The following is a 72089-nucleotide window of genomic DNA, read 5'->3' as shown; positions in this document are numbered from 1 at the left end:
GTTCAGCTGTGAACAATAGACCCACTGCCTCAACAGTAGATCCCTCCCAGCAACAATAAAGCCCAGAGCAACAATTACCCCAGTAACAATAGATCCACTTCAGCAACAATAGACCCCCCTGCAACAAAATATCCCTTCCACCCCAGTAACAATAGATCCACTCCAGCAACAATAGATGCCTTCAGCTGCAATAGACCCTGAGCAACAAAATATCCCCCCAACACAGCTAGCAACAATAGACCCCTGCCTCAACAGTAGATCTCTCCCAGCAACATAAGACCCCCAAGCAACAATAAATCTCCCCACCTACCCCTTACCATTACATATATTCAGTGCTAGAGGTGCCAGACCTGAATCCCCCCCCTCCCCCGTTCCTGCTGAACAAAGCCCCGCCTACAATGAATGTCCCGGAGACCGGGGGCCCCTTCTTTCCTACCCGAGTCTTCTAGTAAAATGTCCAGCATGCTGGAGAATGATTGGCCCATGCAGGATTATTCTGACCAATGAAGGTGTCCTTGTTTAGGGAACTTCATTCTGATTGGTTCTCCTCCCCATCTCTCTGATTATAAAGTATAATGTGGATACAATTTGTGAGCGTTTTCTTCCTTTGCCCACCACCAGCCGCTCCTCCGAATTCCCAGAAGTCTCTTCCCGACATGAAGCAGCGGCCCCTCTCCTGTGTCCCCGGCGGGGCTCAGATATTGCCGAGATATTTCATGTCTGACATCGGGTCTCCATGGAGGCCACAAGCACTTTCCATCAGATCTTCTCCCTGCTGAGCTATTCACATCCCCAAATGAGAAAAGGGGGGGGCGGGGAGTCTGGCAATCTCCGGAGGGGAAAAAGGTGGGGTGGGGGGGTCTGGGAATTTCCGGAGGGGAAAAGGTGGGGTGGGGCGGTCTGGGAATCTCCGGAGGGGAAAAAGGTGGGGTGGGGGGGTCTGGGAATCTCCGGAGGGGAAAAAGGTGGGATGGGGCGGTCTGGGATACTCCGGAAGGAAAAAGGTGGGGTGGGGTCTGTGAATCTCCGGAGGGGAAAAAGGTGGGGTGGGGTCTGGGAATCTCCGGAGGGGAAAAAGGTGGGGTGGGGGGTCTGGGAATCTCTGGAGGGGAAAAAGGTGGGGTGGGGGGGTCTGGAAATTTCCGGAGGGGAAAAGGTGGGGTGGGGGGGTCTGGGATACTCCGGAAGGAAAAAGGTGGGGTGGGGTCTGGGAATCTCCGGAGGGGAAAAAGGTGGGGTGGGGTCTGGGAATCTCCGGAGGGGAAAAAGGTGGGGTGGGGGGTCTGGGAATCTCTGGAGGGGAAAAAGGTGGGGTGGGGGGGTCTGGTAATCTCCGGAGGGGAAAAAGGTGGGGTGGGGGGGTCTGCGTCAAAAAAGGTGGGGGGGTCTGGGAATCTCCGGAGGGGAAAAGGTGGGGTGGGGGGTCTGGGAATCTCCGGAGGGGAAAAAGGTGGGGTGGGGGGGTCTGGTAATCTCCGGAGGGGAAAAAGGTGGGGTGGGGGGGTCTGCGTCAAAAAAGGTGGGGGGGTCTGGGAATCTCCGGAGGGGAAAAGGTGGGGTGGGGGTCTGGGAATCTCCGGAGGGGAAAAAGGTGGGGTGGGGGGTCTGGGAATCTCCGGAGGGGGAAAAAGGTGGGGTGGGGGGGTCTGGGAATCTCCGGAGGGGAAAAAGGTGGGGTGGGGGGTCTGGGAATCTCCGGAGGGGGAAAAAGGTGGGGTGGGGGGGTCTGGGAATCTCCGGAGGGGGAAAAAGGTGGGATGGGGGGGTCTGGGAATCTCCGGAGGGGAAAAAGGTGGGGTGGGGGGGTCTGAGAATCTCCGGAGGGGGAAAAGGTGGGGTGGGGGGGGTCTGGGAATCTCCGGAGGGGGAAAAAGGTGGGATGGGGGGGTCTGGGAATCTCCGGAGGGGAAAAAGGTGGGGTGGGGGGGTCTGAGAATCTCCGGAGGGGGAAAAGGTGGGGTGGGGGGGTCTGGGAATCTCCGGAGGGAAAAAGGTGAGGTGGGGGGTCTGCGCCAAAAAAGGTCCAAATTGTATATTTTGAAATTTTTCTGATAGAATTCATCAAATTCCACTCCGGGGCACAGTTTATAAAACCACATTTCGGCGGCGGATATGAAGTCATTCACCAGAATCTGACTTATTGGATGGATTCGGCCAAATTCTGAAAAAAAAATTACACAAATTTTGAAGATTATTTAGAATTGGGCCTAAAATCGGCTATTTTCTATTCCGTGGTTGCGCCATTATTTTTCTTGGACGTTTTTGCTGCACCATTATTCTTTTTAGACGATTTTGTTGCCCCATTGTTCTTTTTAGACGTTTTTGTTGTGCCATTGTTCTTTTTAGACGATTTTTCTGCCCCATTATTCTTTTAAGACGTTTTTGTTGCGCCATTGTTCCTTTGAGACATTTTTGTTGTGCCATTATTCTTTTTAGAAGTTTTTGTTGCGCCATTATTCTTTTTAGACGTTTTTGTTGCGCCATTGTTCTTTTTGGACGTTTTTGCTGCCCCATTAATCTTTTTAGACGTTTTTGCAGCCCTATTATTCTTCTTAGAAGTTTTTGTTGCGCCATTATTCTTTTTAGACGTTTTTGTTGCGCCATTGTTCTTTTTGGACGTTTTTGCTGCCCCATTAATCTTTTTAGAAGTTTTTGTTGCCCCATTATTCTTTTTAGAAGTTTTTGTTGCGCCATTATTCTTTTTAGAAGTTTTTGTTGCGCCATTATTCTTTTTAGAAGTTTTTGTTGCCCCATTATTCTTTTTAGAAGTTTTTGTTGCGCCATTATTCTTTTTAGAAGTTTTTGTTGCGCCATTATTCTTTTTAGAAGTTTTTGTTGCGCCATTGTTCTTTTTAGACGTTTTTGTTGCGCCATTTGGTGCCGTCCGCCATCTTTGCACTTTGGATTGCACTCGGAGCTCCTGAGTTTTACCAACTTTGGGAAATCCCCAGAAGAAAGGAAAAAACGCCGATCCAACCAAGAAGAGCGACGCCGATCCTCAGCCAGGAGAGACCTGCTGTAGAAGAACGGAAGGAGAACTCTCTGTGTCTCTTTACAGCAGCCAATCAGGTTGAACTTTGGTTGGTTTTGGCGAGAAGTTCTCCAGAATTTGGTGGTCGTTGTCTGATGATGGTCCTCTGGAGGATTGATAGATCGATGATCAATTAATAATGTATGATCTATCGGCACCCCGTATTCCTGTTGGGGGGGGGGGTTATAATGTCTCAGTATTATTGCCCCCCCCCCCTGTCTTTTCATCTCCAGGCCTCTCTCCGCTACTCATTGTCTAGAATTTCCTCCGGCCACTAACAGATAAAAGGATTAATCACTTCAAAGAGACGCGTGACGACCCCCCCTCCCCCCCCCCCCCCCCCCCCCATAGGACTGGACACCAGGTAATTGGCAGCAATCACTTAGTACAGGTTCTCTTTCAAACAAAACTTTCCACACAGCTTTTTATTTTAAAGGACTAAATCCGAAAATCTCCCGAACTTCAAAGGAGGAGAAAACAGGACTTTCCAAGGTGAATTTCCTCGCGGTCATACCCCCCCTCCCCCCCCCAGCTGTATCACCCGCATCCGGGCGCAATTCATCCGTTTTCTAGCAAAGCTCGTCTATTTCACAATTTCACAATTTTTGGTTTGCCAACATTCTCGCGCCGATTGTACGGAAGCCCAGATTTCCGAATCGTGTGATATCCTGCAGAGCGGACGATCTACACACGGAGATCGGCGCCAAAGAGGAATAAGCCGGCCATTTCTGCTCAATACATCAATGGGGGTGGGGGGGGGGTGACGACGGTCCTCGTTAGCTGGTGCGATGGCATTCATTCTCTCTTCTGATGTAACTAAACCAATTATAATAGCACATCAATTGCGTTCACGTTGCGCACCCAATCTTAGCAGAGCTCCTCACAGTGACTGCACAGAGCAGTGATGATAGTTTGTTATATATAATGATGATGGTTTTTATCTTGCAGAAAGTGAAAGGCGGTGCTCATCCCAGGGGGGGAACTCTTCCTAAATTGGCATTTGTCCCTGGAGGAACTGTTCCTGAGCAAGGTGCTTGTCCCGGGGAAAACCCCTCCCTGAGACAAGCTCATTCCGGGGGGAACTCTTCCTAAGGTGGTGCTCGTCCCGGGGGAACTCTTCCTAAGGTGGTGCTCGTCCCGGGGGAACTCTTCCTAAGGTGGTGCTCATTCCGGGGGGAACTCTTCCTAAGGTGGTGCTCGTCCCAGGGGGAACGCTTCCTAAGGTGTTGCTCGTCCCAGGGGGAACGCTTCCTAAGGTGGTGCTCATCCCAGGGGGAACGCTTCCTAAGGTGGTGCTCGTCCCCGGGGGAACACTTCCTAAGGTGGTGCTCGTCCCCGGGGGAACGCTTCCTAAGGTGGTGCTCATCCCAGGGGGAACGCTTCCTAAGGTGGTGCTCGTCCCCGGGGGAACACTTCCTAAGGTGGTGCTCGTCCCCGGGGGAACACTTCCTAAGGTGGTGCTCGTCCCAGGGGGAACTCTTCCTAAGGTGGTGCTCATCCCACGGGGAACTTTTCCTAAGTTGGTGCTCATCCCACGGGGAACTTTTCCTAAGTTGGTGCTCATCCCACGGGGAACTTTTTCTAAAGTGGTGCTTGTCCAGGGTGTTCTCTTCCTAAGGTGGTGCTCGTCCCACGGGGGAACTCTTCCTAAGTTGGTGCTCGTCCTGGGGGGAACTCTTCCTAAGGTGGTGCTCGTCCCAGGGGGAACGCTTCCTAAGGTGCTGCTTGTCCAGGGGAAAACTTCCTAAGGTGGTGCTCATCCCGAGGGGAACGCTTCCTAAGGTGGTGCTCGTCCCAGGGAGAACTCTTCCTAAGGTGGTGCTCGTCCCAGGGGGAACTCTTCCTAAGTTGGTGCTCGTCCCAGGGGGAACTCTTCCTAAGTTGGTGCTCGTCCAAGGGAGAACTCTTCCTAAGGTGGTGCTCGTCCCACGGGGGAACTCTTCCTAAGGTGGTGCTCGTCCCAGGGGGAACGCTTCCTAAGGTGCTGCTTGTCCAGGGGAAAACTTCCTAAGGTGGTGCTCATCCCAGGGGGAACTCTTCCTAAGTTGGTGCTCGTCCCAGGGGGAACGCTTCCTAAGGTGGTGCTCGTCCCCGGGGGAACACTTCCTAAGGTGGTGCTCGTCCCCGGGGGAACACTTCCTAAGGTGGTGCTCGTCCCAGGGGGAACTCTTCCTAAGGTGGTGCTCATCCCACGGGGAACTTTTCCTAAGTTGGTGCTCATCCCACGGGGAACTTTTCCTAAGTTGGTGCTCATCCCACGGGGAACTTTTTCTAAGGTGGTGCTTGTCCAGGGTGTTCTCTTCCTAAGGTGGTGCTCGTCCCACGGGGGAACTCTTCCTAAGTTGGTGCTCGTCCTGGGGGGAACTCTTCCTAAGGTGGTGCTCGTCCCAGGGGGAACGCTTCCTAAGGTGCTGCTTGTCCAGGGGAAAACTTCCTAAGGTGGTGCTCATCCCCAGGGGAACGCTTCCTAAGGTGGTGCTCGTCCCAGGGAGAACTCTTCCTAAGGTGGTGCTCGTCCCAGGGGGAACTCTTCCTAAGTTGGTGCTCGTCCCAGGGGGAACTCTTCCTAAGTTGGTGCTCATCCAAGGGAGAACTCTTCCTAAGGTGGTGCTCGTCCCAGGGGGAACGCTTCCTAAGGTGGTGCTCGTCCCAGGGGGAACTCTTCCTAAGGTGGTGCTCGTCCCAGGGGGAACGCTTCCTAAGGTGGTGCTCGTCCCAGGGGGAACTCTTCCTAAGTTGGTGCTCATCCAAGGGGGAACTCTTCCTAAGGTGGTGCTCGTCCCAGGGGGAACTCTTCCTAAGGTGGTGCTCGTCCCAGGGGGAACTCTTCCTAAGTTGGTGCTCATCCAAGGGGGAACTCTTCCTAAGGTGGTGCTCGTCCCAGGGGGAACTCTTCCTAAGGTGGTGCTTGTCCCAGGGGGAACTCTTCCTAAGTTGGTGCTCGTCCCAGGGGGAACTCTTCCTAAGTTGGTGCTCATCCAAGGGGGAACTCTTCCTAAGTTGGTGCTCGTCCCAGGGGGAACTCTTCCTAAGTTGGTGCTCGTCCCAGGGGGAACTCTTCCTAAGTTGGTGCTTGTCCCAGGGGGAACTCTTCCTAAGGTGGTGCTCGTCCCAGGGGGAACGCTTCCTAAGGTGGTGCTCTTCCCAGGGGGAACTCTTCCTAAGTGGGTGCTCGTCCCGGGGGAACTCTTCCTAAGTTGGTACTTGTCTTGGGGGAACTCTTCCTAAGGTGATGCTCGTCCCGGGGGAACTCTTCCTAATCCTAAGTTGGTGCTCGTCCCAGGGGAACTCTTCCTAAGTTGGTGCTCGTCCCGGGGGAACTCTTCCTAAGTTGGTGCTCGTCCCGGGGGTACTCTTCCTAATGTGATGCTCGTCCCGGGGGAACTCTTCCTAAGGTGGTACTCGTCTCTGAAGGAACTCTTCCTGAGCCAGGTGCTCATCCTCAGAGAACTCTTGCTCAGATGCTACTTGTCCAGGAGGAACTCTTCCTGAACGAGGCGCTCTCTTCCCTACAGGACAGGGACAGGAAGTGAAATCTCCGTAATGGAGGGGGTTGTCATCGAAGATAAGGGATGGGATGTACAATGTTTTGGGGACACCTGTTCTAGTGACAACTTTTGAAGCTTTTCTTTTACTTCCTGTTGTGTCCCCAGGACAGGAAGTGAAGGTAACAATTCCCTGCTCCATCCAGAGGAAAGAAGAAGAGTTTGTCTTCCCCTACCCAGGAGATTGGTAGCAGACAGGCTGTCCTCTGTATGGAATTACTCCTGGTTGGTTATGATTGGTTGTGGGGGGTGACGCGTTGCCCAGCCATTGTCGGTTTTGGCGGTACTTTGAAGCACAAATATCAGAAGACACGATTTAGGATCCTCCTCGGCGCACATTCCTCTACAAATGTTTGCGGACATGAAAGGGCCGACAAGCCTTGTGTGTGTTTGAGGCGGTTCATGTTTTGCTTTCGCTGCGCCAAGTCTTACAAAATACGAAAGACAAACAGGAGACGTCTCAGTGTGAGGGGAGGGAGGAGCCTCTTCTATGGCTGTCCGGTGAGGTCACATGACCCGCGCCATTCCTTGCCTGGGATGGATGGATAGCGGGGCCCATAGAGGACGGGTCAGTACCGGCCAGGAGGACCAATCACTCGCCAACAGAGTCTCCGATTTCTGTGTCCCCAGCAGAGGGAAATTCCCTGAACTTCAGTGGTGTCCCTGGGACAGGAAGTGAGGGGAAATCTCAGCTGGTGACACAGGAAAGAGTTCTGCCCTCTTTCCTCTGTAATGAACCCATAGATTTCATGGCCCCGGACCCCATGAGGACCAGGATCTGAACAAAATGTACAAGGTGGTGCAAACTCCATGTGTCCCGTATGAGGGAGGGTGAGGACCTCATGTGTCCGGTATGAGGGAGGGTGAGGACCCCATGTGTCCGGTATGAGGGAGGGTGAGGACCCCATGTGTCCGGTATGAGGGAGGGTGAGGACCCCATGTGTCCGGTATGAGGGAGGGTGAGGACCCCATGTGTCCGGTATGAGGGAGGGTGAGGACCCCATGTGTCCGGTATGGGTGGGGGTGAGGACCCCATGTGTCCGGTATGAGGGAGGGTGAGGACCCCATGTGTCCGGTATGGGTGGGGGTGGACTCCAAGTGTTGGGTATGGGTGGGTAGATGGACTCCATGTGTCCAGGTGAGATGGGGGGGGGGGATGACTGACTCCATGTGTCATATGGGGGGGATGGGTGAAATGGACTCTGTGTGTCCACGTTGGGGGGGGGGGGGATGACTGACTCCATGGGTCTGCTATATTGGGGGGATGGGTGAAGTGGACTCCATGCGTCCAGGTGAGATGAGAGGGGGGGGAACTGACTCCTTGTGTCTTATATGAGGGGGGGGAAGTGGACTCCATGCGTCCAGGTGAGATGTGTCGCACTGTGTGAGATCCTACTGGATCCTGGAATCCTCTTCATTCATTGGTGGAGTCCCGGCTCCGCCCCCTGCAGCTCCCCTCATCTCATACAAGTCTGCCAGATAGCAGTTGAGTCCCTAAGGACCTGAAACCCCCACAATGCACCTGGTAGTCTCAGACCATGTGATCTCTGCCTGGGCTTTAAGTCACATGACGAGGCAGCGTTTTTTCTTTCCTGGGATCCAGACTGACGCGTTTTGATATTTACTCCGCCTTAAACCTGCAGCATTCTGTTATTTTCAGTGAGTGAGAGCAGATTTCTGACCTGATTGGTACATCGGTCTGCTCTTTCAGCGTCTTCTTACCGCCCTCTAGTGTCCATCACCCTCAGTAGGAAATCCAGACAGAGACCTTAGGCAGAAGCCACTATCTGGTGGCCATATGACAAATCAGTGTTGGCCTTGAAGAGTGGACACATATATATATATATATACATACTGTATATATGGCTACTAGGGGAGGAGTCAAAGCTCTGGGTCTGCTGACATCACATCCGAGATGGCGTCAGACGTTTGGCGGTCTGTACATGGGAAGGTCGTTGGTGTAAGGGGATGCTCTGGTGACGGGGTCTCTTTAAGGGTGTAAACATCCTACGATCTGATTGTCGGCTCTGGGGGGCGCTCTCTATTGTCAGCTCTGGGGGGCGCCCTCTGTTGTCAGCTCTGGGGGCTCTCTCTATTGTCAGCTCTGGGGGGCGCCCTCTGTTGTCAGCTCTGAGGGGCGCTCTCTATTGTCAGCTCTGGGGGGCGCTCTCTATTGTCAGCTCTTGGGGGCGCTCTCTATTGTCAGCTCTGAGGGGCGCCCTCTGTTGTCAGCTCTGGGGGGTGAGGGGTACGAGGACAGCTGTCATTATTAGATTGTCAGCTCTGGGGGTGCTCTCTATTGTCGGCTCTGGGGGGTGAAGGGTACGAGGACAGCTGTAATTACCCCTGTGGGTCATTATTAGATTGTCAGCTCTGGGGGCGCTCTCTATTGTCGGCTCTGGGGGGTGAGGGGTAGGAGGACAGCTGTCATTATTAGATTGTCAGCTCTGGGGGGTGCTCTCTATTGTCGGCTCTGGGGGGTGAGGGGTACGAGGACAGCTGTCATTATTAGATTGTCAGCTCTGGGGGCGCTCTCTATTGTCGGCTCTGGGGGGTGAGGGGTAGGAGGACAGCTGTAATTACCCCTGTGGGTCATTGTTAGATTGTCAGCTCCTGGAACAAGGATGATATTTTTGCAGTAGATTGTCAGCTCTGTGCGGTGTCTTGGCGGTGTAATGGTTAAGTGTGAGCTGAAGGGGGGGGGGGACTCTGTGCAGCAGATCAGTCGCTGTGTGATGTGCAGAGCCTGGGGGGGGGGGGGGTCTCCTGTGCACACTCCACCTGTCATTGTGTTTTATCACCATCCCCTCATATAAAGAAGAGGGGGAGGGGGACAGGGGTGCAGGAGGTGAAGAGGGGGAGCAATTATGCAATGGGGAAAAAGTGTGCAGTAATACAGTGGGGGAGGAGGGGGTGCAGGCATGCAATGGGGGAGGAAGGGGTGCAGATATGCAGTGGGGGTGTAGACATGCAATAGGGGGAGGAGGAGGTGCAGTCATGCAGTGTGGGGGGATTATGGGTGCAGTCATGTACTAGGGGGTGCAGTCATGCAGTGGGAGGTGTAGGGGGTGCAGTCATGCAGTGGGGGGGGGGTGCAGTCATGCAGTGGGGGAGTGCAGTCATGCAGTGGGGGGTGTAGGGGGTGCAGTAATGCAGTGGGGGTGCAGTCATGCAGTGGGGGGTGCAGTCATGCAGTGGGGGGCGGGTGTAGGGGGTGCAGCCATGCAGTGGGGGGTGCAGTCATGCAGTGGGGGTGTGTAGGGGGTGCAGTCATGCAGTGGGGGGGTGCAGCCATGCAGTGGGGGTGGTGCAGTCATGCAGTGGGGGGGTGTGTAGGGGGTGCAGTCATGCAGTGGGGGGGTGCAGTCATGCAGCGGGGGGGGTGCAGTCATGCAGGGGGGGATGCAGGGGGTGCAGTCTCTCTTTGATGTGGAGTTGTATGGGAGTGACAGTTATATTGGTGCTGGGGGGGGTGCAGTCATGCAGTGGGGGGTGTAGGTGGTGCAGTCATGCAGTGGGGGGTGTAGGCGGTGCAGCGGTAGGCCAGTCTGGTGAGTGACAGTCTCCCTTTGATGTGGAGTTGTATCGGAGTGACAGTTATATTGGTGCTGGGGGGGGGGGTGCAGTCATGCAGTGGAGGGGGGGTGTAGGGGGGGGGGTGCAGTCATGCAGTGGGGGGTGTAGGTGGTGCAGTCATGCAGTGGGGGGTGTAGGCGGTGCAGTCATGCAGTGGGGGGTGTAGGCGGTGCAGCGGTAGGCCAGTCTGGTGAGTGACAGCCTCCCTTTGATGTGGAGTTGTATCGGAGTGACAGTTATATTGGTGCTGGGGGGGGGGGGGTGCAGTCATGCAGTGGAGGGGGGGTGTAGGGGGGGGGGTGCAGTCATGCAGTGGGGGGGGGTGTGTAGGGGGTGCAGTGGGGGGGGTGTAGGGGTGCAGCCATGCAGCGGTAGTGACAGTCTCTCTTTGATGTGGAGTTGTATCGGAGTGACAGTTATATTGGTGCTGGGGGGGGTGCAGTCATGCAGTGGGGGGGGTGCAGTCATGCAGTGGGGGGGGGTGTAGGCGGTGCAGCCATGCAGTGGGGGGGGGGTGTAGGCGGTGCAGCGGGAGTGACAGTCTCTCTTTGATGTGGAGTTGTATCGGGGGGACAGTTATATTGGTGCTGGGGGGGAGGTGGGGTGCAGTCATGCAGTGGGGGGGGGTGTAGGGGGTGCAGTGGGGGGGGGGTGTAGGGGGTGCAGTGGGGGGGGGTGCAGTCATGCAGTGGGGGGGGGGGTGTGTGGGGGGTGCAGTCATGCAGTGGGGGGGGGGGGTAGGCGGTGCAGCGGTAGTGACAGTCTCTCTTTGATGTGGAGTTGTATCGGAGTGACAGTTATATTGGTGCTGGGGGGGAGGTGGGGTGCAGTCATGCAGTGGGGGGGGGTGTAGGGGGTGCAGTGGGGGGGGGGGGTAGGGGGTGCAGTGGGGGGGGGTGCAGTCATGCAGTGGGGGGGGGGTGTGTGGGGGGTGCAGTCATGCAGTGGGGGGGGGGTGTAGGCGGTGCAGCGGTAGTGACAGTCTCTCTTTGATGTGGAGTTGTATCGGAGTGACAGTTATATTGGTGCTGGGGGGGAGGTGGGGTGCAGTCATGCAGTGGGGGGGGGTGTAGGGGGTGCAGTGGGGGGGGGTGTAGGGGGTGCAGTGGGGGGGGGGTGCAGTCATGCAGTGGGGGGGGGGTGTGTGGGGGGTGCAGTCATGCAGTGGGGGGGGGGTGTAGGCGGTGCAGCGGTAGTGACAGTCTCTCTTTGATGTGGAGTTGTATCGGAGTGACAGTTATATTGGTGCTGGGGGGGAGGTGGGGTGCAGTCATGCAGTGGGGGGGGGGTGTAGGGGGTGCAGTGGGGGGGGGTGTAGGGGGTGCAGTGGGGGGGGGTGCAGTCATGCAGTGGGGGGGGGGTGTGTGGGGGGGGGAGTCATGCAGTGGGGGGGGGGTGTAGGCGGTGCAGCGGTAGTGACAGTCTCTCTTTGATGTGGAGTTGTATCGGAGTGACAGTTATATTGGTGCTGGGGGGGGGGAGGTGGGAGGAGGAGAAGGAGGGGGCTGGATGGATTCTCAGCTTTCTACACATCATTCTGAGCTGCTGCTGTGGCTGAACACTGAGCTGTGAGCTGTGAGCTGAGAGAGGAGAGAGGAGCCTGGGGGGCACAGCACCATCTCCGGGCACCCTGGCACCCCTGCAGGCATGGTAAGCCTCTCCTTTGATGTGGCCGCTCTTTGAAGTGTCTGCTGTGTGATACAATGTAGCAAGGTGGGCTACAGTGTGACCAATGTGTGTGTGAGAGACCCCCCCCCTTCCTGAGCCTCCTCCTCCTCCCCCCTCCCTCTAATCTCTAAGAAGCTGTGCATGCCTGGCCAGGGGTCATTCTACACTGAGGAGGGCAGCAATGGGGGCTCATCCCACCAGGTAACCACGGCACAGGATCTGACAGTAGAGGGGCCCCTGACACTGGATATGGGGGTCTCTGAGCTTTGTGTATGGGGGTCTCTGAATTGGCCCCTGGCTCTGTGTATGGGGGTCTCTGAGCCGGCCCCTGGCGGTGTGTATGGGGGTCTCTAATCTGGCCTCCGTGCCCTGGGTTGGTCAGGATTGATGTGGATAGAAGTTGGGATGAAGACGGTTTTATTTCCCTTCTCATGTCTGCGCTGAGCGATGAATTCCTCCTCTACATTCGGGGACAATATTTCTACATGAGGTCGTCGTTTGGTGTTTCTGGTGTTGTGTTGGTCTGGTGTTGTGTTGGTTTGGTGTTTGTGGTGTTGTGTTGGTTTGGTGTTTGTGGTGTTGTGTTGGTTTGGTGTTTGTGGTGTTGTGTTGGTTTGGTGTTTGTGGTGTTGTGTTGGTTTGGTGTTTCTGGTGTTGTGTTGGTTTGGTGTTTCTGGTGTTGTGTTGGTTTGGTGTTTCTGGTGTTGTGTTGGTTTGGTGTTTCTGGTGTTGTGTTGGTTTGGTGTTTCTGGTGTTGTGTTGGTTTGGTGTTTCTGGTTTTATGTTGGTTTGGTGTTTCTGGTGTTGTGTTGGTTTGGTGTTTCTGGTGTTGTGTTGGTTTGGTGTTTCTGGTTTTATGTTGGTTTGGTGTTTCTGGTGTTGTGTTGGTTTGGTGTTTCTGGTGTTGTGTTGGTTTGGTGTTTCTGGTGTTGTGTTGGTCTGGTGTTGTGTTGGTTTGGTGTTTCTGGTGTTGTGTTGGTTTGGTGTTTCTGGTGTTGTGTTGGTTTGGTGTTTCTGGTGTTGTGTTGGTTTGGTGTTTCTGGTGTTGTGTTGGTTTGGTGTTTCTGGTGTTGTGTTGGTTTGGTGTTTCTGGTGTTGTGTTGGTTTGGTGTTTCTGGTTTTATGTTGGTTTGGTGTTTCTGGTGTTGTGTTGGTTTGGTGTTTCTGGTGTTGTGTTGGTTTGGTGTTTCTGGTGTTGTGTTGGTTTGGTGTTTCTGGTGTTGTGTTGGTTTGGTGTTTCTGGTGTTGTGTTGGTTTGGTGTTTCTGGTGTTGTGTTGGTTTGGTGTTTGTGGTGTTGGAGTCTTCCTCTGCCGGGGACAGTCTGTGAATTTCCGTGGGCCGTATTTCCAATGAAGTGGCAGCGCGGTCCGGTGCACAGAGTGCCCCCAGATGTGGCCGGGCTCCCTGGTAAACAGGCGGATGGAGAGCCGAGAGCTGGGGAGGGAGGGTTGGCTGATGTGCTGGGTGGGTTTCCTCTGATATTAATCTGGGAATGGGAAACAGATGAGAGACGAGGCGACGCAACACGCCGGGGAGGAGAGCGCTCTCAAATCCTTTTCACCTGCACATTGTCAGTGCCAGACCCTGCACCCCTCAACCAGTACCCTCCACCCCTCCACCCTGCACCCTTACATCATATAGCCTGCAACTCACAACCCGTACCCTCCACCCCTCCACCTGTACCCTCCACCCCTCCACCCTGCACCCTTACATCATATAGCCTGCAACTCACAACCCATACCCTGCACCCCTCCACCCTGCACCCCTCCACCTGTACCCTGCACCCCTCCACCCTGCACCCTTATGCCCTATACCCTGCATCCCTCAGCCCATTCTCTGCACCTCTATACCCTGCAACCATCAACCCATATCTTGCACCCCTACCCTCTATACCCTGCAAGCCTAAACCTCATACTTTGCAATCCCACATCCTGCCCCTATCACCCCATACCTTGCACTCCAACACCCTTTACCCCATACCTTTTAAGCCTACACCCCATACCCTGCATCCCTTACCCCATACCTTGTAACCCTCAATCAATACCCAGCAGTCCTAAACCCCCATACACTGCAACTCTAAAACTTGTTCTCTGCACCCCTCAACCTGTACCCTGCACCCCTACATTCTATACCCTGCACCCCTCAACCTGTGCCCTGCACCCCTACATTCTATACCCTGCAGCCCTCAACCCGTACCCTGCACCCCTCAACCTGTACCCTTACATTCTATACTTTGCACCCCTCAACCTGTACCCTGCACCCCTACATTCTATACCCTGCACCCCTCAACCTGTACCCTGCCCTTTTACACTTTTTGCCCTGCACCCCTCACCCCATGCCTTTCTAGCCCAACAACTTTCCCCCCTCATAGATTTAAAGCCTACATCAAATACCCTGCACCCCTCAATCCATACCCTACAACATACCACACACCCCTCAATCCACACTGTCCATCCCCTATGCTGTCCACCTGGCATCCCATACCCTGCGCTATGCACTCCATCCATATCCAGTACCCCAAACCCTGCACCAGCCTTCCTGCTACACAGGGCAACACCGGGCAACCCTACACTGGCCTGGGAACCAAAACCCCAAAAAAAAGTAATTTTCCAGTGGTAACATCAATAGAATTGCTTTATAGTTTATCTATCTATCTATCTATCTATCTATCTATCTATCTATCTATCTATCTATGTATCTCTCTCTATCTATCTGTGTATCTATCTATCTATCTATCTATCTATCTATCTATCTATCTATCTATCTATCTATCTATCTATGTATCTCTCTCTATCTATCTATATATCTCTCTATCTATGTATCTCTCTCTATCTCTATCTATCTATCTATGTATCTATGTATCTCTCTCTATCTATCTATATATCTCTCTATCTATGTATCCCTCTCTATCTCTATCTATCTATCTGTGTATCTATCTATCTATCTATCTATCTATCTATCTATCTATCTATCTATCTATCTATCTATGTATCTCTCTCTATCTATCTATATATCTCTCTATCTATGTATCTCTCTCTATCTCTATCTATCTATCTATGTATCTATGTATCTCTCTCTATCTATCTATATATCTCTCTATCTATGTATCCCTCTCTATCTCTATCTATCTATCTGTGTATCTATCTATCTATCTATCTATCTATGTATCTATCTATCTATCTATCTATCTATCTATCTGTGTATCTATCTATCTATCTATGTATCTCTATCTATCTGTGTATCTATCTATCTATCTATCTATCTATCTGTGTATCTATCTATCTATCTATCTATCTATCTATCTATCTATGTATCTCTCTCTATCTCTATCTATCTATCTATCTATCTATCTATCTATCTATCTATCTATCTATCTATCTATCTATCTATCTGTGTATCTATCTATCTATCTATGTATCTCTCTCTATCTCTATCTATCTATCTGTGTATCTATCTATCTATCTATCTATCTATCTATCTATCTATCTGTGTATCTATCTATCTATCTATGTATCTCTCTCTATCTCTATCTATCTATCTGTGTATCTATCTATCTACCTATCTATCTGTGTATCTATCTATCTATCTATCTATGTATCTCTCTCTATCTCTATCTATCTATCTATCTATCTATCTACCTATCTATCTGTGTATCTATCTATCTATCTATCTATCTATCTATCTCTATCTATCTATCTATCTGTGTATCTATCTGTGTATCTATCTGTGTATCTATCTATCTGTCTATCTATCTGTCTGTCTATCTGTCTGTCTGTCTATCTATCTATCTATCTATCTATCTATCTATCTATCTATCTATCTATCTATCTATCTATCTATCTATCTGTGTATCTATCTATCTGTGTATCTCTCTATCTCTCTGTGTATGTATCTATCTATCTGTGTATCTATCTATCTGTGTATCTATATATCTATCTATCTGTGTATCTATTTATCTCTCTGTGTATCTCTCTATCTATGGTCCTGTCTGGCTCCCTCTCGGCCGGGCTCTGGACATAGGGGGGTTAAGGCTCTCTCTCCTCTCGGATGGCGCCCTTTGAAGGCGCTGTGTGATTTGCATTGTGTACGTCTGTGGCTCTCTGTGGCAGTGAGGAGTTGAAAAGACTGTTTACTTTTCCTTTTGATGTTGGGCGGATCTGGTTTTGATTAAATCAATACTTTCTTTTCATTTACAGAGGGAAGAAGGCTCGCAGGATCCCCCGCTGACTTGAGAGAAAGAGAGAAGAGATTACAGAGGAATTCCACATCTACAATAGCAGCCGGAGAGCCATGAGCAGTGCCTTGCTGGGGACTCGCCTCTCGGATGAGACCAGCAGCTTTCGAGAAGACGCCCCTCGCCCGCCAGTGCCAGGAGAAGAAGGCCAGACGCCATGCCAGTTCCCAAGATCAAAGTGCGCGCCGCTTTCTGATACCCCCCGGAGAAATGAAGATGGTTTGGGGGAGCCGGAAGGCAGCGCGTCCCCGGACTCTCCGCTGGCGCGGTGGAACAAGTCCTTGCATTCCTTGCTGGGTGATCAGGACGGCGCTCACCTTTTCCGGACTTTTTTGGAAAGGGAAAAATGCGTGGATACTTTAGACTTTTGGTTTGCCTGCAATGGTTTCCGACAGATGGACATCAAGGACCCCAAAACGCTGAGGGTGGCCAAGGCCATCCACAAACGCTACATTGAGAACTGCGGCGTGGTGCCCAAGCAGCTGAAGCCCCCCACCAAAGTCTTCATCCGGGACTCCGTCAAGAAGCAGCACATCGATTCCGCCATGTTTGACCAAGCTCAGGCGGAGGTCCAGTCCATGATGGAGGACAACGCTTACCACATGTTCCTCACCTCCGATATATACCTCGAATACGTCAGGACCGGAGGAGAGAACACGGGCCACTTCAACAACATGGGACCCGGGAGCCTAAAACTGGTTAGCGGGTATCTGCCCACGTTAAACGAGGAGGAAGAACTCAACTGTGTGGACCTAAAACACAAGGGCTCCCCATCCTCTGTGGTGGCTCTGTCCAGCAAATCTCTGAGGGCCACTGCCAATTCCCGAGCCAAGGAGGCCGTGGACCACTGCTATAGGTAAGACCCCCTCCCCCGCTTTCCCTGTCTGCTCCCCTTCACTGTGTGTAAAGGGTTCCCAATCCTAAGGAGCCTGTGTATCTTCATTGAGTCATGGCAAGTTCTGAATATAAACAGAAAAGTCAGTGCTGCTCCCCGTACATCACGTAGAAAGCAGAGCTCCCGGGGGCTCGATCCTCGTAGAAAGCAGAGCTCCCGGGGGCTCGATCCTCGTAGAAAGCAGAGCTCCCGGGGGCTCGATCCTCATAGAAAGCAGAGCTCCCGGGGGGTCGATCCTCGTAGAAAGCAGAGCTCCCGGGGGCTCGATCCTCATAGAAAGCAGAGCTCCCGGGGGCTCCATCCTCATAGAAAGCAGAGCTCCTGGGGGCTCGATCCTCATAGAAAGCAGAGCTCCCGGGGGGTCGATCCTCGTAGAAAGCAGAGCTCCCGGGGGCTTGATCCTCATAGAAAGCAGAGCTCCCGGGGGCTCGATCCTCAGTCGCTGGTAATGAGGAAAAGATGATCGGCACTCTGGTTGTTGCTCTTAAAAAAATCGTATTTATTAACAAGCCACAGTCAACAAACGCAAATGAGAACAGTTGACGCGTTTCAGCCTATTAGGCCTTGGTCATAACCGGTTGACGTTCTCCTCCGTGAACCAATTTACTAGAAATGTTGTCGGTTGGTGGAAGACGGAACTTTGTGGTTTCTCTTGGTTCTTCCTGCTTTGAATGAAAGTGACAGTTCCAGTACTTGTCCCAATCTTGGTGATCGGAGGAGGACTGGAGATCCATTGAGTGTCATCTTCATCCTTCATTTATAGAATATCTTATGGAAAGAAATGGGTTTAGTTGTTGTTGACGGACTTCCAACTACCGTCATACTTATTACCTCAATATTTATTAACAAAATATTCTGATTGTTTTGGTTTTTATTTTTTTGTTTCCAAACTTTGAGAGAAAGTTGTTAAGAGCTTTGCCTTGAAGGCTATCCTGGAATCTGAGATCTATGCCGAGTCTTGGGTTTGCCTTGAAGGCTATCCTGGAATTTGAGGTCTAGGCTGAGTCTTGGGTTTGTCTTGAAGGCTATCCTGGAATTTGAGGTCTAGGCTGAGTCTTGGGTTTGTCTTGAAGGCTATCCCGGGATCTGAGGTCTATGCCGAGTCCTGAGTTTGTCTTGAAGGCTAATCTGAGGTAGTAGCACCTTTCGTCGTTGTTTATGGATTGTCTTGAAGGCTATCCTTGGATCTAAGGTGTGTGCAGAGTCTGGGGTTTTCCTTGAAAGCTATCCCGGGATCCGAGGTGTATGCAGAGTCTGGGGTTTTCCTTGAAAGCTATCCCGGGATCCGAGGTGTGTGCAGAGTCTTGGGTTTTCCTTGAAAGCTATCCCGGGATCCGAGGTGTATGCAGAGTCTGGGGTTCACCTTGAAAGCTATCCCGGGATCCGAGGTGTGTGCAGAGTCTGGGGTTTTCCTTGAAAGCTATCCCGGGATCCGAGGTGTGTGCAGAGTCTTGGGTTTTCCTTGAAAGCTATCCCGGGATCCGAGGTGTATGCAGAGTCTGGGGTTCACCTTGAAAGCTATCCCGGGATCCGAGGTGTATGCAGAGTCTGGGATTTTCCTTGAAAGCTATCCCGGGATCCGAGGTGTATGCAGAGTCTGGGGTTTTCCTTGAAAGCTATCCCGGGATCCGAGGTGTGTGCAGAGTCTTGGGTTTTCCTTGAAAGCTATCCCGGGATCCGAGGTGTATGCAGAGTCTGGGGTTTTCCTTGAAAGCTATCCCGGGATCCGAGGTGTATGCAGAGTCTGGGGTTCACCTTGAAAGCTATCCCGGGATCCGAGGTGTATGCAGAGTCTGGGATTTTCCTTGAAAGCTATCCCGGGATCCGAGGTGTATGCAGAGTCTGGGGTTTTCCTTGAAAGCTATCCCGGGATCCGAGGTGTGTGCAGAGTCTTGGGTTTTCCTTGAAAGCTATCCCGGGATCCGAGGTGTATGCAGAGTCTGGGGTTTTCATTGAAAGCTATCCCGGGATCCGAGGTGTATGCAGAGTCTTGGGTTTTCCTTGAAAGCTATCCCGGGATCCGAGGTGTGTGCAGAGTCTGGGGTTCACCTTGAAAGCTATCCCGGGATCCGAGGTGTATGCAGAGTCTGTGGTTTTCCTTGAAAGCTATCCCGGGATCCGAGGTGTATGCAGAGTCTGGGGTTCACCTTGTATTGTTGCACATATATGGAGATCAGCAGCCATTGGTGAATGTGTGTGGAGTGAGGTGACCTCGGTCATATGAATGCGGCACACAGCTGGTACCCGGCTCACCCCAGGTGACCCTCCTCAGGAGATGCTCACTAGGTGGAGGACGTCGCCCTCTGCTGACTCCGCTTGCACCTACACCAACAGTGAGAGCGCCAATGACCACGTTGGGATGCCATGGCACGGTACATCAGTGGGAGGAGTGATGATTGATCCAACCACATGTTCTTCGTGTTGTGATGATGGGACATAGTATGCTTGGCCCGGCCATCAGCCATGTCAGTAATTGTCTATTGTATTGTATACTGATATAGTATTTACTGACCTAGAGATCCGCAGAACATCGCTCCGTCCCATCCCCCTCCTGACAGATCCATATTGATATATTCTGCAGAACATCGCTCCCTCCCATCCCTCTCCTGACAGATCCATATTGATATATTCTGCAGAACATCGCTCCCTCCCATCCCTCTCCTGACAGATCCATATTGATATATTCTGCAGAACATCGCTCCGTCCCATCCCCCTCCTGACAGATCCACATTGATATATTCTGCAGAACATCGCTCCGTCCCATCCCCCTCCTGACAGATCCACATTGATATATTCTGCAGAACATCGCTCCGTCCCATCCTTCTCCTGACAGATCCATATTTATATATTCTGCAGAACATCGCTCCGTCCCATCCCCCTCCTGACAGATCCATATTGATATATTCTGCAGATTATTCCATCATCACTGACCTCTCTACAGATCGGCAGAACGTTGCTCCTTCCCATCCCCCTCCTGACAGATCCATATTGATATATTCTGCAGAACATCGCTCCGTCCCATCCCCCTCCTGACAGATCCATAGTGATATTTTCTGCAGAACATCGCTCCGTCCCATCCCCCTCCTGACAGATCCATACTGATATATTCTGCAGAACATCGCTCCATCCCATCCCCCTCCTGACAGATCCATAGTGATATTTTCTGCAGATTATTCCATCGCTGACCTCTCTAGAGATCCGCAGAACATCGCTCCGTCCCCTCCCCCTCCTGACAGATCCATATTGATATTTTCTGCAGAACATCGCTCCGTCCCCCCCCCCTCCTGACAGATCCATAGTGATATATTCTGCAGATTATTCCACCACTAGCTCAGTTTGTAGAAATAGTTGCACACAGGAACTCCACCATTTCCCGGTCACCTGACTTGTGCCATGGAGGTTGGCGTGGTCATGCTGTGGAGGTGTCTCCTGTGGTGGTGGAAGGGTTAAGGCATGAAAGCCGGAGGTTAATTGGAAGGAATGTCTTGGCTTTGAAGTGGGATGACTTGGAAGAAGATCCCCTCTGATCCGGAGTCATATAATGGATGCAGTCTGTGCTTCTATCCGGCACCATTCTATTATGGCAGCACAAGAGGCTTCTGAGATGAAAGTCCCACTTTATATCATCAGATGTGCACAGCTCAGGGGAAGGGCCCCCGGGATCCCAGCTGTAGCCTACGGGGGCCCCGCCGAAGAGCTTTACCGGCTTGGCTTGGGACTCCAACCAGAGTTCATTCAGGAAGATCAAGCGTTTAGTTCTAACAGGAGCGTTACCATATTATCCATAATAATTCCCATCAGTCTCTGTACAGAGGAGCTTACACTCTACTGTCCCCTCCCCCCACAGTCACATCAGTCTCTGTACAGAGGAGCTTACACTCTAATGTCCTCCCCCCCCCCACAGTCACATCAGTCTCTGTACAGAGGAGCTTACACTCTAATGTCCCCTCCCCCCACAGTCACATCAGTCTCTGTACAGAGGAGCTTACACTCTAATGTCCCCTCCCCCACACATCACATCAGTCTCTGTACAGAGGAGCTTACACTCTAATGTCCCCTCCCCCACACATCACATCAGTCTCTGTACAGAGGAGCTTACACTCTAATGTCCCCTCCCCCCCACATCACATCAGTCTCTGTACAGAGGAGCTTACACTCTAATGTCCCCCTCCCCCTCACAGTCACATCAGTCTCTGTACCAGAGGAGCTTACACTCTAATGCCACCCCCCCCCACACAGTAAGACACTATTATTATTATACAATTATATAGCTCTGACATATACCGCGGCGCTGTACAGAGATCACTGAGCCGGCCACATCGGTCTCCATACCAGAGGAGTAGCAGTGGCGAGTGACGGCGGAGCAGATTAGGTCTCTTCCTAGGAAGGCCCTTGAGTGATGGATTGTTGAATCTGCCTTTAGCGAGCCGCTGGCCTTATGGGATTGCCCAGGCCCTGTTATGAACGATTTCGAGATTTGGCCTTGCTCTCATTCCATGGCGGACTCTATGCGAGGGTCAACTTGAAGCATCGCTCTGTGGAGACCCGTGGTTGTCCAAGAGTGGAGTGTGGCGGGGTGGAGGAGACAACGGACCACTTCTTGCTTCAATGCCCCTAAAATATAGTAATCTTTAAGCGGGTGGGTCGAGCTCTGGCTATGGTGTACAGATGTGAATTCCCACGCTAATATGAGATCCAATGGCCCTGGTGGAGGTGGAGCAGTCACTGTGAGGGTCAAACGCTACCCAAAGTATACCTCTGGCTATCCCTTTCCTTTCCTGCTTGAGTTATGCGGAGTGGTCCTACGGGGCCTTTCAGACTCATCAGGATTTTGATTTTGGGACACTTTTGCTAGTTAGCTTAGTAGTCCGTTACTTCACGTGGAACGCACAGTGTCAGGTTTCCAATTCGGAAAAAAGTCCTTCCTGTCAAGGTGGTGGTGCACAACATTCTGGGTGAGGTTGGGAGGAATCGGGGGTGTTGAGAAGGATAGGTGGCGGCCGGGGGCCTGGTCAAAGGCGTGGAGGAATGTCAGGTCCCTGTAGCTGCTGTCTGTCAGTCTCGGGGTGTGCGGCTTTTCTTTCTGTCCTTTCACGGTGGCATGCGTGGGATCGATGTGTGATCGTTCCTGAGGGGGTGTTTAGGTGGAGATTGGGGCTTTGTGGAGGAACATTATGATATTGTTTGCTTTTTTCTGGCTATTTTTGTTTATATATATAATGTGTGTAAATATGTTTTTATTATGTTTGTAAGATTTTCAATAAACAAACTTTACACTCGAATGTCCCCCAACGTCGGTAAGGACCACACACTGGGGCCAGCCTGGTTGGATGTGACTCTCCCAAGTCTTGCGCCCCGTACACACGCTCGGAATTTCCAACGGGAAAACGGCCAGACGGAATAATTGGGAACCAGCTCTCAATCTATTGCTGTCGGAATTTCCGACAGAAAAAAGTCCGATTGAGCATAAACACGGTCGGGATTTCCAACCAAAGGCTCACATCTGACTTTTTCTGTCGGAAATTCTGACCGTGTGTACGGGGCATTAGAGTCCGTGGAGGAAACCCACAAACATGGGAAAACCCTTCAGACTTGATTGGAAATAGAGAAGTGATGGGATCTGCATCCAGAACCCCGGTGCTGTGATGTCACAAGGCTCACCACCGAGTCCCCGAGCCGGAGTCTGAGTCCCGGCGTCTGCAGCTCACCTGGAAGATGAAACTTCTGAAGAGACTTTTTCGGGGTCTCCTCTCTCCGGTGACATAATAATCGTCTTATTTCACATTATTATTAGCTAGAGACCCGGCAGACATGACCGTCCATGGAGCGTTGTGATGGGTACCACAGAGGCCGAGGGCTGAGTGGTGTCGGGAGTCGTGTCATGTGAGGAGCTTTACTGGTAGAATTTCAGAGTTCTCCCCGTTGTCTCCATTATAATGGCCTAAAATACCATCAATAAGAGCTCTGAGGTTCTCTGGAGTGAGAAATCCTCTTCAATTCCATCAGAACCGGAGGACCCTTGGTTGGTGAAGGACCCTTGGTTGGTGGAGGACCCTTGGTTGGTGGAGGACCCTTGGTTGGTGAAGGACCCTTGGTTGGTGGAGGACCCTTGGTTGGTGGAGGACCCTTGGTTGGTGGAGGACCCTTGGTTGGTGGAGGACCTTTGGTTGGTGGAGGACTCTTGGTTAGTGGAGGACCCTTGGTTGGTGGAGGACTTTTGGTTAGTGGAGGACTCTTGGTTGATGGGGGACCCTTGGTTGGTGGAGGACCCTTGGTTGGTGGGGAACCCTTGGTTGGTGGAGGACTCTTGGTTGGTGGGGAACCCTTGGTTAGTGGAGGACCCTTGGTTGGTGGAGGACCCTTGGTTGGTGGAGGACCTTTGGTTGGGACCCTTGGTTGGGGGTTGGGATAGGTGGTGGGAGGTTGGACAGCCCCTGACATGGAGTCCAGGTCACACATTAGCAGAGGCCAGGGACCCTGTATTTATGATGACGGGATTGTCAGCCCTTGTAAGGAGATCTCAGCACCCCTAGCAGGCCAATGTCCAAGGCTTGGAGGGGGCGATATAACCTCTACATGGGGAGTCCCCATAATCACCCCCCCCCCCCCCAGCCCTCCAGTCAGTACTGTATCCGGCTGGCAGACAATATTGGGTTACGGCCAGCTTGGCGTCATGTTGGGTAAGAGATAAATGATGGGTGTCTTCATTCTTCTGTGGTCTTTTATTTGTGGTATTGCTCTAGCACCACCATACTCCACGGCGCCGTACATAGATCAGATATGGGGGGGGTGTATGTAGATCAGATATGGGGTGTCGGGGGTGTCCGTAGATCAGATATGGGGGTGTCCGTAGATCACATATGGGGGTGTCGGGGGTGTACGTAGATCAGATATGGGGGTGTCGGGGGTGTACGTAGATCAGATATGGGGGTGTACGTAGATCAGATATGGGGGTGTCGGGGGTGTACGTAGATCAGATATGGGGGGGTGTCGGGGGTGTACGTAGATCAGATATGGGGGTGTCGGGGGTGTACGTAGATCAGATATGGGGGTGTCGGGGGTGTACGTAGATCAGATATGGGGGTGTCGGGGGTGTACGTAGATCAGATATGGGGGTGTCGGGGGGTGTACGTAGATCAGATATGGGGGTGTCGGGGGTGTACGTAGATCAGATATGGGGGTGTACGTAGATCAGATATGGGGGTGTCGGGGGTGTACGTAGATCAGATATGGGGGTGTATGTAGATCAGATATGGGGGTGTACATAGATCAGATATGGGGGTGTACGTACATCAGATATGGGGGTGTCGGGGGTGTACCTAGATCAGATATGGGGGTGTCCATAGATCAGATATGGGGGTGTCCGTAGATCAGATATGGGGGTGTCAGGGGTGTACATAGATCAGATATGGGGGTGTCGGGGGTGTACTTAGATCACATATGGGGGTGTACGTAGATCAGATATGGGGGTGTCCGTAGATCAGATATGGGGGTGTCCGTAGATCAGATATGGGGGTGTCGGGGGTGTACGCAGATCAGATATGGGGGTGTACGTAGATCAGATATGGGGGTGTCGGGGGTGTACGTAGATCAGATATGGGGGTGTCTGTAGATCAGATATGGGGGTGTCCGTAGATCAGATATGGGGGTGTCGGGGGTGTACGCAGATCAGATATGGGGGTGTACGTAGATCAGATATGGGGGTGTCGGGGGTGTACATAGATCAGATATTGGGGTGTCGGGGGTGTACGTAGATCAGATATGGGGGTGTCGGAGATGTACCCCGGGGATATACATGTCAGTCGGTAGGTGAGGCCCGTGTGTGGATAATGAAGGGGATAAAGTTGGGGGGCGACGTTCAGTGACCTCATCTCTGTTGTGTCCCGCAGGGCGTACAAGAGAAGCGACCCCGTCAACCCGTACCACGTCGCCTCCGGATTCGTCTTCGCCCCGGCCGCCAGCACCAATGAGAGCGAAGTGTCCAGCGACGCCATGACAGACGACTCCATGTCCATGACCGACAGCAGCGTGTAAGTGGGCCCACCGGGTGGGACTGTCCTGTGTGTGTCACTTTAAGGATACTTCAAGAGCCGGCAGAGCTATGGAAATCCTTGCTGTAGGTAATAAGCCTCTGTTGGTCCTCTGACAGTCTCATATTTCCTCTGAGGTCTGCGGGCCGGTTGAGATGGTAGGTGAAGTGAGTCTCACCCCCCCCCCCCATCCCCCCACTCACACGATCCCCCCCCGCCGTTCGGCGTTTGAAGCGACCGTCTGCTGCGGACAATGGCTGATTGAACCGTCAGGGGGCCAAACTACAAAGCGGTTTCAAATATGAAGCCCCCCCCAAGATAAGCGTGTGACCCCCCCCCATCGATCCGAGCCACCTCTGCCCGGTGTCCAGTCCGGGCCTCCACCACCCCTCGTCACAGTGCTTGACGTTCTCCATCCCCCGCCGAATCTTTTCCTAATTATTGGGATAATTCTGTTTTTATTCGGGCCCCCCCTCCCCCCCTCGCTCTTCCTTTATTTACAGGCGAGCGCTGGACGCCAAGGGAACGGAGCGCATTGAACTTCAAACATCACCTTATCTTACAAACCAGCCGTTTGATGTGCGTGAGATCACAGCGCCGGGATCCAGCCCTTGCCAAACGCAGGCGGCTCTCAATACATCGGCAAACCCAATCCTCCTTCCAAACGCCGCCGCGGCGCAACTATAGATTTTTTGGGCCTCGGACGGGTGTGCGGCCCCCCAACCCCCCCCCCCCCCAGCCGTAAGGGGAACATCTTGTCCCCGCGGGAACGTCACCCCAATCCGCCAATATTAACACTTTACCCATTTTCTTTTACAGCAGCCGGGGGGGGAACTAAAACGCCCAGCGGTCAGGGAAAGTGGAGCTTGCTGAGACTTTTAGTTCCCCCGGCGGTTGGAAGATCGGACCGCACACACTCAGATGGTTTCGGACCTCTCTGCCAGGCGGGAGACCCTCGTTACCGTTCCCTCTGTACACGGGGGTGGTGGGAACCTTCTATAAACCATGAAAAGTGTTACCAGGGCGCCCTCTGCTGGTGAAGCTGGGCATTCCTCAATGACGTTTCCTCTCTTCCTATACAGTAAAACCTTGGTTTGAGAGTAACTTGGTTTGAGAGCGTTTTGCAGGACAAGCAAAATGTTTTAATAAAATTTTGCCTTGATATAAAAGCGATGTCTTGATATACAAGCGTTGTCTTGATATACAAGCGATGTCTTGATATACAAGCGATGTCTTGATATACAAGCGATGTCTTGATATACAAGCGATGTCTTGATATAAGAGCAGCGTCATGTCACAACTGAGTATAAAAGAGAAGAGAGGAGCCTCTAAGTGTAGCAATGGGGTAGATTCACGTACCTGCACTTCTTGTTACGGCGGCGCAGCGTATCGTATTTACGCTACGCCGCCGTAACTTACAGGAGCAAGTGCAGTATTCACAAAGCACTTGCTCCGTAAGTCGCGGCGGCGTAGCGTAAATGGGGCCGGCGTAAGCGCGCCTAATTCAAATGGGGAAGGGGGGGCGTGTTTTATGGTAATATGTGATGACCTGACGTGATTGACGTTATTTACGAACGGCGCATGCGCCATCCCTGTACATATCCCAGTGTGCATTGCTTCCAAGTACGGCGCAAACAACGTATTGGTTTCGACGTGAACGTAAATTACGTCCAGCCCTATTCGCGAACGACTTACGCAAACGACGTAAAAAAAAATCAAATTTCGAAGCGGGAACGACGTCCATACTTGACATTGGCTGCGCCTCCTAATAACAGGAGCAACCATACGCAGAAAAAGCCTAACGTAAACAACGTAAAAAACTACCGCCGGGCGCACGTACGTTTGTGAATCGGCGTATCTAGGTAATTCGCATATTCTACGCCAAAAACAACAGAAGCGCCCCTAGCGGCCAACGTAATATTGCACACAATTCTACGCTGCCGCATTCAAGTTACGTCGGCGGAGGAAGCCTATTTTTTTTGCGTATCTGCCTTTGTGAATCGGTGTAACGATACGCCGGCGCAAGTTTTCAAATTACGGCGGCGTATCTGGAGATACACCGCGGTAATAGCTACCTGAATCTACCCCACTGAAGGGACAACATTTAGCAACTTATTGCTACACTTAGAGGCGCCTCTCTTCTCTTTTCTACTCTGTAATAAAATGCTTTGGTATACAAGCACGTTTCTGGAACGAATTACGCTCGCAATCCGAGGATTTACTGTATTATTATTATTTAGGATTTATACAGCGCCAACAGTGTATACAGCGCTATACAACTTGATATATATTGGGTATTATATACCTGCGAAGTTGGCATCAAACTTGGACAGCCAATCGGCAGTCTGTAAATAAGAAGGGAAGCTCTGGTGTGATTGGTGTGGCGATGAGGAAGCCCCTCCTCCTCAGGACCCCCTGGGGCAGTGATGATGGGGAACCTTGGCACCCCAGATGGTTTTGAACTACATTTCCCATGATGCTCCACTACAATGCAGAGTGCAAGAGCATCATGGGAAATGTAGTTCAAAACCATCTGGGGTGCCGAGGTTTGCCCTACACGTGTGGGAGCTCAACCTGCGGCCCTCCAGCTGTTGCGGAACTACAAGTCCCATCATGCCTCTGCCTTTATGGGTCATGCTTGTAACTGCCAGCCTTGCAGTGCCTCATGGGACTTGTAGTTCCGCAACAGCTGGAGGGCCACAGGTTGAGCAGCCTTTACCCCAAGGTCAGTTGGCGAGTATATAAAACAACATGATTCTGAGTGATATTTAAAGTGAACCTCTGAGGGGCGCCGCCATTGATGAGGGTCTTCAGGTTCCGGGGCCCTGCCGTCCAGCTCAACCAATCACTACGGCAATAGTGGTCCCTTTGTTTACCCCCCACAGGCCCCTTTTAATGAGAAGACCTCATCAGCTCTACAATTAGTGCCCATCTCTCTTGTGATACATCTGCGCAGACTCTTGAAGTATCTTTTATATGTAAAGGAGACGTTTTTCCCCCTGCTGGAGGGATTGTAAAAGAATCAATACATCATCCATAACAATCAATCAATACATCATCCATAACAATCAATCAATACATCATCCATAATAATTAATACACCACACTGCATATCACCAATAATAATCAATATACTACACTGTGTACTTCTATATCCTGCACTATGTTAGGCAGGGAGTGAGGAGGGGGGGTGAGGAGGGGGTGTGAGGGAGGGGTATGAGGAGGGGGGTGTGAGGAAGAGGTATGAGGAGGGGGTGTGAGGGAGGTGTATGAGGAGGGGGTGTGAGGAGGGGGTGTGAGGGAGGGGTATGAGGAGGGGGTGTGAGGAGGGGGTGTGAGGGAGGGGTATGAGGAGGGGGTGTGAGGGAGGGGTATGAGGAGGGGGAGTGAGGAGGGGGTGTGAGGAAGGTGTATGAGGAAGGGGAGTGAGGAGGGGGTGTGAGGGAGGGGTATGAGGAGGGGGTGTGAGGAGGGGGTGTGAGGAGGGGGTGTGAGGGAGGGGTATGAGGAGGGGGTGTGAGGAAGAGGTATGAGGAGGGGGTGTGAGGAAGGTGTATGAGGAGGGGGTGTGAGGAGGGGGTATGAGGAGGGGGTGTGAGGAGGGGGTGTGAGGGAGGGGTATGAGGAGGGGGTGTGAGGAGGGGGTGTGAGGAAGGTGTATGAGGAGGGGGTGTGAGGAAGAGGTATGAGGAGGGGGTGTGAGGAAGGTGTATGAGGAGGGGGTGTGAGGAGGGGGTGTGAGGAGGGGGTATGAGGAGGGGGTGTGAGGGAGGGGGTGTGAGGGAGGGGTATGAGGAGGGGGTGTGAGGAAGAGGTATGAGGAGGGGGTGTGAGGAAGGTGTATGAGGAGGGGGTGTGAGGAGGGGGTGTGAGATAATAATACCCAATTGATTGATCTGTTCATTCATTTATCCCCACAAGGTACATGCAAAGTCCCACCCAATCCTGTCCTAGTTTTGTATATATCCTGCACTAGGAAAGGGGACAGACTCTTGAGTTATCTGTTATATGTAAAGGAGAAGTTTGCCCCCTGCTGGAGAGATTGTAGAAAAATCAATACATCACCAATAACAATCAATATACCACATTGTATATCATCAATAATAATCAATATACCATGTTGTATATCATCAATACATCACCAATAACAATCAATATACCACATTGTATATCATCAATAATAATCAATATACCACACTGTATGAAATCAATACATCACCAATAACAATCAATATACCACATTGTATATCATCAATAATAATCAATATACCACACTGTATGAAATCAATACATCACCAATAACAATCAATATACCACATTGTATATCATCAATAATAATCAATATACCACACTGTATGAAATCAATACATCACCAATAACAATCAATATACCACACTGTATATCATCAATAACAATCAATCTACCACACTGTAGGTGATCAATACATAATCAATAACAATCTATCACACTGTATACATTTAGATCCTGCAATGGGAAGGGGACAGACTCTTGAAGTATCTGTTTATGTGTAAAGGAGAAGTTTGCCCCCTGCTGGAGGGATTGTAGAAGAATCAATACATCATCCATACCAATCAATCAATACATCATCAATCAGTGATTTGTATGAAGAGATCTCGGCCCTGGGGAGGGGGAGGGGACAGAGAGTTACAATGTTTGCGGTTACAATGGACATAAATGTTACAATGTTGCAGGCTCCTCCTCCTTCGTGGGATTGGCGCTCTGATGTTGCGTCTGTTTTTGCAGGGACGGGATTCCGCCGTATCGATCGGGCACCAAGAAGCAGCTGCAGCGGGAGATGCACCGCAGTGCGAAGGCCAACGGCCAGGTGGCTCTACCTCACTTCCCAGTAAGTGTCGCCGCTGTCACGTGACCTCACACCTATCAATGTGATCGATAATCAATCAATGAGCGCCACTCAGTATAAAGACCCCCCCCCCCATTCCGTCACTTTTCAGTCATGGCAGAATTTTGTTGTCGATCGATGAAAAAATAAAAAGCGATGTTCTGTGAGAACCAATCAGATAAAAGAAATGATGGTTTTATTAGATTGATTTTATATCCGATCTTCTTATCGATCAATTTTACTGTGTGGGGGGAATACGATTTGAGGGTCATAAACAGTTCAGCGCACTCTGCGCCCAACGATCGTGTCGTACAATCTGCTCTCCTCCAATCACACTGATTGGGTCATTTCATCAGTGGGTTCAGTCGATCGATCATCATTATGGATCCGATCATTTGTACCCCCAATATTGCATTGATAACTCATAGATGATATTTTTGGATCAATACGTTTTTTTAGTTGATTGGAAAAGTGTTGAAGAATACGGTGTGTGTGGCCCCGCTGACCCCTTCATGGAAATGCTGCTTTCCTGGCTGCCCCCCCGGAACAAGAAGCCGGAGCTCCTGATCTCAATACATGAAGTGACAGCCAGGCAGCCAGCATTTCCCAAGGGAGGTTGCTGACTTTGGCCTCCTTGTCTCCCCTGGGAGCGTCGCCGCCTCCTGGTGGTTCTCTGTGGTACACGCGTCCCGCCCACCATGTTTTCAGGTTAGCTCGGTGTGTCGGTGGGGTGGGGACACCCTGGGAGGGGCTTGTGTCGGTGGGGTGAGGACACCCTGGGAGGGGCGTGTCTTGGTTGTCATGGTGATGTGTGGATGGAGGCCACCCATTGGAGGTGTACTGGTTGGTGTTTTCTCACAATGGTGGCGTGTGAACGGCGCGGTCAGGTGGTGGGGGGATGGGGGGAAGCGGCAACCAAACTGATAAGAGGAATGGAGGAGCTCAGCTATGAGGAAAGATTAGAGGAACTGAATTTATTCTCTCCTGAGAAGAGGAGAATCAGGGGGGGTATGATCACCATGTATAAATATATAAGGGGGGATATGATCTCCATGTACAAATATATAAGGAGGGGGGTATGATTTCCATATATAAATATATAAGGGGGGGGGGGTATGATCTCCATGTACAAATATATAAGAGGTCCATACAGTGAACTTGGTGTTGAGTTATTCACTTTACGGTCATCACTGAGGACAAGGGGGCGCTCTTTACATCAAGAGGAAAAGAGATTTCACCTCCAAATACGGAAAGGTTTCTTCACAGTAAGAGCCGTGAAAATGTGGAACAGACTCCCTCCAGAGGTGGATCAGGTCAGATCAGTAGATTGCTTTAACCACTTAACCCCCGAACCAAAATGCAGGTAAAGGACCGGGCCCCTTTTTGCAATTCGACACTGCGTCGCTTTAACTGACAATTGCGCAGTCGTGCGAAGTGGCTCAGAGCACTTTTTTGCGATTCGGCACTGCGTCGCTTTAACTGACAATTGTGCGGTCGTGCGACGTGGCTCCCAAACAAAATTGGCGTCCTTTTTTCCCCACAAATAGAGATTTCTTTTGGTGGTATTTGATCATCTCTGCGGTTTTTATTTTTTGCGCTATAAACAAAAATAAAGCGACAATTTTAAAACAAATTCAATATTTTTTTCTTTTTTCTATAATAAATATCCCCCAAAAATATATAAAAAACATTTTTTTTCCTCAGTTTAGGCCGATACGTATTCTTCTACCTATTTTTGGTAAAAAAAATCACAATAAGCGTTTATCGATTTGTTTGCGCAAAATATATAGCGTTTACAAAATAGGAGAGAGTTTTATTGCATTTTCATAAAAAAAAATTTTTTTTACTACTAATGGCGGCGATCAGCGATTTTTTTCGTGACTGCGACATTATGGCGGACACATCGGACACTTTTGACACATTTTTGGGACCATTGTCATTTTCACAGCAAAAAAATGCTATAAAAATGCACTGATTACTGTGAAAATGACAATTGCAGTTTGGGAGTTAACCACTAGGGGGCGCTGATGGGGTTATGTGTGTTTCTAACTGTAGGGGGTGTGGCTGTAGGTGTGACGTCATCGATTGTGTCTTCCCTATAAAAGGGAACACACGATCAATGTGGGCGCCACAGTGAAGAGCGGGGAAGGTGTGTTTACACACAGCTCTCCTCGTTCTTCAGCTCCAGGGACCGATCGCGGGACTCCAGCGGCGATCTGGTCCGCGAGTCCCGCGGTCACGGAGCTTCGGACCAGGTACGTGATTGTGCCCAGCCGTGCCATTCTGCCGACGTATATCGGCGTTAGGCGGTCCTTAGGTGGTTAAGAAAGGTCTGGATTCTTTCCTAAATGTACAGAATATAACTGAGTACTAAGATTTGTAGGTAAAGGTGATCCGGGGAAAATCCGATTGCCTCTCGGGGGATCAGGAAGGAATTTTTTCCCCTGCTGTAGCAAATTGGATCTCATGCTCTGCTGTTTTTTTTTTTGCCTTCCTCTGGACCAACTGTGGGTATGGAGTTGGGTGTATGGGATTGTATGATATTATTATTATTGTATTTCTTATGGTTGGACTGGATGGACTTGTGTCTTTTTTCAACCTGACTAACTATGTAACTGTGTTGTCCTCTCTCTGTCTATCCTGTCTCTCTCCCTTTTCCATCTCTCTCTCTCTCTTTTCTATTTATATCTCTCCTGTCTCTCTCTTTTACCACTCTTTCCCTTTTATATTTCTCCCTCTCCTTTTCCAACTCGCTCTCCCACCTCTCTCCCTTTTCCATTTCTCTCTCTTTCCCTCTCTCTCTCTCTCTCCCCCTTTTCCATTTCTCTCTCTTTCCCCCTCTCTCTCTCCCCCTTTTCCATTTCTCTCTCTTTCCCCCTCTCTCTCTCTCCCTTTTCCATTTCTCTCTCTTTCCCCCTCTCTCTCTCCCCCTTTTCCATTTCTCTCTCTTTCCCCCTCTCTCTCTCTCCCTTTTCCATTTCTCTCTCTTTCCCCCTCTCTCTCTCTCCCTTTTCCATTTCTCTCTCTTTCCCCCTCTCTCTCTCCCCCTTTTCCATTTCTCTCTCTTTCCCCCTCTCTCTCTCTCCCTTTTCCATTTCTCTCTCTTTCCCCCTCTCTCTCTCTCCCTTTTCCATTTCTCTCTCTTTCCCCCTCTCTCTCTCTCCCTTTTCCATTTCTCTCTCTTTCCCCCTCTCTCTCTCTCCCTTTTCCATTTCTCTCTCTCTTCTCCTGTCTCTCTCCCATCTCCATCTATCTTTCTTGCCACTCTCTCCCTTTTCCATTTCTCTGTCTCTCCTGCCTCTCTCTCTCTCTCTCTCTCTCTCTCTCCTCTCTCTCTCTCTCTCTTTTCCATTTCTCTCTCTCTCATGTCTCTCTCTCTCTCCCCCACCACTCTCTCCCTTTTCCATTTCTCTGTCTCTCCTGCCTCTCTCTCTCGCTCCTGTCTCTCCCACCACTCTCTCCCTTTTCCATTCGCTCTCTTTTTTTCTCTCTCTCTCTCTCTCATGTCTCTCTCTCCCCCACCACTCTCTCCCTTTTCCATTCTCTCTCTTTTTTTCTCTCTCTCTCTCTCTCTCTCTCTCTCTCTCTCTCTCATGTCTCTCTCTCCCCCACCACTCTCTCCCTTTTCCATTTATCTCTGTTTCCCATCTATCTATCTCCCTTTTCCATCTCTCTCTCCTGTCTCTCCCATCTCTCTCTCCATTTTCCATCTCTCGCTCTCTCTCTCCTGTGTCTCTCTCTCTCCCTTTTCCGTCTCTCTTCCCCTACACTCTCTCCCTTTTCCACTTCTCTCTCTTCTCTATCTCTCTCTCTCTCTCTCTCTCGCCCCTTTCCATCTATCTCCCTCGCCACTCTCTCCCTTTTCCATCTCTCTCTCTCTCTCTCTCTCTCTCTCTCTCTCTCTCTCATCTATCTATCTCCCTTTTTCATCTCTCTCTCCCTTTTCCATTTCTCTATCTCTCTCTTTCCCTTTTCCATCTCTCTCTCTCTCTCTCTCTCTCTCTCTCTCCCATCTATCTATCCCTTTTTCATCTCTCTCTCCCTTTTCCATCTTCCCCCACCCACCACTCTCTCCCTTTTCCATCTCTCTCTCCTCTTTCCATGCCTCTCTCTTTCTTCTGTCTCTCTGCCTCCATCCCCTCTCTCCGCTCTCTTCTTCCAGCCCCCCGTTATTCCCCGTCTCCTCCTCATTCCTCCCTCTCTCTCCCCTCCCTCGTCCCTGTCACCTGTCATTGCGCTCCTCTGTCGTCCCTTGATCGTATGTCTCTTTGTACGGCGCTCTCTGCAGTCTCCTCTGATTCCAGCTGTCTCTCTCTCTCTGACCACCTTGCTTTCTCCGGCTCTCTCCGCTCACTCGCCTCCCCGCCTGTCTCCTCCACCTCTCTTCTCTCTCCGCCGTCCCCTCCCCTCTCCCGGATTTTATTTGATGTCTGACAAGTGTCTTTGAAGATTTGCAACTACAGAGCAGCTCCTGATAGGCTGGTTGTAGTACAGAGGGAGCAAGCGGGGTTCCTCACAGTGTAACCAACTGCTAGTGCCGTAGGCGAAGGCTGCTGGGCAGTATGCCTCTCCGTGAAGCCACTGCGCTACCTCATAAATATCCCGAGCAGTCGCACAGCCGCAACGCTCTTCTCTCTCGCTCTCCGAGACGCAGCCCAACCGATGCAGCTCCGGCTAAAGCATGTCTGACTCCTCTCCTCCTTCTCCCCCCCGCTCTCTGTAGAGGACGCACCGGCCGCCCAGAGAGATGACCCCCATCGAGCCGGCCATCTTCGCGGCGGAACTCATCGCCCGGCTGGAGAAGGTTAGACAGGAACAAGAAACCATGAACACGCTGGAGGAACGGCTGCAGAAGATCAAAGAGGTAGGAGGCATCTGTCCCGCCACCCCGCTCCCCGTGTCCCACCTGTCTTCCCTTTGTATTAATCAGTGCCGGGATTTTTCACACTCCTCGTCAATACGTCTTCCCTCTGTGTGTCTCCAAATATCAATAGCGGTGATCGGTATCGCCTCTGTCGCAGTCTTCCAATACCCAACCCCCACTTCAATAGTGACTCCATGGTCATACGGCAGTGTCTTCTAAAGACCTGACCTGTCGCCGTCTTCCAATACCCAACCCCCACTTCAATAGTGACTCCATGGTCATGGTCCTACGGCAGTGTCTTCTAAAGACCCGACCTGCCCCAGTCTTCCAATACCCAACCCCCACTTCAATAGTGACTCCATGGTCATGGTCCTACGGCAGTGTCTTCTAAAGACCTGACCTGCCCCAGTCTTCCAATACCCAACCCCCACTTCAATAGTGACTCCATGGTCATGGTCCTACGGCAGTGTCTTCTAAAGACCCGACCTGCCCCAGTCTTCCAATACCCAACCCCCACTTCAATAGTGACTCCATGGTCATGGTCATACGGCAGTGTCTTCTAAAGACCTGACCTGTCGCCGTCTTCCAATACCCAACCCCCACTTCAATAGTGACTCCATGGTCATGGTCCTACGGCAGTGTCTTCTAAAGACCCGACCTGCCCCAGTCTTCCAATACCCAACCCCCACTTCAATAGTGACTCCATGGTCATGGTCCTACGGCAGTGTCTTCTAAAGACCTGACCTGTCGCAGTCTTCCAATACCCAACCCCCCCCTTCCAAAGTGACTCCATGCTCATGGTCCTACAGCAGAGTCTACTAAACACCTGACCTGTCGCAGTCTTCCAATACCCAACCCCCCCTTCCATAGTAACTCCATGGTCATGGTCCTACGGCAATGTCTTCTAAAGACCCGACCTGCCCCAGTCTTCCAACACCTGACCTCCCCCCTCCATAGTGACTCCATGGTCATGGTCCTACGGCAGTGTCTTCTAAAGACCTGAACTTTCGCAGTCTTCCAATTCCCGACCCTCCCTTCCATAGTGACTCCATGGTCATGGTCCTACGGCAATGTCTTCTAAAGACCTGACCTGTCGCCGTCTTCCAACACCCAACCCCCCCTTCCATAGTGACTCCACGGTCATGGTCCTACGGCAGTGTCTTCTAAAGACCTGACCTGTCGCCGTCTTCCAACACCCGACCCCCCCTTCCATAGTGACTCCATGGTCATGGTCCTACGGCAGTGTCTTCTAAAGACCTGACCTGTTGCAGTTATCCAACACCCGACCCCCCCCCCTTCAATAGTGACTCCACAGTCATGGTCCTACGGCAGTGTCTTCTAAAGACCTGACCTGTCGCAGTCTTCCAATACCCATCCCCCTTCCGTAGTGACTCCATGGTCATGGTCCTACGGCAGTGTCTTCTAAAGACCTGACCTGTCGCAGTCTTCCAATACCCATCCCCCTTCCATAGTGACTCCACGGTCATGGTCCTATGGCAGTGTCTTCTAAAGACCTGTCCTGTCGCAGTCTTCCAATACCCAACCCCCCCCCCCCCCTTCCATAGTGACTCAATGGTCATGGTCCTACGGCAGTGTCTTCTAAAGACCTGTCCTGTCTCAGTCTTCCAATACCCAACCCCCCCCCCCCCCTTCCATAGTGACTCCATGGTCATGGTCCTACGGCAATGTCTTCTAAAGACCTGACCTGTCGCTGTCTTCCAATACCCGACCCCCCACTTCAATACTGATTCCACAGTCATAGGCGTACGGCAGCGTCTTCTAAAGACCTGACCACCATCACTGTGATGTGATATATACTTGGTGGTATTGTGTATTGTTTTTTTTTAACAAAGATATATGGAAAGCGTCACCCGTAGCAGTCCGGTTCCTTCCATCTCTGTTTTCCACTATAGGTCAGAAAGGAAGTACCGGCAGGAATATGAGTCGGTTGGTTTTGGTTTGCCGTATTTTGGAGCAGTCAGTGTATAAAATGTTGTTGTTGGTTTTACTGAGTAATGTGCACGTTTTAGTAACCCATTACAGCCAATCACTAACCACAGCTGACCACTTTCCGTGAAACCATGGCTTCCTGTGGCTTCCCGCTCTTTGCCAACGCTTTTGAACTTGTTGGTTTTTCTGCTTGTTGAGGATTCAAGTTTTGTCCTCTTGACAGGAAGAAGAACAAGAAGAATGTGAATCTCCCAACTGCTTCCAGCCCACCCAGGACGCCTCTGTCCCGTCCCACCAGCCTCCGGCTCTGGCATCTTCTGCCCCCTGCGAGGAAGACCCTCAAGCCATCCTAGACGACCACTTATCCCGAGTCCTCAAGACGCCGGGCTGCCAGTCCCCAGGCATAGGAAGGTCCCGTTCTCCTGACCGTTCTCGCCTCCTACGGCCTTCGCTACCAACCGCAGCACTTTCCGCACCCTGTCCCCTACTGGCCAAGAGCTTCGTCACCAAGCAGACCACCAAACACATCCATCACCACTACATCCACCACCACACCATGCTGAAGACCAAGGAAGAGATCGAGGCGGAGGCTGCTCGCAGGGTGCACTGCCTGTGTGCCGGGTCCAATGACTACTGCTCCTATGTGAGGAACCGTGCGAACGCCAAGGGTGTGGACCTGTCCCTGCTACATGTGGAAAGCACAGGGTAAGTCACAAATCTCTTGTCTGTAGGTAATGTGTAGAGGCCTCTCCCTGCCGTATCCAGCAGGTGACCCTCAAAAAAACAAAATTCTTTGAAAAAAATTTAAGTGTTCAGCAGTAGAGGAGTTCAAAATGGCCGCTCTCTGGTCTCAGCTCCGTCCACTTTATGTTATGTAACATCTCAGTGTTACAGCTCTTTCCTTCTTTCTTCTATCTCAGCAGTCGGGCCGGAACCTTATCTAGAAGGAACTGCAAGACCATGTCAGAATATTCAGTGGAGGGCATAGACGGCGCAACCATTATATGCCAACTGCCAATGGAAGGACACGTACCACCAACGTGGCAGCGGGTGGTGGAGTCCGAGATGGAGCGACAGTGCAAACACAGATCTCACAGGTACGACGCGGAGGTTATTAACCTCTGAAGGCCTACAAGCCTATTCTATGCCGATTCCGGTATTACCAGGCAGCGGCGGGGCTTCCATAAAGGGTGCAGGAGCGCCGCCCCCCTAACCCCTGTCACTCTCTAATCACCATAGATTGATTCAAGCATTGCATGAATCTATCTATGGTCGATGCTGACACCCCCTTTTCAGGTGTCCGGCCCCTTTTCGGTCACCGGGCACCTGAATTACAAAATATTTTTGAGCACCAGCCGCCACTGTTCCCATGGGGGCTTCTGTGACCGGCCATGTGAGCCTCTAATTAGGATGGCTGGTGCCGCAAAATGCCTCTATGACATCATAGATTGAGGATCGAGGTCCTCTTGTAGAAGAGTTTTAATGTCGGGGGTTATTTGGGGGTTCACATTGTGTCGTGTTCATACATTGACCCTCGATGCCTTTCTTTTTCAGTGCTCAGAGCACCAAGAGGAGCGCGGCGGCCTGTGAGACCCCTCGAGCGTCCTCGGCGGAGAGGCCGGCACGCCATCAGCAGTGGCTCAACGGAGTCGGCCACCCTCGGCCGTCCTCGCATCCTCTGGTCCAGGACTTGGCCGTGGCGTCGCCCAGCACTCTGGCTCAGCTAGAAGAGGCCTGCCGAAGGCTGGCGGAGGTCTCCAGACCTTCAAAGCAAAGGTAAGAACCCGCCGTTACACCGAGGGCCTGGGCCTCCCAAGCTGTCCAACGTCTCGGGGCTCCCAAGCTGTCCAACGTCTCAGGCCTTCCAAGCTGTCCAACATCTAAATCAAATATGGTCTCCCCCCACCCCCCCCCCCCCCCCCCCGAGAGGAATGTTCCTTTCTTTTAGATATCATACAGTAGGGATGAGCTTTATGTTCGGGTCGAACATGAGTTAGACTCTAACATTGGCTGTTCACCCGTTTGCCGAATAGCAAACAATTTGGGGTGTTCGCGGCAAATTTCGAAAAGCCACGGAACACCCTTTAAAAGTCTATGGGAGAACTCAAAAGTGATAATTTTAAAGGTTAATATGGAAGTTATTGTCATAAAAAGTGTTTGGGGACCTGTAGGGTCTGCTATGGATTTTGTGGGGGGGCCCCTACGCATTTTTTAAAAAGATTTTAGCGCAGGGTACCCCTTAATATCCATAGCAGACCTGAAGGGGTTGATATGGAATTTGGGGGGACCCCCGCGCATTTATTTTTTAATTTTGGGTCAGGGTTCCCCTTAGTATTCATACCAGACCCAAAGGGCCTTGTAATGGACTGGGGGGGGGACACCCTGCTGTTTTTTTCAATGACTTTTATCTGTATTGCCGGGAGCCGAAAATTTATTAACAGTAGTAGTTTCACATTACTTTTTTTCCTTTAGAAATTACATTTTGTGCAGGGACAGTTCTAAACACGAGAAACATGCGCTACTTTACAGGCATACTATAGACACCCCCCAGGTATGAAATTTAAAGGAATATCTCACTTTTATTGTTTCACTTTAAGCATTATTAAAAACACTGCTCCCGAAAAAATGGACGTTGTTAAGACTTTTTTTTTGCATTGATACATGTCTCCTGGGGCAGGACCCGGGTCCCCAAACACTCCCCTGGGGCAGGACCCGGGTCCCCAAACACTCCCCTGGGGCAGGACCCGGGTCCCTAAACACTCCCCCTCGGGCAGGACCCGGGTCCCCAAACACTCCCCCTGGGGCAGGACCCGGGTCCCTAAACACTCCCCCTGGGGCAGGACCCGGGTCCCTAAACACTCCCCCTCGGGCAGGACCCGGGTCCCCAAACACTCCCGTGGGGCAGGACCCAGGTCCCATAGACTTTAGCGGTGTTCGCGTGTTCGAACGAATATTTTGTCTGTTCGCATGTTCTGCTGCGAACCGAACCGGGGAGGGAGGGGGCGGGGGCTGTTTGGTTCATCCCTATCGTACACCCCCCTCCCCCGTACTGACTTGTACTTTGGAGAACGCCGCGTTTTACAGGTGAGCGGGACGCTCGCCCACTTCAAAGACGACGCCTCATCTTTTTTTCCCGCTGTCATGCTCTGGGCCCCCCCACGTCTCTCTCCTCTGCTCCCGCCTTTATCAGGCCTCCGCTTGCGCGGCGTCCAACTGTCAGCACTACCTGCTGCTGCTGCAGAATTTCCTGACATGAAACGCACAGCGTGAGCTTTTCGCTTCTGTGCTACGTGTGATTTTTTTTTCTTCCCATCTGCCCAGAAACTTTCTGTTTGCTTTCTTCATTTGCATTTTTTTTTACAGTGAGGCGGCCGGAATAAAAGCAGAAAGAGCGTAATAAACACAATGATAATATAAATATATATATATATATATATATACACAACTCACTTCCTGAGCCCTTCCCCCACCAGTCCTGCGGATCACACGTCGGTTTTTATCCTAGACCTTTGTAACCGAGGAAACGAGGTCTGACCTCTGCATTTCGAAAGGGTTCTTTATTGTAAGAGCTGAGAGCATCTTCCCCAGGACGTGGCTATAGAAGGATGTGTGTAAATGTACAAAGTGTCCGAAGAGTGATCGGAAATCAATCGATAGACTTGTGTCTTTTCCAACCAGATTAACTATAGTGCCTTGAAAAAGTATTCATACCCCTTGAAATTCCCCACACTTTCTCATGTTACACCAAAAAACGTAAATATTATTTTATTGGGATTTTTTGTGAGAGACACAAAGTGTCACATAATTGTGAAGTGGAAGGAAAATGATACAAATAAATCTGTGAAAAGTGTGGGGGGGAGGGGCATTTGTATGGCGCCCCCCGGAGTCAATACTTTGTAGAACCCCCCGGAGTCAATACTTTGTATGGCCCCCACCGGAGTCAGTACTTTGTAGAACCCCCTTTCTCTACAAGTCTTTTTGGGGGGTCTCTACCAGCTTTGCACATCTAGAGAGGGACATTTCTGCCCATTCTTCTTCTCTGTAAAATATCTCTGTCTCTGTCAGATTGGATGGAGAGCGTCTGTGATCAGCAATTTTCAAGTCTTGTCCACAGATTCTCAATGGGATTTAGGTCTGGACTGTGACTGGGCCATTCTAACACATGAATAGGCTTTGATCTAAACCCTTCCATTGTAGCTCTGGCTGTACTTTAGGGTCGTTGTCCTGCTGGAAGGTGAACCTCCCCCCCCGGTCTCAAGTCTTTTCTTCTAAGATTGTCCTGTATTTGTCTCCATCCATTTTCCCATCAAATCTCACCAGCTTCCCTGTCCTTGCTGGAGAAAAGCATCCCCACCACATGAAGCTGCCACCACCATGTTTCACGGTGGGGATGGTGTGTTCAGGGGGAGGTGCAGTGTTATTTTTCCTCACACATAGTGTTTATTGTTGAATTTTGGTGTCATGTGACCAGATCACCTTCTTCCACATGTTTGCTGTGTCCCCTCCCCCACGTGTTTGCTGTGTCCCCTCCCCCACATGTTTGCCTAGTCCCCTCCCCCACATGGCTTCTCACAAACTACAAACAGGACTTCTTATGTCTTTCTTCCTCCAATGTCTTTCTTCTTGTCACTCTTCCATAAAGGGCAGATTTGTGGAGAGACCACTAATAGTTGTCCTGTGGACAGATTCTCCCCCCTGAGCTGTGCAGCTCCTCCAGAGTTACCATGGGGCCTCTTGGCTGCTTCTCTGATGAATGCTCTCCTTGCCCGGCCCGGTCAGTTTAGGTGGATGGCCGTGTCTTGGTAGGTTTGCAGTTGTGTCATACTCTTTCCATTTTCCGATGATGGATTGAACAGAAGCTCCGTGAGATCTTCAAAGCATGGGAGATTTTTTTTATAACCGAACCCTGCTTTATACTTCTCCACAACTTTTTCCCCGACCTGTCTGGTGTGTTCCTCGGCCTTCATGATGTTGTTTGTTCACTAAGGTTCTCTAACAAACCTCTGAGGGCTTCACAGAACAGCTGTATTTATACTGAGATGACATGACACACAGGTGGGCTCTATTTACTAATTAGGTGACTTCTGAAGGTGATTGGTTCCTCTAGATTTTAGTTATCAGAGTAAAGGGGCGCCATACAAATGCCCCCCCCCCCCCACACACACACACACACTTTGTGTCTCTCACCAAAAAAAAACCGATAAAATACATTTACGTTTTTTGGTTGTAACAGGAGAACATGTGGGGAATTTCAAGGGGTATGAATACTTTTTCAAGACACTGTGTGTAAGGAATAATACAGTAGAATGGGGATCCAGGGATCTGATTGGATGTTGGAAGGGAAGGTTTTCTTTCTGTCACTTTATTGGGATTTATGCTTTTTTGTTGCATCTTTTTTCAACCAAATTAAGTCCGTTCTGTCATGTCTTCCAGGTGCCCATCCAGCAGTCACCAGCGGAGTCACTCGGTGCCTTGCCAGCCGGGAACTTCCACCCCCCAGCATGAAGAGTGAGTACATCACCCTACCGACATGACTGCCATGTACAGGGGGGGGGGGGGTTCTGATGTTCTTTAGTAGACCAGAGGGATCTCAGAGCTCCATAGTCTTCTCAATAATGACGTCTCCAATGTGGACCGCTGAGCATCAACGAGTGCCAGGGGGAGGATTCTGGTCAATGCCTGTTATTCCAAACCATGAATTCTAATATAGAACTGCCCTCCTCCCCCATGGCCATTAATATCGAGCTGCCCCTCCTCCCATGACCATTAATATGGAGCTGCCCCTCCTTCCATGGCCATTAATATGGAGCTGCCTCTCCTCCCATGGCCATTAATAAGGAGTTGCCCCTCCTTCCATGGCCCCTCCTCCCATGACCATTAATATGGAGCTGCCCCTCCTTCCATGGCCATTAATATGGAGTTGCCCCTCCTCCCATGACCATTAATAAGGAGTTGCCCCTCCTCCCATGACCATTAATAAGGAGTTGCCCCTCCTCCCATGACCATTAATAAGGAGTTGCCCCTCCTTCCATGGCCATTAATATGGAGTTGCCCCTCCTCCCATGACCATTAATAAGGAGTTGCCCCTCCTTCCATGGCCATTAATATGGAGCTGCCCCTCCTCTCATGACCATTAATGTGGAGCTGCCCCTCCTCCCATGACCATTAATATGGAGCTACCCCTCCTCCCATGACCATTAATAAGGAGTTGCCCCTCCTCCCATGACCATTAATATGGAGCTACCCCTCCTCCCATGACCATTAATAAGGAGTTGCCCCTCCTCTCATGACCATTAATATGGAGCTGCCCCTCCCCCCATGTCCATTAATATGGAGCTGCCCCTCCTCCCATGACCATTAATATGGAGCTACCCCTCCTCCCATGACCATTAATAAGGAGTTGCCCCTCCTCTCATGACCATTAATATGGAGCTGGCCCTCCTCCCATGGCCCCTCCTCCAATGACCATTAATAAGGAGTTGCCCCTCCTTCCATGGCCATTAATATGGAGTTGCCCCTCCTCCCATGGCCCCTCCTCCAATGACCATTAATAAGGAGTTGCCCCTCCTTCCATGGCCATTAATGTAGAGCTGCCCCTCCTCCCATGGCCCCTCCTCCCATGACCATTAATAAGGAGTTGCCCCTCCTCCCATGACCATTAATAAGGAGTTGCCCCTTACCTCCAAGACCAATAATAAGGAGCCCCCCCCTCCCCCTATGGCCATTAATAAAGAGTTGGCCTCTTTTGTGACTTTTACATTCTTCTGGGAAGAATTTTGGAGGATCTCTGTAGAAATTTGTGCCCATTTATGAGGCCAGGTACCGATTATTGGATGAGAAGACCCGACTCTTGCAGCAGGCCCCACGTTGGGCACCACTATATATAAATACCGAAAAACTGAAATTCAGGATGCACTTGGCCGAAAACTAAAACCGAAATGGACAGTTTTGAAAAAAAAATCAATATTTTTTTTTTTATATTTAATTGTATTCGACTTTTTAATTAATATCATAAACTTTAATAATTATGTATTTATTTTCGCCCATCATCGGCATATTTTCGGTCGATAATTTTCGGTGGCACCTTTTTTTTCTATCGGCAAAACGCTGATAACCCTTTTCTTTGGCTGATAATTTTCGGTGACTGATGCATATCGGTGCAATCCCTACGAAAAAGAAGACCTGGCTCACAATTGGCATTCCAAATTATCCAAATCAACGCTGGACGCCATTTGATGGGGCAAATCTGGCAGCACACTGGTGGCAACTGATGGGCACATTGGCAGCAACTGATGGGCACACTGGCAGCAATAGATGGGCACACTGGCAGCAATTGATGGGCACACTGGCAGCAATTTATGGGCACACACTGGCATTAATTGATGGGGCACACTGGCAACAATTGACGGTTACAGTAGCTGCGTTTGATATATTTTTTTTTCAGTTTGTTTGCGCCCCCCAAAAATTTTGAGCACCAGCCCCCACTGTGTAGGACCCTTCACTGAAGACACCTCATCGCCATCATTTGTCTATGCAGTGTATACTTGCACCTCTGCTGTGCTTCTACCTGGAAATGTGGAAATCATTCTATTTCCTGGTCTGGGAGGTGCTGCTGAACTGTGTGTGTGCCGTGAGGAACCAATCAGAGCGATGTGTGGTGCAGACCGCGTTAAGCACCTCGATGAGTGTAATTACAGGGCCTTGCTATCGTTATAAGTAGGATCGCAGCTACAGCGGCGCTAATCGTGGCCTGAATAATTAACGCCGCTCCGCGCTGCCCTCTTCATCTTCACAACGCCGCAAGCCTTTGAAGTCCGGCCATCAGACACCTTTCATTTTTAATTGGCTGACCCCGGGACCCCCAGCTGCCTCCACATAGAAGAAGTTTTTTTTATCTTCTCCGAGACAGAACTTCTGCCGTCCGAATGTCACATTCTTCCCCGGCTTTAATCCTCCGCTCTTAGAATCGATGAATAAAAAAATTACATTTGTCATTCCTGGATCTGAGAACAGCCCCTTACCAATGATGGAATCCCGGGGGCTCCAGTGAAGGGTCCTTGTAGTCCTCTATCATTCATGTAGACAATTGTGCTCTTCCATACCACTACCACCATCACTACCACCATCACTACCACCATCGCCATCATCACCACTACCACCACCACCATCACCACTACCACCACCACCATCATCACTACCACCATCACCATCATCACCACCACCACCACCATCACTACCACCATCACCATCACTACCACCATCACCATAACTACCACCATCACCACCACCATCATCACCACCACCACTACCACCATTGCCATCACCACCATCATCACTATCACCATCATCACCATCACTACCACCACCTCCACCACCATCACCACTACCACCATCACCACCACCACTACCACCACCACCACTACCACCACCACCACCATCACCACCACCACCACCACCACCACCATCATCACTACCACCATCACCACTACCACCATCGTCATCATCACCACTACCACCTTCACCACCTTCACCACCACCACCACCATCATCATCATCATCACCATCACCACCACCATTACCATCACCACCACCACCACTGTGTACAAATCCTGTTTCATAAAGACATGGTTTGAACTGCTGGGTGTGGAGGAACTTGAGGCCCTACACAGAGCCCTGACCTCAACCCTACTGATCACCTTTGGGATGAATTGAAAGCCAGTTGTCTTTTATTGGGTGCCCAATGTGGGCCCTGATATGCAAGTCGGGTCTCCTTATCCAACTTCAGTGCCCAACCTCACAAATTGTAGGAAGTCTTGCATGAAGAGTGGAGCCAGATCCATAAAGTCATGGCGTGACCCGTTTGGTGTGGTGGAACTGGAGCCCCGACCTCAACTCTACTGAACACCTTTGGGATGAATATGAATGCCAATTGCGAGCCCGGTCTTTTTTTTTTGGGTGCTAAATGTGGGGCCCGATGCGTGAGCCAGGTCTTCTCATCCAACATCAGTACCTGACCTCAAAAAATGGGCACAAATTCCTACAGACACCCTCCAAAATCCTGTGGAAAGTCTTCTCAGAAGAGTGGAAGATATTAAAGCCACAATGGGGGCAACTCCATATTAAATGGCCATGGAGAGGCAGGGGCAATCCCATGGGGGACAATCATGGGGGACAATCCCATATTAAAGGTCATGGGGGACAATCCCATATTAAAGGTCATGGGGGGCAATCCCATATTAAAGGTCATGGGGGGCAATCCCATATTAAAGGTCATGGGGGGCAATCCCATATTAAAGGTCATGGGGGGCAATCCCATATTTAAGGTCATGGGGGACAATCCCATATTAAAGGTCATGGGGGGCAATCCCATATTAAAGGTCATGGGGGGCAAACCCATATTAAAGGTCATGGGGGGCAATCCCATATTAAAGGTCATGGGGGGCAATCTCATATTAAAGGTCATGGGGGGCAATCCCATATTAAAGGTCATGGGGGGCAATCCCATATTAAAGGTCATGGGGGGCAATCTCAAAATAATGGTCATTGGGGGGCAATCCCATATTATTGGTCATGGAGAGGTGTGATGGTCAGGGTTCAACAGACTTTTAGTCACTTAGAGTAGGAGGAAAACTTGCACAAAAATATTACCTGGTAAATGTTCCCTCCCCCGTTGCTTTTCTACTCTCGCGGACATTTTTACTGAATTGCCGTGTAAATATGTTTTTCTTGTGGTCACGTGACCTTAAAGCACCAATGCTGTCCCCTTTCTCTGATGTTGTTTCGGGGTGGAGGCCGTGAACTCTCTGCCCGCCGACAACGCCCCGGAGCGGTGGACACCGGCAAAGTGATGTCACTATGCTATGGGATTGACCAGCGTTGTTGGCCAGCAGAGAGACACGTGCACCAGCCTGAGTTTTGCAGTCATGTGACCACCCAGAAGAACTTGGAAAACGTGGATTTAGAGGACGATTCGGTAGAAAACAATCTACAGGAGTATAAAAGTAATGGGGGGGTGATAACATTTATCAGGTACGTTGTTGTGTAGCCTTCCCTTGCAGTAAAGCCATCATCAAAGTTCTGAAGGTAGTGGGAAGCACGGAACGCACACCATAGGCGTGCGCACAGGGTGTGCCAGGTGTGCCCAGGCACACCCCAATTACCCTATGCAGACCAGATTTCCCCTACTGTCCTGGTCCCCCCCCCCACAACGCTTCTGGCTTCCCTCCTCTCGTCTCCCGCCGGCTGTTGCTGCTGGGGTGTTATGAGTGGAGGAGGAAGAGGTCGGTAAATATGTAATTTACTGGCCCCTTCCCTTTCTGAATGAACAATGTAAGTGATCGGTAATGTGTGTGTGTGAGCTTTGGGGTGCACACCTGTGACGCACACAACGGTTGGCCTCCTTTGGTCCACCATGGTAGTGAACTGTGAGGATGATCGGGACATGCCTTGGTTTCCATCACCTGTATACACCAATGTATTATAATAATAATATTAATAACAGTTTTGTTTTTCCTTCAGGCAAAAAGAACCAAAGAGACAGCCGGCCGCCCCTCCCCCCGGAGAGCTGACGGTGACATATTTCTTCTGTGGGGAGGAGATCCCGTACCGGCGGATGCTGAAAACGCACAGCCTGACGCTGGGCCACTTCAAAGAGCAGCTCAGCAAAAAAGGAAATTATAGGTACGAAGCCAGCACTATTCACGTGTAAGGATTTCCCTCCGACAGTGTGAGTGCAACTTACCCAACCCTACCTCACCCCCCGCCCCCATCACCAGACTCCACCCTCCATCACCAGACTCCACCCTCCATCACCAGACTCCACCCACCATCACCAGACTCCACCCTCCATCACCAGACTCCACCCTCCATCACCAGACTCCACCCCCCATCACCACTCTCCACCCCCCATCACCACTCTCCACCCCCCATCACCAGACTCCACCCTCCATCACCAGACTCCACCCTCCATCACCAGACTCCACCCTCCATCACCAGACTCCACCCTCCATCACCACTCTCCACCCCCCATCACCACTCTCCACCCCCCCACCCCCCATCACCAGACTCCACCCCCCATCACCAGACTCCACCCCCCATCACCACTCTCCACCCCCCATCACCACTCTCCACCCCCCATCACCACTCTCCACCCCCCATCACCACTCTCCACCCCCCATCACCACTCTCCACCCCCCATCACCACTCCCCACCCCCCACCCTCCATTACCAGACTCCACCCCCCATCGCCAGACTCCACCCCCCATCACCACTCTCCACCCCCCCACCCTCCATTACCAGACTCCACCCCCCATCACCAGACTCCACCCCCCATCACCAGACTCCACCCCCCCCCATTACCACTCTCCACCCCCATACCCATCACTGATTAGCCCAAATACAAAGGAGAAGAGTTTTTTTTACTTATCCTCTATAAATTGTATTGTATTGTATTGGGAGTGATTCTTACTGTGGGGGGAGGGGACTCTAAAGGGGAGGAGACCGATGTACAAGGGACACACCATCGGTAACGATTTCGAAAAAGTAGGGGTTTTGGGGATTTTGAAGGTGCAAAATTACAACATTTATTTGAAAAAATATTTATTTGTAAAAGTTCAAAACGTGACAGAATATAGAAAATCCATCCAATGATACAATACAGTTTCAAGAATGTGCAAGCTGAAAAAATCTCTCTACATGTTTTCGCCACGATTAGTAGCTTCCTCAGGAGAATCAGCCACTTCAATACCGGGCATTTTCACCCCCTTCCTGCCCAGGCCAATTTTCAGCTTTTAGCGCTGTCACACTTTGAATGACAATTGCGCGGTCGTGTGACGTGGCTCCCAAACAAAATTAGCGTCCTTTTTTCCCCCCACAAATAGAGCTTTCTTTTGGTGGTATTTGATCATCCCTGCGGTTTTTATTTTTTGCGCTATAAACAAAAATAGAACGACAATTTTGAAAAAACAACAACAATATTTTTTACTTTTTGCTATTATAAATATCCCATTTCTTTTTCTCAGTTTAGGTCGATGTGTATTCTTCTACGTATTTTTGGTAAAAAAAAATCGCAATGATCGTATAGTGATTGGTTTGCGCAAAAGTTATATCGTCTACAAAATAGGGGATAGATTTATGATTTTTTTTTTTTTACTAGTAATGACGGTTATCTGCGATTTTTGGCAGGACTGTGACATTGTGGCGGAAACATCGGACACTTTTAACACTATTTTGGGACCATTCACATTTATACAGTAAGCAGTGCTATAAATATGCACTGATTACTGTATAAATGTGACTGGCAGGGAAGGGGTTAACACTAGGGGGCGATCAAGGGGTTAAATGTGTTCCCTGGGAGTGATTCTTACTGTAGGGGGAGGGGACTCTAAAGGGCAGGAGACCGATCGGTGTACCTATGTACAAGGGACACACCATCGGTCTCCTCTCCCTGACAGGACGTGGATCTCTGTGTTTACACTCCATCATTACACACAGAGATCCACATCCCTGGCTCTGTAACGGCCGATCGCGGGCACCTGATGGACATCGCGGCTGACAGGCACGCGCATCGGCACCTGAGTGACACGGCGAGCACAGCTTTTCCCCGATGCGTGCCCACGGCGGCGCGCAGGGAACTTGTAAACAGTAGGATGTCTAGGGACGCCCTCCTGGCAATTGGGCACTGCGCTGTAGACGTCTTTCGTCTATAGCGCCGGCGTGAAGTGGTTACATTTATCAGGCACTATCTACTGGAAATAGAAAGAAAACAATACAGAAAATTACAAAACAGTACAAAAATATTTATTTGTAAAAGTTAAAACGTGACAGAATATAGAAAATCCATCCGATGATACAATACAGTTTTCAAGAATGTGCAAGCTAAAAACTTCTCTCTACATGTTTCGCCACGATTAGTAGCTTCCTCAGGAGAATTAGTCACTTCAATACCGGGCATTTTCACCCCCTTCCTGCCCAGGCTAATTTTCAGCTTTTCAGCACTGTCACACTTTGAATGACAATTGCGCGGTCGTGCGACGTGGCTCCCAAACAAAATTGGCGTCCTTTTTCCCCCACAAATAGAGCTTTCTTTTGGTGGTATTTGATCATCCCTGCGGTTTTTATTTTTTGCTCTATAAACAAAAAAAGAGCGACAATTTAGAAAAAACACAATATTTTTTACTTTTTGCTGTAATAAATATCCCAATTTTTTATTTTATTTATTTTTTTCTCAGTTTAGATCGATGCGTATTCTTCTACGTATTTTTGGTAAAAAAAAAATCGCAATAAGCGTATAGTGATTGGTTTACGCAAAAGTTATAGCACCTACAAAATAGGGGATAGATTTATGATTTTTTTTTTTTACTAGTAATGACGGTTATCTGCCATTTTTGGCAGGACTGTGACATTGTGGCGGAAACATCAGACACTTTAACACTATTTTGGGACCATTCACATTTATACAGCGAGCAGTGCTATAAATATGCACTGATTACTGTATAAATGTGACTGGCAGGGAAGGGGTTAACACTAGGGGGCGATCAAGGGGTTAAATGTGTTCCCTGGGAGTGATTCTTACTGTAGGGGGAGGGGACTCTAAAGGGCAGGAGACCGATCGGTGTCCCTATGTACAAGGGACACACCATCGGTCTCCTCTCCCTGACAGGACGTGGATCTCTGTGTTTACACTCCATCATTACACACAGAGATCCACATCCCTGGCTCTGTAACGGCCGATCGCGGGCACCTGATGGACATCGCGGCTGACAGGCACGCGCATCGGCACCTGAGTGACACGGCGAGCACAGCTTTTCCCCGATGCGTGCCCACGGCGGCGCGCAGGGAACTTGTAAACAGTAGGATGTCTAGGGACGCCCTCCTGGCAATTGGGCACTGCGCTGTAGACGTCTTTCGTCTATAGCGCCGGCGTGAAGTGGTTACATTTATCAGGCACTATCTACTGGAAATAGAAAGAAAACAATACAGAAAATTACAAAACAGTACAAAAATATTTATTTGTAAAAGTAAAAAATGACAGAATATAGAAAATACAATAGACTTTCAAGAATGTGCAAGCTGAAAAATTCTCTCCACATGTTTCGCCACGATTAGTAGCTTCCTCGGGAGAATTAAAATGATCAGGCACTATCTACTGGAAATAGAAAGAAAACAATACAGAAATATACAAAACAATACAAACATTTTTTTTTTTTAGATAAAGTACAAATTTGTACTTTATCTCCAATTGTTTGTATTTTTGTATTGTTTTGTAAGTTTCTGTATTGTTTTCTTTCTATTTCCAGTAGATAGTGCCTGATCATTTTAATTCTCCTGAGGAAGCTACTAATCGTGGCGAAACATGTGGAGAGAATTTTTCAGCTTGAAAGTCTATTGTATTTTCTATATTCTGTCATTTTTTTACTTTTACAAATACATATTTTTTTCATATAAATGTTGTAATTTTGCTCCTTCAAAATCCCAAAACCCCTACTTTTTCTAAATTAGCCCAAATACAAACTGTCCGTGTTGCCCTACAGCAGGCATTCCTCCTCTTCTAGTTGATGTGGGGCAGCACAAACATTTCATATTCCTTTACTGTACTCATTTATCCAGCACTGGCCAACGATGTCATTACTGTGCCACACTAAACCACGAGACCTCAATCGTAGTTGGTCACATTCAGATGGACTCGTTCTCCGATATTGAAGATGTTGTAAAGCTTCTCCGACATAAAAACAAAATGCAATGATCTGCAAATCTCAGAAACACAAAATGTATTTGCAATTTGAAAACGTATCAAATTTTTACTGAGAAAATGGATCATTTGAAGAAAAAAATAAAAGAATCAGGCGATTGTGAAATTGATGGCAGAAACACGTCTCAAAAAAGTTGGGACGGGGCACCAAAAAAGCTGGCAAAGTAAGTGATCCTAACCAGCAAGAGCTGAAAGAACATGTTGCCGCTAATTTGGTTCATTAGCAACAGGTGAGTAACATATTGGGAATTAAAAGAGCATCTTAAAGAGTCAGAGTGTCTCAGGAGTAAAGACGGGCCGAGGTTCACCAATCTATGAAAAGCTGCCTCTAAAAATTGTCGAACAATTTGAGAACAATGTAAAACTAAACATCTCATCATCTACAATACATAATATCATCAAAAGATTCCGAGTATCTGGAGAAATCTCTGTGTGAAGGGACAAGGCCGAGACGCAATATTGGATGGCGGTGATCTTCGGGCCCTCAGATGTCACGGCAATAAAACCAGGCATGATTGTGTGATGGACGTTGCTGCATGGGCTCAGGAATATTTTCACAATCACTGTTTGTGAACACAGCTTACCGTGCAAATCAAGAAATACAAGCTAAAGCTCTATCACGGAAAGAAGAAACCATATCTGAACATGATCCAGAAATGCCACCGTCTTCTCTGGGCCAAAGCTCATTATAAATGCTCTGTTGCAAAGTGGAAAACTGTTCTCCGGACCAAAGCTCATTATAAAATAAATGGTCTGTTGCAAAGTGGAAAACTGTTCTCCGGACCAAAGATCATTATAAAATAAATGGTCTGTTGCAAAGTGGAAAACTGTTCTCCGGACCAAAGCTCATTATAAAATAAATGGTCTGTTGCAAAGTGGAAAACTGTTCTCCGGACCAAAGCTCATTCTAAAATAAATGGTCTGTTGCAAAGTGGAAAACTGTTCTCCGGACCAAAGCTCATTCTAAAATAAATGGTCTGTTGCAAAGTGGAAAACTGTTCTCCGGACCAAAGCTCATTCTAAAATAAATGGTCTGTTGCAAAGTGGAAGACTGTTCTCTGAACCAAAGCTCATTATAAATGAAATGGTCTGTTGCAAAGTGGAAGACTGTTCTCCGAACCAAAGCTCATTATAAAATAAATTGTCTGTTGTAAAGTGGAAAACTGTTCTCCGGACCAAAGCTCATTCTAAAATAAATGGTCTGTTGCAAAGTGGAAGACTGTTCTCCGAACCAAAGCTCATTATAAAATAAATTGTCTGTTGTAAAGTGGAAAACTGTTCTGCGGTCAGACGAATAGAAATTTGAGTTTATTTTTTGCAACCATGGGTGCCGCGTCCTGCAGACTAGAGAGGATCGGGTCTTTCTGGCTTGTTATCAGTGCTCATATGACAATCTGGCATCTCTGATAGTATGGGGTGGGGGGGCATTGGTGCATATGGAATGGGCAGCTTGTACATCTGCAAAGGCACCATCAATGCTGAAAACTATGTCCGGGTTCTAGAGCAGCATATCCTTCCATCCGGACAACGTCTTTTTCAGGGAAAGCCTTGTATATATCAGCAGGACAATGCTGGACCGCATACTGAATCTGTGACAGCAGCATGGCTTCCTAGTAGAAGAGTCCGGGAGGCTTCACTGGCTGCCTGCAGTCCAGACCTTTCACCAATTGAATATATGACAAAGAAGACCCAGGAGTGCTGAGCAGTTAGAATCCGATATCAGGCAAGAATGGGACAACCTTCCTCTCCCAAAACTCCAGAAACGGATCTCCTCCCTTCCCCGACCTTTACAGAGTGTTGGGAAAAGAAGAGGGGAAGCTACACTGTGCTAAACATGGCCCCGCCCCAACCTTTTGATATTGGAGTTATACTTTGCCAGCTTTTTGTTACCCTGTCCCAACTTTTTTGAGATGTGTTGCTGCCACCAGTTTCACAATGACCTGATGTATTTATTTTTTAATGGTCTTTTTTCCCTGTTTAAACATTTTGTATGTTTTTTATTTTCTATTGTTAATCCGAGTTTGAATTTTATGCAGATTTTAACAGTGCCCCAAACTTTTTGGAACTGGGGTTCTATTTTATATCTACACGGGTAGCACAAACTTCTTAAACCAATCACCATGGAATGTGACCAAGGTAGATGGTCCAAGAAGAGGATAAGAAGGGTGATCGTTGTGGAACCGATTGTTCTAGTTGGATCATCCCATCCTTGTTGTCAGGGTGTCTGCATAGATGGTAATCCTTCCAGTCACGTGACTGAAGGTGTAAATTGTCCAGAGTAGAGATGTTAGAACGGCATAATATGTTGAAGACAGATGGTGATGAAGGCCTCCACCTGTGTTCAGGGATGGTCGCTTCAGTTTGAAGTAGATGGCATATTTCAGGCCTCTCATGAATCAATCCTCTCTGTTCAAAATGTGCACCCCGCTGACCTCAAAATGTCCCTTTTCCTTAAGTTGTAAAAAAATAGCCTCGGCCTGTAGAATTTGCCCTCCTATGTTCACCAGTAGAATTCACAGTCTTATGTTGGCTGTAGAATTGCAGAGTCTCGACCTGTTGAATTTCTCCTCCTATGTTCAATCTTGACCTGTACAATCTGTCCTCCTATGTTGGGTTTTGACCTGTTGGATTTGTCCTCCTCTGTTAAACCTTGATCTTTCGAAATTGTCCTCCTATGTTAGATCTTGATCTGTTGGATTTGTCCTCTTATGTTGAATTTTCACCTGTAGAATTTGTCATCTTGTATTTGGTCTTGACCTGAATAATTTGTCCTATGTTAAATTATGACCTGTAGAATTCGTCCTCCTATGTTGGGTCTTGACCTGTAGAATTTCTCCCCCCCATGCGGAGTCTTGACCTGTTGAATTTCTTCTCCTATGTTGAATCTTGGCCTGTAAAATTTGTCTTCTTGTGTTGGGTCCTGAATTGTACAATCTGTCCTTCTATGTTGGGTCTTGACTTTTAGAATCTGTCCTATGTTAATTTATGACCTGTAGAATGACCTGTGGAATTCATCCTCATATGTTGGGTCTTGATCTGTCGAATTTGTCCTCCTATGTTAGATCTTGATCTGTTGGATTTGTCCTTCTATGTTGGGTCTTAACCTGTAGTATTTGTCCTCCTATGTTGAATCTTGATCTGTTGAATTTTTCCTTCTATGTTGGGTCTTGATCTTTCGAATTCGTCCTCCCATTTTAGATCTCAATCTTTCGAATTTGTCCTCCTATGTTAGATCTTGAGCTGTTGGATTTGTCCACTTATATTGTGTCATGACCTGTAGAATTTGTCTTATGTTGAATTTTGATCTGTCAAATTTATCCTCCTATGTTGGGTCTTGATCGCTAGAATTTGTCCTCCTTTATTGGGGCATTTGTTTGTTGGGCGGTTGCTTCATCTCTCCAGTGTACCGATCTTTGTATTCCTCACTATACTGCAGTGCATATACCCAGGGGGCTTTCCTTGTGTTGTAAAGTTGGGTCTGAAAATACACGGGGAGTTTTCCTGACACTCCATGATGAATATATTTCCTGGGTGTCCTGGTGTGCCCACCATCCCTGTGCTGAGTTCCCGGGTCTGTACACCCGCTGTGCCCCATTATGAGGGGTTCCCACCATCCCTGTGCTGAGTTCCTGGGTCTGTACACCCGCTGTGCCCCATTATGAGGGGTTCCCACCATCCCTGTGCTGAGTTCCCGGGTCTGTACACCCGCTGTGCCCATTATGAGGGGTTCCCACCATCCCTGTGCTGAGTTCCCAGGTCTGTACACCCGCTGTGCCCATTATGAGGGGTTCCCACCATCCCTGTGCAGAGTTCCCGGGTCTGTACACCCACTGTGCCCATTATGAGGGGTTCCCACCATCCCTGTGCTGAGTTCCCGGGTCTGTACACCCGCTGTGCCCATTATGAGGGGTTCCCACCATCCCTGTGCCGAGTTCCCGGGTCTGTACCCCCGCTGTGCCCATTATGAGGGGTTCCCACCATCCCTGTGCTGAGTTCCCGGGTCTGTACACCCGCTGTGCCCATTATGAGGGGTTCCCACCATCCCTGTGAGATTTTAGGTTTTTATTATGGAGAATGTAACAGGAGGAGCCATATCACCCCCAAGGTGGGAGGAGTCATAATGAAACTATGGTGGGAGATCTTACCCCTGGAGTCTCTGGGAAATATTAAACACCAGCAGATAAGTCCTTTCAGTAGACTTCACTCATAAATAAAAATTGAACTTTGGATAAACTGACCCTTTAACAGGTTATTTCTGATTGGTTGCTGTGTGTTCCCACCTCCTCTGGGAATTCCATCATTAAACAGGCTTAGATCTTTATTGGGATTTAGAGGAATTGGAAGCTATCGGCACATTGGAGGAGGGAGAATGGTGAACGTTTTGGGCCATTACTATGAGGTTTGGCTTCAGGCTCCATCATATTTACCCCATAGGATCCCAAGCGCGTCGAGATCCTACGGGGCAAATGACCTCGCTATATCAAGATGCCACACAAGTCATATTACAGAGCGTTCCACTCATTGATAGGTGCAGCCCTGGCTCCCCCGGTACATTTCAACCAGTGTGCCTGTTCCTAGGATAACCTCACCTGTGATAATAATCAGAAATCCCAACTCCCCCCCCCCCCCCCCCCCACCACCACCACCATAGACAATACAAGTATTGATCAAGGATTGATGTTTGGATATTATGGGCTGTGAAATGTTCCCTCCCCCTCAATGTCTCTCTTCTTCTCCCCCACAGGTATTACTTTAAGAAGGCCAGCCAGGAATTTGAGTGCGGCGCGGTCTTCGAGGAGATCCGCGATGACAACGCCTTCCTCCCCACCTACGAGGGCAGAGTGCTGGGTAAGGTGGAGCGCATCGACTGACGTCCCTGGTCATGTGTCCTGATCCGCGGCCCAGCGGGAAGAGCAGAGCATGAAGGCCAATGCATCTGGTGAAGAGAAGAGACTTTACCATGGTGGACCAGGAAGCGCGATGGATCTGTGAAGATAAAATGTACTTTCGGTTTATTTATTGTATGGGAAGAGAGAACCACTATGAGCACCGCCTGTAAAACCGCGGAGGAGCTCCTGGAAAACGCCGGCGGGCGGACGGAGAGGCATACAGCATCGTGTTTGATATTTATTGACCTGGCGGAGCTTGCTGTGACCTTTTTGCTGCTTATTGATCGGGAGAGACTGTGGCGCTCCACCATGATCTGCTCTGATGTCGGGTGGGAGGCAATCGCTGCTCCTGGTGCTTCCATTGATGGGGGCTCGTCACACTGGTGAGCACTGAAGCTCTTGCCTGTTCCTGTGTTGTCGCTCCCTCATGGCGATTAGGCTGCGTTTTCGGCCATCTTGTTGGAGGAAGTGACACTGTAGGAGCAGACGAGCGCTCTCTGCCGCCAGTTTGATATTATTGCATGCGGCTGCGGGGGGGTTGTTGGAAGGTTGACCTTCAGTACCTTAGAACTTCATTTCAAGGGGCATATAATCCTTCCACAACCTCCTATCCGTACAGTGGCCGTATAAAAGAAAGGAGGGGCTAGTAGCTGTTTGTAAGAAAGGAGAGGCTGAGCTCCAACGGGAGGGGCTTAGCTGGGTGTGGCTCTATTGGTGGTGAAGGGTAAAGGACATCCGGAATGTGACCGGTCCAGGAGTAGCGTTGCCTTCCTGCCCCTCTGGCGCTTTCTAAGCTAAACAATTGAACTCAATGCACGAGACTTTGTTAGGACTGAACAGTGTGGAATGGCCCAATCATGCGCCACCGTTCTGCCGGGAATTTCATGCTGCTTTGTGAAACATTGGCGAATTCTTTTGCGGCACTTTGCCACGGTGTCGCTGTGCCTTTTCTGTTTTCCTTTGTCGTCTCCTTTAATTTATTCCCCTGTCCCATTACCAGCCCCCCCCCCCACGTCGTGTCACCTGACCAAATACTCCAGTGTTTTAATTTATTTTCCGGTTGGGTCACGGCACAAATGGATTTTTCAAGACTTTCCCTTTGCAGACTCCAAATGTAATTGAGCGTGGATTGTGCACCAGGGGTGCCGGCTGTCCTAGAGACCTGTGTTATATGACTGCAATGGTGTATCTTTTGGGTTCAGGATAGCGCTATAATATGGGTGACACCTCACCCTCCTGCCTGGCCTCAGAACCCCTGGAAGCTCCAATGCCCAAACATTTCACCAGTCATGGCTACTTTGAGACCTCCACCATCCCCAATGGGCAAAACCTCAACCTCTTGCCTGGCCTTGGCACCCCTGGAAGCTCCAATGCTCAATTACTTTACCAGTCATGGCCACCTTGAGACCTCCACCATCCCCAATGCGTGAAACCTCAACCTCTTGCCTGGCCTCAGCATCCCTGGAAGCTCCAATGCCCAGTCATGGCCACCTTAGACCTCCAACATGCCTAATGGGTGAAACCTCAACCTCTTGCCTGGCCTCAGATCCCCTGGAAGCTCCAATGCTCAATTACTTCACCAGTCATGGCCACCTTGAAACCTCCACCAGCCCCAATGGGTGACACCTCACCCTCCTGCCTGGCCTCAGCACCCCTGGAAGCTCCCATGGTTGTCAACTGTCAGTAAATTCATGGACAGTTGGTGAAATCTGTTCTTCTAACAAAATGACCATGAATTCTCTGACAGTTGGCAACCCTGGCTCCAACGTCCAGTCATGGCCACCTTGACACCCCCACCATCCCTGATGGGTGACACCAGTGGGAAGTCTTTGTAAATGGTCAGAGACATTTTCTGGTTCCTTTTGGGGACGCTGTAAACAGAGGTGTCCCCAGCAATGGTGACATGACCTTTGACCTTTAGACACAGACCCCCCTATGATGTCATCAGTAGAAACCTTTACTCAGAGGGGGGCCGCCTTTGCTGACCTCTTGTCAATGGCTTCAACATCCAACAGCTGAAGTTCTGACATCCAGGTCATGGACTCTCCACCATTTTCAGGAGGTCAGCGTTGGCCGCCATCGTCTTCCTCTCAGAAAAGGTTTCTTCTAAAGGTGGATCTGTCATGCAGTAGTGAGGGATTTGTTCCTCAGCCAATGACTGGGCCAAGGTTTGAGGCCCTTCATGTCTCCCAGAACATGGTTTCTCCCCCTCTAGGTGTACACACATCATATTAGACCCCCCTGCCCCCCAAGGACCCCTTCTGGGGTAGTCCGCCTGTATGATATGTGTGTAGATATTGCCCCCCGTGTACAGTCCGGTATCCGTGCCTGGTGGTGAGCGATCACCGTTTATAGATATTACCCCCTCATCGGCAGGGTCAGAATCTCCCCTTCTTCTGCGAGGGGTTATTGTATATCATATATATATATATATATATATAAATAAATAGAATATATGCCTCTTTTCATATGTAATTCCAGCTCTCGGCGGCCTGTGCAGCGTATGGTGTAAATGGTACCGGAACTATTCTGATGAAGAGATGTAGCATTTATTAAAAGTTTTCTATTTTTCAAATCGATCCTCGTCTCTTGTGTGTTGCAATCACCAGGGGGGAGGTACTATGCGCAGTGGGTGGGGCTTAGCTCCTCATTTTTCTTATTCAGGTAGATGTAAACCTTGTGTGATTTTTAATCCTGTATTCATCCTTTTTCTATCCCAGCATTGCTGGTCTCCTGCAGTCTTCTTTGGCCACTTCCTGTCTACATGTTCCGCATCGTTGTTCGGGAGGGACCGCCTTCCTGATGGGGCCCAATGACTGACAAGGGAAGCACGTGAAGGAGGGCCAACAAACAGAAAGGAACTTGACTACAATTGAAGAACACAGCTGTGCTTGGCAACCAATCCACTTCTAGCTTTCATTTTTAAAGCTTAACTTAACCAAATGAAAAGCAAAGCTGATTGGTTGCCATGTACAGCTGCTCCAGTTTTAGTTTCTTTCTCCCCCATCATGAAATGAGCCCCTGACAACCCAGGGGTATCCCCACACTCAGCACACATGCTGGTACCACCCAACTCCACACCACTGGGGTATCAGCACACAGGAGTACCCCCACACTCAACACACATGTGGGTACCTCCACACCACAGGGGTACCAACACATTCAGCACATATGCAGGTGCCTCCCAAGCCCACATTACTGGGGGTACCACCACACTCAGCACACATGTAGGTACCACCCAACTCAACACTACTGGGGGTGCCACCACATTCCACACCACTGGGCTACCACCACTCATACAGGTACCACCCAACTCCACACTACTGGGGGTACCACCACACTCCACACCACTGGGCTACCACCACTCATACAGGTACCACCCAACTCCACACTACTGGGGGTACCTCCACACCACTGGGCTACCACCACACATACAGGTACCACCCAACTCCACACTACTGGGGGTACCACCACACTCCACACCACTGGGCTACCACCACTCATACAGGTATCACCCAACTCCACACGACTGGGGGTACCTCCACACCACTGGGCTACCACCACACATACAGGTACCACCCAACTCCATACTACTGGGGGGTACCACCACACTTCACACCACTAGGCTACCACCACACTCAGCACACATGCTGGTACCACCCAACCCCACACCAGTGGGGGTATCCCCATACACACACCATGAAGTTTTCTCCGTAACTATCCAGAAAATGTCACCCCTCCATGCTGTGAAATACAATCTCAAATGATTTAACTCTACCTCAACCTTTGAACCCCCCCCTACTCCCTCCTTCCGAACATAGATTGTTCCTCAACCTATGAGATCCTCATGGGGTATTTCCAAATCATAGATGAGTACCAACCCATGTTGTGTGTTGTTGGGAGAAAGAGGGGGATAATAGGTGAATGTGGAGTTGAACCATCTGGGATTCCAAAGGGGGGGGGGGGGGGTTTGGCTGATATGTCTGGATTGGTTCTAAGAAAACCTTTTAAGGCCAATTTCAAATGAGTTGTCTTCATCAACTCTTCCCAACCTCATCATCCAAAACTGGAGCTCTACAGACCATCTACTACCACCACAGAGCCATCCATCGTCCAATAGGAGAAACAAGACCGCCGTATATAAAGTTAAAATACACTCTACTGAGCATAGGACTCATAAATTATGTCCAGTATCAGGATTTTAACTGCAGAGCCATAGCAATACACTGCCCTGACATATAAATTCAATGAGTCCTCGAACGATGAGTCTCATGTATTCCCCTCAATCCTGATATCCGCTATAATGGCCTTCTATGGATCCAAACCCACTCCATGAGTTAGCACACCATCAGCATTGACTATGAGGAATCAGCGATCATTTGAGTCTGAGAACGATGAGTCTCATCCATTCCCCTCAATCCTGGTATGATGGCCTACCATGGATCCAAGACCGCTATTGAAGGCCACTCCATGACTTAGCACACCATCAGCATTGACTATAAGGAATCAGCGATCAATTGATATAAATCTGACTGGTGACCTCAGGGCCAGAATCTAATCTAGAAGAAAAAAATATTCTAAGTCCCGCTGTTCGGTCACCTGGGGTAGACGGCTGGTAAAATGATTGGCGTGTATATCGCAGACCATTTTCATTGGTAGAAGTCAGGATCACTATTTGTTTAGTAAGTCTTGATGTTAAGGGGCCGTCTGCTAACCCCCAATCTTCAAGCTTCACTGTGGCGCAGAGGTTTAGCACCCAGTTGGAGGCCCAGCAATGACCTCAGAGATGCAGGTTCAAGTCTCAGCTCACACTTTTTGACTTTGTTTTACTCCTTCATGACTTTTAATCTTGAAATAGTAGAACCAACACACAAGTCACTGAGCAGAGGCGAGTAGCTCAGTGGATAAGAGCAGCAACCAGGGCACCATGGACGTGAGATCAAACCCCGTAGTCCCCAGGTCACGTCTCTGAGTGAATTGGGTGGAAGGAATCCCTGACAGAGGCGGCATTGACTCGAGTTCATATCTCTGAGTGAGTTGGTGGATGAGAATCACTCAGTGATGGAAGGACCGTAGACCCGCATTCATATCCTGCAGACCCCCCCATTCATATCCTGCAGACCCCCCCATTCATATCCTGCAGACCCCCCCATGCTCAAATCCCTGAGGGAAAGCTTGGAGGCCATGGACAACCCACCAGTCCGCTCCAGTCCCAGGTCCCCACCGGCCTGTAACATGTGTGGCATCACCTTAGGTTGTGGACATCACGCTTCTTCCGTCCATGGTCTGTGACATCACTGCAACATATATAAATAGAATGGGCTGTCTTACCGGGGCAGCCCATTCCAAACTCTTGTACTTAACAAAAATTTTAATTTTATCTTACAACCATTCCCCAATATATATGGGCCGGTACAACATAGTACCTGAACCCCCTACTGGTGGGATATAGTAGTGGGCTTGAAACATTCCCCACTACCCTCCTCCACCAACAGGGGGCTCAGGCACAGCACCTGGAATTCTCCAACCTCCACCAGAGGGATTTGAACCCACAGCCTTCATCACACCAGTCTGAGTCCTTACTCTCTGAGCCATCACCTGCACTCAGACACCAAGGTGTTCCTTCTCATAGTTCAGGTATTACTCTGCTGAAAATAAATAAAGAGACACCGAGCCTTGAACCTGCGACTCCAACATCTCTGTGGGGTTCACTGGCTACCAACCCTCTGAGCCACCTACCTGGCTGGAGGAGAAGTCTGATTCAGATGGGACTCAGTGTCATCACCCCCATTGTACAATACAAAGGAAATAATGAGCTGCCGGCCCCGGGATTCCATCTCACGTCTTCAGAATATACACAGAATATAGGCGACCCAACTACCTGAGCCATGAGGTTCTGCCAGGCAATGTTCTCATCCTTCTCTTTCCTATACATTGGGTATGAGCAAAACCAGAGGAAGTCCCACCATCCAGAATAGAGGAGAATATATTGCCAAAAGTATTAGGACACCACTCCAAATTATTGGATTCATGTGTTTCAATCCCCTCCATGGTCTCAGGTGTATAACATCAGCACCTTGGCATGCAGACGAATTCTACAAACATTTGGGTCGCTCTCTGGAGCTCAGTGAATACAAGCGTGGTACCGGGATTGGTGGCCACCTGTGCAATAAATCCATCTGTGAAATGTTCTTGTTACTAAATTTTCCACAGTCACCCATTATTATAACAAAGTGGAAGGACTTTACTGGTAGGGTATAGTAGAGGGTTTGAAACATTCCCCACTACCCTCCTCCACCAACAGGGGGCTCAGGCACTGCACAGCCCCTGGAACTCACCAACCTCCTCCAGAGGGATTTGAACCCACAGCCTTCATCACAGCAGGGTGAGTCCTTACTCTCTGAGCCATCACCTGCACTCAGACACCAAGGTGTTCCTTCTCATAGTTCAGGTATTACTCTGCTGTAAATAAATAAAGAGACACCGAGCCTTGAACCTGCGACTTAGGGGGTTCAGTGTGTGTATATGTATACATAGAGGATGAGGCCATATACAACCTAACATTTTCCACCAACAGGGAGATTCGGCACAGCGCATCACCCGGGACCACAGGGATTCCAACTCAGGTCTCCAGCAGACCAATCACAGCCCTTACCACGTGAGCCATCACTGCTTCATACTACCGTGCCTTCTTATTGTCCTACTTAAGGAAGGAGCAGATGCTAAAGTATTAAAATGTACTCACCTTCTTACTGGGTAATGTAGAGGGAAAATATTCTAAGTCCCTCTTTCCAAAAATACTTTAGGGACCACCATAAAAATGATGAAGTCCCACTTTCGGACGGAGAGGTCTCCAGCAGAATGGACCTTTCCAATAGAAAGTCTTACTAGACATCTCATCCACGGAGCTATTCCAGCCTAAGGCACGTGCTCTTCCTTCTTCTTGTGCACTACATGGAATTACAAAAATTAAGAATAATAAAAATTAAAAATAAAAGACTGAATACCGCTTCTCTCCTCTCCGGTGAGCCTCATGCTGGCTGCCAACACCTCCACCACCGCATCAGAGCCTGGAGACCAGGATCAAATGTTTCTCAATCTCATCACTAACCCTACGCTACAGTAATCCTCGGGGTCCACGCCAATAATATCAGGAAATGCATTTTACTGGCGCCAACGTGGCAGCCTGTATGTGGTAGGATCTCCTCTTACCACATGGATGCTGCCATAGATCGGTGCCAGGAAAGGAAAATTACCGCATTCGATACAATTTTTATGTTTTCCTGGTGCCAACATGGCAGCATGCTTGTAGTAGTCGGTGATGCTACCATATGGATGCCGCCATCCATTGGAGCCAGTAAAGGAAAATTACGGCATTTGATAACATTTTCCATTTTCCTGGCACCAAGATGGCAGCATTACTTGTAGTATGAGGGGATACTACCACAGGTATGCGCCATAGCAGGGCCGATCCTAGGCAGGGTGCACAGGGTGCATTGTACCCAGGCGCCTGCAGAGGTGGGGGCGCCAAGGTGCCAGAGTTCTCCCCTCCCTCCTTCTCTCCTTGTCTGTGTCCGTCCAGGACTAGTGTTCTGCGCATAGGTGTGTGTCTGTCCAGAACCGATTTGTGAGCATAGGGCAGCCCGTCCAGCCTGGCAGTGCTCGGGGGGAGGGGCCGCTCCTCTTCCTGACATGAGAGTTCTAGTTTTCAGTGGCTGCTGAGTGCGAATGTGCAGGAATGAATTCCTAACACTGGGAGTCTTGGATCTCCACCAACTCCAGTTGGAATGCCTCCCACTCCCATCTCTATCTCAGGCTGCACAGAGAGAGAGAATGGAGGTGAGTCACAGTGTTCAGTGTGCTGGGGGATGGCATCCCCAGTATCCCTTTACACGTGCTCTGGGCTGCCCCATGCTCTAGATGTTTTATGGCATGATAGATTGCATAGGATACACATACCTGCCCATTCCTGCGCCTAGTCCATCTACAGATGTGATGTATAATGAGACGTAAAAGGGAGGAGTTATAAAAATGACAATGCCCATGTGGGGGCGCCAGAAATATTTCTGCACCCAGGAGCCTGTGACCCTAGGATCAGCCCTGCGCCATAGATTGGTCCCAGGAAAGAAAAAATTATGGTACGCATATGATAACATTTTCCTGGCGCCTATATATATATATATATATATACATACAGTGGAACCTCAGATTACGAGCATAATCTGTTCCAGGAGAATTCTCGTAATCGTAAGCACTCGCATATCGAAGCGAGTTTCCCCATAGAAGTCAATGGAAATTAAAATAATTTGTTCCACATTGACTTCAATGGCATGCAATACCACATGTGGCCAGAGGTGGGGGTCTCGGAAACACCAGGAAACTGAGTATTTCCGAACGGCTCCGGGGTCGCCCCCCACCTCTGGCCAAATGCGGTACTGCAGGCCCTATTAGCATTAGCAAACCGAGTCAGAATTTTTTCAAAAAAGTTACTCGTCTTTCAAAATGCTCATTAACCGCGTTACTTGTAAACCGAGGTTCCACTGTGTGGGTGTATATATATATACACACACACACACACACACAACACACACCACCGCAGGCACTGCACTGTACATGGACCCCCTAGTGGTGGGACTAGGTAGTAGCGTCTGACACATTTCCCACTATCTTGTTCCACCATCAAGGGCTCCAGGTCCTGCACATGGGACCACACAGCAGGCTTGCTCAGGGATTTGAATTTGTGTCTCCAGCGGACCAATCACAGCTCTTACCCAGTGAGCTTCTTTTTTTTTTTACTGCTTCATACCAACCTACCTACTTAATGTCCTACTTCAGGACTGAGTACTAAAGGGGCTAAAGTATATATAAAAATAATAAAGGAACCGGATTATTACTTTTCTGATGGCGCCCTTGCTGGCTGCTCAGATCACACAATAAATAACAGGAATATCAACTCTACAATTACTACTAAACTTTTTATTAATGTGAACAATGGAAACAAATACAACAAAAAAAAAACACAATAAATCTAATATACTAAAAAAAAAACTGATAATAAAACAGCAGCAAAATCGGAGCTGCCGCCCAAGACCCCCCGAGGAGGACATCCCGAATGAGAGGCGCTGGATTACTGGGGTAATAGGCCGGTTCTGTCCGTCTGATTGGGTACCTTCTGGAGGAATTGGGTCTGGAAGTTGGGCCCTTTTTTCCGGGACCCGGATATTCTGTTATTCGCCTCTCAGGCCCTGAAATAAAAACGTAATGTTAAAAGTCTGATGTGAAATCGTCCGAATTTAAAGCAGTAAAGGGTTAAAAAACGTAAGGGGAGGGGATGCGCTGTGATGTAGGCAGAGTGGGGGACTCAACTTCTGATGGTGGGGGGGTGCTTGACATCCAATGTAAGGGGAGGGGATGCGCTGTGATGTAGGCAGAGTGGGAGGACTCAACTTCTGATGGTGGGGGGGCTCTTGACATCCAATGTAAGGGGAGGGGATGCGCTGTGATGTAGGCAGAGTGGGAGGACTCAACTTCTGATGGTGGGGGGGTGCTTGACATCCAATGTAAGGGGAGGGGATGCGCTGTGATGTAGGCAGAGTGGGAGGACTCAACTTCTGATGGTGGGGGGGGGGCTCTTGACATCCAATGTAAGGGGAGGAGATGCGCTGGACATCTAATCTTACAGATACAACCGGCCCTTTTGAGGGCAATCATAATGCTGATGCGGCCCCCCATGAAATTGAGTTTGACACCCCTGCATTAGGGGGATTTTCCTTCACTTCTGAATAAAACTGAATCTGCACTTCAGAAACTCTACTTTGGGCTCTTTCCAGGAATCTACATAGACAGCAAGTCCAACATTAGCAGCTACAAGTCCATAAGGTCTGCAGGCTTGGGGCCCTCTCTAGGAACCCCCGATTAGGCTCCTCCCCCCCCCCCAAGGGGGTGATCACTCCAGCAGTATTTCCCCAGGAACAGATCTCACGGTCATGTTGGTTACCCTGTAGGGGACAATAACCCAGCAGAAGATGGTGGGAAAAACGTCAACTCTTAAAGCCTGCCCCCCCCCCCCCCCCAACTCTCATGTCAATGGCTCAACTAACATGAGGATTAGGGTGACCACATTTCCAAACTACCATTCAGGGACACCCTCCCTTCCCAAAAATCAGCTTGTGCTGTAACGAATCACAGCACAGTGATTGGACACAAGCAGCGGGATTTATGATTTCTCCAATCACAAGCAGGGGGCGGGGACTGTGCTCCTCCAGGCATTCCCGGCCAGGACAAGTACTGTCAGTGAGTAAAGCGGTGATGTGGCGCCCTTTTTTGGGGACATCAGAGTGGCCCGGGGGGTGGCTGTGCCAGTTTCATTCTGGGACACTGTATTGTCCTGGAATGAAGGTGCCCGGGACAGACCTGCAAAATGTGGGACTGTCCCGGGCAATCCGGGGACACGTGGTCACCCTAATGAGGATATGAGCACAGCCAGTGGATACACGTGTTTACACAAGAAGACATATTACCCCTTGTAGGCACCTGCTTATACACCGGTAGTACTGCTTGGCATTTATGGTGATAGGACGCAGGTCGGGTTACACGGTACTGGTGAAGAAGATGGGCAATGACATGGAGACACAGTTATGAAGGTTATAGATGACACTGGCAATGATTAATCACAGAGATGTTGGTCTTATTTATGCAATGGAGCAAAATGGCCCCGTGTCATCTACAGCTGGTGCCGGAATTCAGCGGCGGCTGGTTTGGGGATATCGGAAATTATACACCAACACAGAGCCCATTTATCAGAATGGGGATATATTGAGGGTCCGAGGGCCGCGCACCCCAAAGATTGCAAACACAAAAATGGAAAAGTTCCCCCAGGGTTTTTTTGTTTTTTTTTGCGACATTGGATTTAAAAGATGAAAATTTATATAAAAATCTTTCCTTTTTATTATACAATGAATAAAAGACAATTGGATTATTGTGAATGGTAAACTCTGGTTACAAATAATTTAGAAAATGTATCGACAATAATAAAATGATAAACAATACAATACAGTACATTGTATGCCATAGGTACACTGGCTTCCATATGAGTCCCCCGACGCGTTTCGACCATCGCAGGTCTTCAAGGGGATTTTTACTCGCTCGAAAAATTGAGATTCGAAGCGCAACGTGTAATCAGAGACAATGAATGGGGTATGTACCGTATATACTCGAGTATAAGCTGAGGCACCTAATTTTACCACAAAAAAATGGGAAAACTTATTGACTCAAGTATAAGCCTAGGGTGTCCATGTGCATGCCTCACTGTGCCCATGTCCTCACTGTGTCCATGTCCTCACTGTGCCCATGTCCTCACTGTGCCCATGTCCTCACCGTGCCCATGTCCTCACTGTGTCCATGTCCTCACTGTGCCCATGTCCTCACTGTGTCCATGTCCTCACCGTGCCCATGCCTCTCTGTGCCCATGACTAGACTGACGTTTAACATGGGAGTCTATGGAAGGTGTGCCCGGCTTTGAAAAATCTGTGCTCCCCAGCCATAGGTCCCCTAGACAACAAACTTTGCACACTTGTAGAGGAGAAATGGGGCTACATGTGTGCCAGGTTCCGGGTCCAGGGGATCTACGACCGGCCGGTACCGGGTCCCCAAAATCACCAGAGAAATTACCGTTTAACATGGGAGTTTCGGGTCCAGGGGATCTACGACCGGCCAGTACCGGGTCCCCAAAATCACCAGAGAAATTACCGTTTAACATGGGAGTCTATGGAAGGGGTGCCTGGGTTTGAAAAATCAGTGCTCCCTGGCCGTAGGTCCCCCAGACAACAAACTTTGCACCCTTGTAGAGGAAGAGTGGGGCTACATGTGTGCCAAGTTTGGGGTCCAGGGGACCTACGGCCGGCCGGTACCGGGTCCCCAAAATCTGGAAGATCAGGCGCAAAATGGTGACTCGAGTATAAGCCGAGAGGGCATTTTCAGCACCAAAAAATGTGCTGAAAAACTCGGCTTATACTCGAGTATATTCGGTAATTGTCCAAAAATCCTTATACAACGTCCTCCCCCTCCTCCTCAAGCGGGGACCAACCCAAAGGGAGGCTTGCAGGGGGTCACACGTGTGGGCCCTTAGGGGGGCAAGGGACACATTGTGTATGTGTGAGAGGAGCTCTCCTCGGATCGCATTCGCAAGGAAGAAGTTGTCCGATTTTTTGCCGTTTCGGTGAGCTTATCTTCATAGGTATGCGCAAAATTTTCTCAACTGAATTTTTGGGGGTTTTGAAAAAAAAAAATTGCATGGAATTGGTGTGCAAACACTTGAAGCTGTGTGCCAGCTTCTTTTTTTAGACGCAGCTCCCTCCGCCCCCCCCCCCCTCCTTCCCTGCAAGTGGCATTGTGTGAAGTTTAATTGCACGCCGGCGACATATAAAAAACAAACATTCGTCCGTCTCTTCAATCCCCGCAAAAACCGCCATGGCGTCAGCAGCAGCCGCTTCCCTTCCATCTCTGCCTTCTGTTTTCGTCTTCCCCGCGCCTTCACGTCCATTGATTGCGAGCAAAGTCGAGACTTTCTGTGCCGGGTTTTTTTTTTTTTTTTTTCCTAAGTAGATCAGTCAAACTTTCACTTTTCCGCCAAAGGGAGCCGCGTCAAGCCGAGTTCACAAACGCCCGCGCCGAATCCTCGAGTCAAGGAAGCCGCAGGCGTCTGCGCTGCTCAAAAGAAGTTTTAAAATCGATAGATTCATTTAGATTTTTCCTTCCTTCCCCTCCTCCTCCAGGATCGGAACCCGTCTGATGCCGCCATTTCATATCTCGGTTTTAATTGAGTTTGATTAGGTCACTTTGTAACGGGTCGGTAAGTGGACATCAACCGTTTCGGCGGAATAAAAGGCCGTTTTGAAGTCGGCCCATCAAAGGCTTGAAAAGCTAACGTGATATTGCATATTATTTTGCAGCTATTAAAATGGATCACACTGTGCTTCGTCGCTCTTCCCGGCAAGATAAATGTTTCAGAGGCAGCTTGAGTCCGTTCCCTGTTCCACGCTTTCCTTGCATCGTTATCCGGCGCGGGAACCCACCCACCTGTGCGCGCCGGTCTGTTGCAGACAAGAAAGTGTCTTGGAGTGTTCTGACAGCCTGTTGTTTAACTTGAGATGAAAGGATGTTTTGGATCTTCTCTTAAAAGTGAACGAGAAGCAAATATTGCCACTTCAATTCTAACGAGCTCGACAGCGCGAATCATTAAGACGAGAGCGGAACCGGCCAGATTGAGGCGGGTGAAGGAGACGAGGATCTAGAAGAGGCGCAATGGAGGAACGCGCTCACTAATAATTTTTGGGCTGTGAGAATTTGACGACGTGGACCCCCCCCCACCTCCCCCCTTTGATAATCACACACGGTGGCAATTGAACGCTTTGTGGACGCCATGTATAAAATGGCGGGTTCCGAGACTTTTCCCCGTACAGCGAGAAGTCCTGATACAGGTGGCGGCTGGTGCTCAAACTTTTTTGGGGGGGCGCAAACTGAAAAATTCTGAAAAAAAAACCACATCAACTGCAGCCTCACTGTGCCCATCAAATGCAGTCAGTTTTCCCATTAAACCCAGCCACTTTGCCCATCAAATGCAGCCACTGTGCCCATCAACTGCAGCCACTGTGCCAATCAAACGCAGTCAGTTTGCCCATTAAGGCTGCATTCACACTATAGCGTACTGAATCGCTGCGTTTTGTCCCGCGAATTGCGGCGGCAAATAGCGGTCCGGGACCTTTTTTCAGGCGGCAGGAGTCCGGCGTTCGGCGTGGAGATGTGAACCATCTCCATAGAGGGCAATGCTAAAGCATCCCTCTGGCGTGTCGGGGCGGCAGCGGCGTTCACACTACAGGCGTATATACGCCTAGGTGTGAACGGGGCCTTAAAGCAGCCACTGTGCCCATCAAACCCAGCCACTGAGTCCATCAATTACAGCCACTGAGCCCATCAAACGCAGCTACTGTGTCCATCCATCGCAGCTACTTTGCCCATCAAGCGCAGTCACTGTGCACAACAAACGCAGCCACTTTGCCCATCAAACGCAGCCACTATGCCCATCAAACGCAGCCACTGAGCCCATCAAACGCAGCCACTGAGCCCATCAAACGCAGCCACTGTGCCATCAAACGCAGCCACTGTGCATATCAAACACAGCCACTGTGCCCATCAAACACAGCCACTGTGCCCATTAAAACACAGCCACTGTGCCCATCAAACGCAGCCACTGTGCCCAAATGCAGCCACTGTGCCCAAACGCAGCCCACTGTGCCCATCAAATGCAATTTTATTTGCCCATTAAACGCAGCCACTGTGCCCAAATGCAGCCACTGTGCCCATTAAAATGCAGCCACTGTGCCCATCAAACGCAGCCACTGTGCCCATTAAACGCAGCCACTGTGCCATCAAACGCAGCCACTGTGCCCATTAAAACGCAGCCACTGTGCCCATCAAACGCAGCCACTGTGCCATCAAACGCAGCCACTGTGCCCATTAAAACGCAGCCACTTTGCCATCAAACGCAGCCACTGTGCCCAAACGCAGCCACTGTGCCCAAACGCAGCCACTGTGCCCGTCAAACGTCAGAGATCACACTACCTGGATAGGGTCAGAGACAACGCTCCATGGGTGAAGTTGGAGTTCCCTGGATGGGGTTGAAGGTAAAGCCTCATGGAAGGGGTTGGAGCTCCCTGGCGGGAGTCAGAGGCTGACGCTCCATGGGCGGAGTTGAACCTCCCTTGATGCCACCTGAACTGTAAGCTCAGTGGGTAGCATACGTAAGTCTGTTCAACTGCAGGGAGACCCAGAAAATCTCTACTAGTTTAACAGCAGCCCAAAAGTGAGGCTAGCCTAGAGCGTCTCCCCCTCTGAAAGGGCTGCAGAGGAAATGGCCAGCATGCTGGAAGATTTTTGCACAAATGTTACAGAAGTCTGATACTGCCGGTGTCTTGTCGAACTAGTTCCCCTATCGATATGGTTCCCTGCTTGACTGCGCAGACGAAGCCCGCGTAAATCTCCGAACTTGATCAGCTGTTCTCCAGGTGTACACGGCGCATGCGCGGCATCCAGGCTCATTCCTCACCATCCCCGTGTACTTGGAGGATGTAAAAAAAAAGGGCCAGGAGGCCGAGCAAGCGCAGCAAGCTGTCCGAGCGAATCGAAACCCTGAGGCCGACTGACCACTAAGGCTGCATTCACACCTCGGCGTACTAAATCGCGGCGTTTTGTCCCGCGAATTGCGGTGACAAATAGCGGCGTTTTGTACCGCGATTCGCGGCGACAAAACGCCGCGATTGTGAATGCAGCCTTCACCCCCTCTATGGAGATGGTTCACATCTCCTATGCCGAACGCCGAAAGACGCCTGAAAAAAAGGTCCGGTACTTTTTTTCAGGAGACAGGCATTCGGCGTGGAGATGTGAACCATCTCCATAGAGGGCAATGTTACATCATCCCTCTGGCGCGTCGGGGCGGCAGCGGGCGTCACACTACAGGCGACAAAAAGCCTAGGTGTGAATTCCACGTCGCCCTGGACCTGTTGCTACAGCTGATCAGGTTCGGTGATTTCCGTCGGCTCGGACGGCGCCTGCGCAGTCAAGGGGGGAACCGTATCGATAGGAGGAACCATATCGATAGGAGGAACCGTATCGATAGGAGGAACCATATCGGCAGATCACCGGGTCTCTCTAGTTCGCCGATAACTGTTCATCAGGAGCGACACTTCCCCGAGTTGAGCGTCGCGCAGCAATGTCAGGAAGACGGTTTATTAAAAGG

The 72089-nt window shown here is 49.8% G+C and overlaps 1 protein-coding gene across 4 annotated transcripts; it reads left to right on the top strand.

The window, feature by feature from the left end:
• The first annotated feature begins 11695 nt into the window (after positions 1–11695).
• Positions 11696–58875, top strand: AXIN2 (axin 2). Of its 4 annotated transcripts, none has more exons than XM_040331520.1 (11): positions 11696–11802; positions 16018–16911; positions 24840–24980; positions 29745–29847; positions 34568–34708; positions 36882–37363; positions 37579–37755; positions 38213–38434; positions 42092–42166; positions 47177–47338; positions 56152–58875. In XM_040331520.1, exons 2-11 carry the CDS (start codon positions 16112–16114, stop codon positions 56276–56278), a joined length of 2430 nt encoding a protein of 809 aa, XP_040187454.1. In that variant the 5' UTR covers positions 11696–11802; positions 16018–16111; the 3' UTR covers positions 56279–58875. The 4 variants fall into 4 exon arrangements, with proteins under 4 accessions (XP_040187454.1, XP_040187455.1, XP_040187453.1 ...); XM_040331521.1 differs by lacking the exon at positions 11696–11802 and adding an exon at positions 11922–12021 and having other exon boundaries at positions 37582–37755; XM_040331519.1 differs by lacking the exon at positions 11696–11802 and adding an exon at positions 11922–12021.
• Positions 58876–72089: the final 13214 nt, after the last annotated feature.

Source organism: Rana temporaria, chromosome 12 (assembly GCF_905171775.1).
Source record: "Rana temporaria chromosome 12, aRanTem1.1, whole genome shotgun sequence".
NCBI lineage: Eukaryota > Metazoa > Chordata > Amphibia > Anura > Ranidae > Rana > Rana temporaria.
This window is presented reverse-complemented; position numbering and strand designations above follow the sequence as displayed.

Excerpts from the sequence above, each read along its gene's own strand:
- AXIN2 (XM_040331520.1), top strand. The coding sequence starts at position 16,112 with ATGAGCAGTGCCTTGCTGGGGACTCGCCTCTCGGATGAGACCAGCAGC. Across the intron at positions 16,912-24,839 it reads GCCGTGGACCACTGCTATAG|GGCGTACAAGAGAAGCGACC; the intron begins GTAAGACCCCCT and ends TGTGTCCCGCAG. Across the intron at positions 47,339-56,151 it reads AGCAAAAAAGGAAATTATAG|GTATTACTTTAAGAAGGCCA; the intron begins GTACGAAGCCAG and ends TCTCCCCCACAG.